General features: G+C 40.1%; 1 protein-coding gene, 1 long non-coding RNA gene and 2 pseudogenes across 2 annotated transcripts; 3 read left to right on the top strand and 1 right to left on the bottom strand.

Annotated features, from left to right (window-relative positions):
- The first annotated feature begins 31,628 nt into the window (after nucleotides 1-31,628).
- On the top strand, nucleotides 31,629-32,273 carry LOC147895166 (accumulation of dyads protein 2 pseudogene; annotated as a pseudogene).
- Nucleotides 32,274-44,913: 12,640 nt separating this feature from the next.
- Nucleotides 44,914-46,905, bottom strand: LOC147895165 (uncharacterized). The gene has a single exon (XM_087383267.1). It carries the CDS (start codon nucleotides 46,179-46,181, stop codon nucleotides 45,417-45,419), a length of 765 nt encoding a protein of 254 aa, XP_087239393.1. The 5' UTR covers nucleotides 46,182-46,905; the 3' UTR covers nucleotides 44,914-45,416.
- A 1,826-nt stretch (nucleotides 46,906-48,731) lies between these two features.
- On the top strand, nucleotides 48,732-49,295 carry LOC147895164 (uncharacterized). The gene is made up of 3 exons (XR_015541983.1): nucleotides 48,732-48,816; nucleotides 48,899-48,931; nucleotides 49,223-49,295. It is a non-coding gene; the product is annotated as an uncharacterized LOC147895164 (long non-coding RNA).
- An 18,690-nt stretch (nucleotides 49,296-67,985) lies between these two features.
- Nucleotides 67,986-71,216, top strand: LOC147895163 (pentatricopeptide repeat-containing protein At2g13600 pseudogene; annotated as a pseudogene).
- The last annotated feature ends 873 nt before the right edge of the window (nucleotides 71,217-72,089 follow it).

Below are 72,089 nucleotides of genomic sequence, written 5' to 3'. Positions count from 1 at the left end.
TCATGTTTGTAGTCAAAACGATCAGAATGATATGAATGAATACATTTATCATGTTAAAGTGTCAAAATCCTAGATCTTTAGAAAGTTTATACTTATCTTTGTTTCATGAGAGTTAGACCTTATCAAACTCTATATTTAATTATGACCATGGATTTTTCTCATATAGAGTCTAGGTCCTTCATTTCCTCCATCCATCCTAGAGGTGTATACATGGTCAAGGACATATGAAGGTGATCCATATTTAGTTAGCATCATCATGGTCATAAGATGACCAATAAGTTATTAGTTCCATAGTTTAAGCATTTTATTCATGTGATCATTTTGTGTACAAAATGGATCAAATCATGTCGGTAGCATAAAAATCGATGAGCTACAAATAGTTGTTTGTGAGAGATTTTGCTAGGAGGAGCTTCTATATAATCGGTGGGACTATTATTGCCATGTATGTAACTCCATAAAATAAAGAAACCTGTTCAACTCACGTGCTACCTTACATGATTTTGACTGATCGCCTCGAGGTGTAGACATTGCAACATTTTTCCTTTTGTATCTATTGAATGATTGCTAACTTGCATGCATTTATTATTTATCGAAGAATAGGTTTTCTCTTTGTATGTTGCCAAGAATTTTCCCTTTGGTATTCATTGAATGATTGCTGACTTGCATGGATTTATGAGTTATCCAATAGTAAGTTTAATCTTTGTAAGTTGCCAAGAATCATATAAAAAATAATTTAAAACAATCTGTAATAGTATCATGTAGATTCAACCATTTTTATTAAAAATTTATTGCTTCTATAGGTTTACACAAAGTTCCATATAAGTGTCGCTCAAACTTTGAGCTCGCTCAAATTCAGTCACTCGATGTTTTGACTTACCCACCCTTCTCGACATACACGGTTCCGAGGCTTTTTGTCACCTATTGAGAGACATAGGCTTAAGTGGGGTAAGCAAACATAGTGCATGCATGTGTGAAAGGAATGTGCATCATCATGGTTGGGGTAATCTGAGCTTTTGCCTTCATTGGGGGTTGAAGGGTTTAGGAGGGATTTAAGGGTTAGAGGCAGGTTCAGGGTTTAGAAGGAGGTTCCAAGGTTCAAAGAGAGGTTCTAGAGTTTAGAAGATGTTCTAGAGTTTAGAAGAGGTTCAAGGGTTAGAAGGAGGATCCAAGGTTCAGAGTAGAGTCATGGTGGGGAACTCGTCTCCCTCGTAGTTCATGCAGGTTTAGGGTTGAGGAACTAAACTTGCCCTTTCTTCCAAGGATCTAGAATTTTTTGATTTTGCCATGCAATATTAATCATATGCTTAAAACATCCCAGTAGGCTAGGAAAAACTCCACCATAAGGCCATCCCAACCGGGAGACTTCCATTTGCCATAGGATTTCAAAGCATCAAGAAGCTCCCTTTCAGTAAAAGTTGTCTCAAATTGCATGGCTTGATCAAAATCAATAATGGGAGAAACATGTTGTAGCAATTGACTTCTAGCAGAAAAAACCTCTTATGAAGAGGGTTGCAGATTCCCAAATTGTTGAGAAAAATGATAAACACATGCCCGAGCAAGCTGTGCCCACGATGAAGTCTAAGCATCATCAGATGTCAAGACTTGAGAAATATTTTGAGATTGATTTTTAGAATGTAAACTTTTGAAAAACTCATTGGAAGAACAACCTTTATCCAAAAGAGCCTTCTACATTTGGTAGTTTTTATCTAAATGCTTAGCATGACATAAACATTTGGTAGTTTTCCTCTAAATGCTTAGCATGACATAAACATTCAAGCTCAAGCTGAGACAAAACTTTTATGTGGCTAAGTTTTCTCGGTCATCACTGATAGTTGGCTTTAGCATCTTCAAGTGTTTTTCTCAAGTCATGCAAATAATGTTTGCCATAGTCACGAATAACAAATTGCATACGAGAAGCAAAAGCATTCCATGCATAATCAAGACCAATATGACATTGTTTGTGAAGTGGTGCAATGGCGTGACCAACCATTTTCTTATATTCATTATGCTCCAAGTAACTCTTATTGACTATTAGAAATCGTCTATGTGGCAATCTGTCATGCGGCATTGCATGAAAAGAGAGTCTCAACCACAATGAAGCATGATCAAATGAGGAAATAAATAATCCACCCATATTTGACTAGTAAGGGCATCATATTGATGCACATTTATCATGTACCAACGTTCCAACCTAGCCCTGTATGTAGATAAAGCATTATGCTAAAATGTATAGCCTAGAAGCAAGGGTTCCAAAGCTAGCCAAATATCCAAAAGATCAAGATGAGAAATCAATCGAGACCACTATTTTCATTCCAAGGCTAATGTTGTCAAGTGCTGTTTCTCCCAAGTGCAGGTTCCGAGGGTGTTGGTCACCTACAGTCGTGTCGTTGCTCATTGTAGCATAGGTGTTCACAAGTGCAGCATAGGTCCTTGGGCCATGTTCTAGTGATAAGTGTAGGCTAAAGCATGGAAAGCAGATCTCATGCGTGTCTAGGTGAGAAAGAGGGCTTGATAATAACAATTAATGGAGGCTCTCACTAAGAGTGCTCTAAACAGAAGCAAGAACGGAAGAGGGAGAGAGAGAAACAGAGAGCCACACAAGTTTTGGTGGCTACAGAACACCCTAATCTTCTTTTTCATTCATTTATATATGTGTTTGAGTATTGTACATAACCGAGGTAAAGGCACAGTGACCATTAACCCCCACAACCTCCCACTTAAAGGACAATGTGCCTTTAAGGGAGAACAACCACAGTGAGCATACTATCCAATGCCCATCAATACGTGACAATACTCAAACCGCTGACTAGGTACACTCTTCGTCAGCATATCTGCAGGGTTATCATTTGTATGAACCTTGACAAGCTCTATGCGCTTGTCCTCAAGTACCTCCCTGATGAAATGGTACCTGACCTCAATGTGTTTGGTCTTTGCATGAAAGACCGGATTTCGTGCTAGCTGAATAGCACTCATCGGATCACTATGCAATGTCGGTACACCTGTATGAAGGATTTGGTACTTGCAATGTCGGTGCACTTGTATGCAAGAATCCACATGTAGTGCTAGGATTATCAGGCTATTATCCTTGGCCCTTTTAGTGTAGAGACAGTGACCAATTTCACTCCTTCTAAAACCCTAGGACCGAATGAAAGCATCAAACTTCTGATACCATTCTCTAGGTGCTTGCTTAAGACCATAGAGACTCTTCTTCAGCTTGCAAACTAAATGCTCTTTGCCCTTTTCTTCAAAGCCTTCCGGCTGCACCATGTAAATTTCCTCATGCAAATCCCCGTGCAAGAAAGCTGTTTTGACATCCATTTGCATAAGCTCCATATCCTCTGCTGATGCCACTAGTCCAAGCATGCATCTAAGTGTGGTCATCTTCACAACCGGAGAGAATATCTCATCAAAGTCCACACCCTTCTCTTGCTTGAACCCTTTAGCAACCAAATGGGCCTTGTACCTAGGCACATCATCACCTATGACCTTCACCTTGTAGACCCATTTACATGGCAATGCTTTCTTTCCATGTGGCAAAGAAACCAAGTCCCAAGTCTTATTCTTCATAAGTGAACTCATCTCTGATTGCATAGCATACTCCCACTTGCGTTGATCCTCGTGCATCATAGCCTCTCTATAGCAAGAAGGCTCCCCGCAATCAGTAAGCATCACATAGTCTACCCCTGGAACAAACCTATCAGGCAGTCTAGACACTCTAGATGATCTTCTCTGACAGCTTGATTTTTTGGCTAGTTGTCAGTGCTTCAGCAAAATGCTGTGTGGCTAGTTTGGCAATGCTTTGCATGTGCTTGTTACTACTTTGGCAGTGCTTTATGACTAGCTGTCCTTTTCTTAACTGCTTTATGAGTGCTTTTCCATTGCTTTCTACTTGTAATGTGCTTTGCATGAATTTACAAGTTCTCTATATGTGCTTTGTGACTGCTTTGAAAGTGCTTTAACATTGATTTGTGGCTACTTGTCCACTACTTTCTATTTGAGGAGTGCTTTGCATGTGCTTTTCAATGCTATGACAATGCTTTAGTGCTGCTTTGTCACACTGCTTGCTTTTGTGATTGGTTTGGTAGTGTTTTAGCAAAGCTCTATATGTGGTTTGGCATGTTATTTGCATGTGCTTTTGACTTCTTAGATTCTGCTAAGAATTGCTCAGTGATGACTGCTTTACCACTGCTTTCTTTTTAAAAATTGCTTTTTGACATCTTGATTTTGTGATAGTTTGTCAGTGCTTTGGCACTGCTTTTGCAGTGCTTGCTTATTACTACTTTGGCAGTGCTTTATGACTGCTTTCTTTTTCTTGACTACTTTATGAGTGCTTTTCCACTGCTTTCTACTTGTAATGTGATTTGCGTGAAATTTATGAGTTCTTTGTATGTGCTTTGTGATTGCTTTGAAAGTGCCTTAACATTGATTTGTGGCTGCTTTCCCATTGCTTTCTATTTGAAGAGTGCTTTACATGTGCTTTGATAGAGCTTTACATGTGCTTTGGTAGTGCTAGCATGTCCTTGTTACTGCTTTGGCAGTACTTTATGACTGGTTGTCCTTTTCCTGATTGCTTTATGAGTGCTTTTCCACTGCTTTCTACTTGTAATGTGCTTTGCATGAAATTTACAAGCTCTCTATATGTGCTTTGTGACTACTTTGAAAGTGCCTTAACATTGATTTGTGGCTTCTTATCCCACTACTTTCTATTTGAAGAATGCTTTACATGCTTTGGTAGAGCTTTACATGTGCTTTGGCAGTGCTTTGCATGTGCTTGTTACTGCTTTGGCAGTTCTTTATGACTGCTTTGACTACTTTATGAGTGCTTTTCCACTGCTTTACATGTGCTTTGGTAGTGCTTTTCATGTGCTTTACATTTTCTTTGCATGTGCCTTGCATATGCTTGTTATTGCTTTGGCAGTGCTTTATGACTACCTGTCCTTTTCTTAACTGCTTTATGAGTGCATTAACATTGACTTTTGGCTTCTTGCCCATTGCTTTCTATTTGAGAAGTGTTTTGCATGTGCTTTTCACTGCTATCACAATGCTTGCTTTTGTGATTGGTTTGGTAGCGTTTTAGCAAAGCTCTGTATGTGGTTTGGCATGTTATTTGCATGTGTTTTTGACTTCTTAGATTCTTAGATTTTAAGCACAAAAAGAGTATTGACCAAACGTGCTAGCACTCTAGAGTCCCAATCCTCATGGCATATGAAAAGAAACCCCTAATCTAGCCATAATGGCAAATTGCTTGTGTGAATACTATCTCCTAAGTGTACAAGAGATCTATAATTTCATGGAAGCCTATGTTGTGTGCTAGCCTTTGATGAAATTATAGATATTTCCAAGTACACTTAGGCAGCCAGTGGATATGAAGAGTAAGAGAGGATTACAAAGAATATTACTATCTCCTAAGATGGTATGGGAGATATCTATCATTTCATGGAAGGCTATATAGTGGCTTTCTTTTCATGTGCTGAAGATGTGGACTATCATATGCTAGTTAATGCTAGTTAGGACCTGAAGTATGATTCTAGGGACTTGCTTTTGAAGTCCTTGAAAGCAATTGTCATATCAAAAGCTTTTTGCTCAAGTCCTTTACATGTGCTTTGGCAGTGCTTTGCATGTTCTTGTTAATACTTTGGTAGTGCTTATGACTGCTTGTCCTTTTCTTGACTGCTTGATGAGTGCTTTTCCATTGCATTCTACTTGTAATGTGCTTTACATGAAATTTACAAGTTCTTTGTATGTGCTTTGTGACTACTTTACAAGTTCTCTATATGTCCATGGAGTGCTTTACATATGTGCTATGATTTCTATCCATAGAGTGATTTCTATCCATGATTTCTATCCAATTGTGATCTCTTTTTTGTGTGCACCGGCATAGGTTGAGTTCTTCTAGCAATTCAAGGAAAATTTTCAAGAGATCAAGATTCAATAATGCTTGTTTGAGTGCTCGAAGCCCTATTTTGTTCAAAAGATGAAGGACAGGTACAGATGCTGCTCCATTTAACATGTACAAATGCGTTTTTTAAAGGATGCAGTTAGCCAGCTAAGGACCCAAAGTTTTGGGATTCATGGAGAATGCTGCAACTGTGACCGTAAGGTATATGGAAATAGTGAAGGGGAATGTGGCTCAAAGCTGTTTAAAATGCTAACAAGGGTGTCACCAGTCTTTGGAATTCAATGTTGTGCCACAAACCTCTTGAATCCTACCACCACCATCGTGGGTGCCTTTTCGATGACTACAAAAAATGTGGCCCACGCAAAATGTCATGCTACCCATGCGAGATGAATTTTGTTTCCAGAAAGGTGATATTGAAGGTCCTCGAGAATGTGGATACAAGAACCATGGTGCAGGGAAAAAAGAAGCAAAGGAAAGGCCTTTTTCGCAAGGATATGTATTGCAAAAAACTTATACAGTTAATGAAGAATCACCTCAAAATATTCATCAAGCACAATTACATTTGCAGGTGGTAGGTTGAATAGTTCAAGACCAAAGAGTGTCTGCTGAGGTTTCTCAAGGAGGTTGTGGTTTCAATGGTGGACTTCACAGAGAACTATTCTTTCAAGGAACAAAATGAGATTTTAGGTGCACGACACCCTCTTTGTCCAGCATTCTTTTCTTCTACATCATAGGCGGTTGTTAGATTGAGGGTTGGAGCTGACTAGGCATTGGGTTTGGTCAAATGGAGCAACCTCTCAATTCAAGGCTAGAAGACCTTTTTATTTTATTTCTAGATTTGAACAACTGGTGGGTTTGAAGATGACATGGAATTTCTTTGGATCTGGACATGAAAAGGGCAAGCACGATGGGCTTGGCGCTGTTGTGAAGAGAGCATTGACACATGAACAACTAAATCCAAATGGATCCACCTTAAAAAATGCAAGAGATGAGGAAGAGATGTCGTGGATTTTTTGAGGACCAACTTGTCTCATGGGGCTCAAGCCAGCTATGCATCTAAGGAGAGGAATATAGCACGAGTGTTGTGGGAGGTTAAGGAAGGACATATCGATAGATCTATACAGTGGGACTCTCAACTTGTGCCATAGACACAATCCATGGAATGTATACAAGGAGCTATGCAAGGGGTTGATAGCAATGAAAAGGTTGTCATGCTACTGGAATGCTTGTATTCAAGAAACTTGGGGACACTGCACCAGTAAGAAGCATGTGGCGAGTTGGAAATATCACATCACTGTTCCTAATGATGCAGGTGTTTTGGATACTGATGAGGAGCTCATTGAGGAGCCTCTCTTTGAAGGGAATCATGAAATGCTTTTGCCTAGGGGACAACTTCGCAATGAATGCAAAGGTAGACAATGAAGAGGGTGTTGACTTCTACATCTTGAAGTGTACCAAAGCTAAGGAGAAGAGCCAAAAGGCTATGAAGGATGCTTGGGTGACATAATTGCTATAAGCTCCTTTGTTGTGAAGGGTCTCTTTTATGATCATCAAGGTGACTACCACTACAAGCTTCTTGATCATAAACCTGAGGTCATATTATATTCCCATCTTGTAAGGTCAATCAAGTTTCCACTAGAAGCCATTGAGGGAGAGAGAAACTTTTACTTGCTATCACTTGAAGAGTTATGAGGCTGTCTACAATAGCATGCCTAATGATCTCTAGACCACATTCTAATTAATTTATTTCCCATGCTTGCTTTCATTTTCTATGATTGTTTATTTGTCTCCCCCCAAAAAAGAAGCCAAGTATGATTGGTTGTACAAAATATGTGAGAAACCATTGTATATACATTAGTTAAGTAATGTTCATGATCCAACCATAGGGCACATGATCCAAGTTACTGATAATATTTGCAAGTAGTTAGAAAGCACTACAACTAGGCAAGACATGTTGCAAGTCACAAAGATAAATATAATACAATCATTATCCAATTGAATAATTACATGGTTTGGTATTATGTTCATGATCCAGTTGCACAATTGTACATGATCCAGTAGCCAAAAATTACACCTCACGAAACAACAACAAGGTACATGACCAAGGTTATAGGTAGTGTTTGCAGTCCTTGAACAATTTCATAGATAACGGCTTGTAAACTGTGTCCTCTACCTTGGTGTGATAAACATGTCACATGCCCTAGAAGCAATCAGCTCCACAATGGGGCTGTCACCATCTAGGTTGCACATCATACTTTTTTGCATTTAATAAGCTATTTGGATCTTCCCAAGCACCAAAGTAGTCTTCAGATGCAAACTGTTGGCGATCCCATGAGTTCAACCATCGCCATAACCAGGGCCTTACATGCTTAGCTACAAAATTGTCCTACCAATGCACATGGACTAAATCTATATTTGGGAGTACACAAAATGTCCCTTCTTGCTCGACACATCATAGAAAGGGTATTGCTCCCAGAAATACCATAGGTGCTTGAAAAAGATTGGTTTCCCATCAAAAATGGTGAAATGTGCCTTGTCACAATATTCCTGATCCAAAAATCCCGAGATAACATTCGCTAGGCGAGGAAAACACAACTTAAAATGCCACAACAAGTTGCCTCTCCATTGGGAGCTCCATATATATTCTTCGAACCATCGAGAGCAGCCCAACATAGAAAAGTCTCTACGTCCTTTTGCACCAAAAATGTTAAGTCATGATTGGGCCCTCTGTGGAAGACTCGTGCTTGCCATGCATGACGATGCCATCGGGGCCAAAAAACCTGCTTTCCATGGTTATGATGATAAATCAACACACCATTCATGTCTAGCACAAGTGCACGTCGTTCTGCATTCTTGCTCTCTGGGATCATGTAATAGTCAGGTCCTAGGGGAGACAAAAAATTTCCTACTCTGTGAGTTCATGAAGGGTATTGCGATATTGTTGGTACGGTGAATGATCCCTAGCATTGCAGCATGTCTTTTTAGTGCTCTCCTATGCTAACCTAGATGCGAACCACCTGTTATCTTTGCACTCATCTTAGGTTGGAGTTTGAAAGGACCTTTTGTATCCACGACCAATGCTAATTTTTGATCACCTATACAAACCAGAATATGATCGAGCTTCATCAAGGCACCTCTCTCCATCTCTCTCTTTCTCATTAAGTTAACACATGTTTACACACCAGTGCAAATATCTACAACTCCCAATTTTTGAATTGTAATGTTAATAAGGTACAATTCCCTGCCTAGCTTTTAAGTTCTTCGAGGGGAGTGATGAGGTAAGCAATCACAAACCTCAAATGCAGGACAATACAAGATTAATGTATGATAATCAAATTATTTTAAGGTTTATGATCTCTGTTCAGATGGAGAGCATGCATAATAGCTGGAAGACATTTAGACTACAATAAGAGACATCACAATACCAATGACTTGATTAAGATGGCATTTCATTACATGGGGTAAACCCAGATTCCAAATCTAAAAATTACAATCTCTTGTAGCCCGTGGGTGGTGCATACTTTCTTTCATATTAGCTACAAGACTTGCATCCTTCTCAAGAACCTTCTCAGCATTACTTGGTGTTTTAGTCCTTTTTGCCTTGCTAGTAGGCATCTGTGCAGTTGATGGATTGGTCTCAGTTGCATTGTTCTAGGTGGTCTTGCGCTTTGTCAGTACCTTTATCCATTCTCCCATGGTCAACCCATCTGGACTGGTCTCCTGGTTGGTAGCAGCATCTAGTTATGGCTACTTCTATGAGATCATCCAAACATGCCTGTGCAGGTACATCACCCATCTGTGTGTCCATTCCATCTTCTAAGTCAACCACTTTTATAGGAATCTTCACAGACCTTGGGATTCCCAACAAAGGTGTTATCTCATCATCAATAAACATACAATCAGTTTCTCCTCCAACCTTTTCTAACGACCTCACCTGTTCATTATCAAAAACAACTTTCCAACAAGGAGAATCCGGCTCAGGCCCTAGGCTAGCGGCCAGGAATCTTCTCATGGGCTATGCTACCCAAGGAAGGTGCAAGCCCACCAGTAAATGCCTGTGCACATCCAAGTACTCCAAGCTTGTCTGATGATCTTGCCTATGAATTATCAACAAAGACTGCATCCACAGACCATGCCAAATTTCAAATGGAGATTTTATGCCGGTGGAAAAAACACATGCAAACTAATGCAAGAACACATTTAGTAATCATGTAGTCATGCATAGACAATGCAGAAACAAAGCACTACCAATAAATATATAAAGTACTCCCTGAAAACCATCACAAAGCACATGATGCACTTGCATAGCCCATGCAAAGCATATGCAGAGAAGTCCAAAAGTAGAAGGAAAGCAAACAAAAATCTAAACCCAGTGCTTAAGCATTTTCAAACCAGTCACAAAAGCACTAACAAAATCAAGCTATCACAAAGCAATGCCAAAGCATTTTCAAAATAGTGACTGTTTACATAGAAAGCAGTGCCAAAGCACTACCAAACCACTCACAAGTAGTGCTAAAGCACTACAAAAGCAAGCAGTGCCAAAGCATACTAAAAGCAATGACTGTTTACATGGAAAGCAATTTTAAAAGAGAAAGCAGTAGTAAAGCAATCACAAAGCACTACTAACATTAACAAGCACACATACAAAGCAGTGCTAAAGTAGTGAGACCCACAAAGCACATGTAGAGTACTTTGCATATTCCATGTAAAGCAACCTAAAAATGCAAAGCAGTGACCAGGCAATCAAAAAGTAGTGCCAAAGCACTACCAAACCACTCACATGTAGTGCTAAAGCACTCACAAAAGCAAGCAGTCTCACAAATCATACTGAAAGCAATGATTGTTTACATGTGGAAAGCAATTTTAAAAGAGAAAGCAGTGGTAAAGCAGTCTCACAAAGCACTGCTAAGCATTGACAAGCACACATGCAAAGCAGTGCTAAAGCAGTGAGACCCACAAACACATGTAGAGTACTTTGCATATTTCATGTAAAGCATTCTAAAAATGCAAAGCAGTGACCAAGCAGCCAGAAAGCAGTGCCAAAGCACTACCAAACCACTCACAAGTAGTGCTAAAGCACTGCAAAAGCACTCACAAAAGCAAGCAGTGCCAAAGCATACTGAAAGCAATGACTGTTTACATGGAAAGCAGTTTTAAAAGGGAAAGCAGTGGTAAAGCAATCACAAAGCACTACTAAGAATTGACAAGCACACATAGAAAGCAGTGCTAAAGCAGTGAGACCCACAAAGCACATGTAGAGTACTTTGCATATTCCATGTAAAGCAACCGAAAAATGCAAAGTAGTGGCCAAGCAATTAAAAAGTAGTGCCAAAGCACTCCCAAACCACTCACAAGCCACTAGTGCTAAAGCATTGCAAAAGAACTCACAAAAGCAAGTAGTTACAAATCTATCACAAAGTAGAACTCACAAAAGCAAGTAGTTACAAATCTATCACAAAGTAGTGCCAAAGCATACTTAGAGCAATGACTATTTACATGGAAAGCAATTTTAAAAGAGAAAGCAGTGGTAAAGCAGTCACAAAGCACTACTAAGCATTGAGACAAGCACATATACAAAGCAGTGCTAATGTAGTGAGACCCACATAGCACATGTAAAGTACTTTGCATATTCCATGTAAAGCATTCTAAAAATGCAAAGCAATGACCAAGCAGTAAGAAAGCAGTGCCAAATCACTAAACCACTCACAAGCAGTGCAAAAGTACTGGAAAAGAACTCACAAAAGCAAGCAGTCACAAAGTAGTGCCAAAGCATACATAAAGCAATGATTGTTTACATGGAAACTAGTTTTAAAAGAGAAAGTAGTGGTAAAGCACTCACAAAGCATTGCTAAGCATTGACAATCACACATACAAAGCAGTGCTAAAGCAGTGAGACCCACAAAGCACATGTAGAGTACTTTGCATATTCCATGTAAAGCATTCTAAAAATGTAAAGCAATGACCAAGCAGTTAGAAAGCAATGCCAAAGCACTACCAAACCACTCACAAGCAATGCTAAAGCACTACAAAAGCACTCACAAAAGCAAGCAGTCACACAAAGTAGTCACAAAGTAGTGCCAAAGCATACTGAAAGCAATGATTGTTTACATGGAAAGTAGTTTTAAAAGAGAAAGCAATGGTAAAGTAGTCACAAAGCACTACTAAGCATTAACAAGCACACATAAAAAGCAGTGCTAAGGTAGTGAGAAAAGAACATGTAGAGTACTTTGCATATTCCATGTAAAGCAGTCTAAAAATGCAAAGCAGTGACCAAGCAGTCAGAAAGCAATGCCAAAGCACTACCAAATCTCTCATAAGCAGAAAGCACTCACAAAAGCAAGCATTACCAAAGCAGTGCCAAAGCATACTAAAAGCAATGACTATTTATAGGAAAGCAGTTTTAAAAGAGAAAGTAGTGGTAAAGTAGTCTCAAAGCATTGGTAAAGCATTGTCAAACCACTGAAAAACACATGTGAAGTATTACAAAAATAGAAAAATAGAAAGCAGTGGGCAACCGGTCACAAAGTAGATATGCAATACATAAAAGCCAAATAAAACAAGGAGTGAGGCATACCAATTGATGAGCATAAAACCATCGATTTTGATTCTATGGGGATTTTTTCCAAGCAACCCTCCACCCTACAATGTGTGTCTTCCAAACACATATTTGCAAAACAAGACTAGTGGTAAGGATGGTCACACGCAAGCACACACAACACAATAAATTCTTTTTTGTCAATAGTAAAGCCAAATCCACCACAAGGCTATGCAATCATAAGACACATTGAACCCTCATCTTTTGTACTAGCAATTGTTGGTGGGGATGGGAAAATACAAAGAGGCTAGTTGGACTAGACTCTTTCCATCATTTTTTTAGTAAAACAATATTGCTACTGCCTCGTCTCTGAAAGACCCTGAAAGACAGCAGACTTTTCATGTAATTGCACTTGCATGCTTTGTTCTAGTTGTTATAGCTAATAAAATGTTTCACAACCAATGAAGTTTTCCATAATCATTAGAATTTCCAAATATTAGCATATTCAATATTGGAAAAATTCCCAAAATCAATGGAAATTTTCCCAAATTGAATGAAACATTTCCCAATGTATAGATTGGTGGTAGATGTCTTTTGACCATGTGGGATTTGATTGCATCAAACCCTCTTTGTGTTCAGATTCTACAAACTCGTACTTATAATTTTACTAAATATGGCAAGTGATCATCATCATCAACTCAACTCAAACAACTAGACTACAAATATGACAAGTAACCATCATCATAAACTCAATTTAAATTAACAAGACTACAAAGAGACAATAACTAGCAATTATGCCACTATCAAAGAATATCAAAACAAGAGATAATAAAATGCTTTATCAAGTTTCGATACTGAGTTGAAAACCTAGATGACACGGTAAAAATTTGAAAGATCTCTCTTATTTTCACTGATGACCTAATGGAAATAAAAAATTGCTTTCATATGGTAGATAACCTTTTGTGCAAGTGATTTTCTATCAACTTTTTGGTCTGTTAAATGTATATAATTATCACTGAAAAAGCATGTAGATTGGGCTATCTTAGTCTTAATGACAAGATTGAGACTCTACTTGCCATCGATTAGATAAGATCTTGATCCTTAAAGATTGACTATGCTTACAACAACGATCCTGCACTCTTGGTTTTTATGGATATGACCTGTAGGTGTTGGGTCTCTTCTTCATCTAAATTTTTTTGGAGTTCTATAGCTAAAGAAGTCTGCTTTATGTGATTGAGCATCTTATTTCTCCATGTGGGAACGTGAAAGCATGATATGCCAGTGTGTTATATCCAAGGAAACACAAATACTAAGTGCAAGATGGTGTGATCAACTAGTCGAGACTTAAGGCGGGAGGGTGACACCGTATCAAGAAGCTTCTTATCATTAAGTATATCTTTTCATTGCTTTTGCTTTTGCTTATGTTTTTTTTCTATGAAAGTATGAAACTTTTCCATCCTCATGCCCTAGATTAAGTCCTCTCTGGTTATGGGTGTTCATCTTCCTATCCAAACACTCTTCTACCAATTTATTAACAACAGGTAGCAAAAAGAAATAATTATAACTTTCTTACCTGAAATCAGAATATAGTGATCCAACCAGTCAAAATAACCAACGCCTATGCTTCGAACAAGCTATTGCGGGCCTTTTTCATCAATCATGAGCACAGTGCTGATTTGCAATGCATCTTTGAAAACTTTTGCATATCAAATCAAAACCTAATAAACAATCAAGTAGTGGAAATGATCAGAAAGAGCGTTCTGTGAATGATTGTGTTGCCAGATTGACGAAAAACATGACACTTTCTACTTATAGTCACGCTAGAACATAGCCAGGTCTTAATACCATGTTGAGAGGAAGAGAAAGAGGAGAGAGAAGGACACAAGAGTTGCTCCCAAGGAAGTGATTCTATTCATAGATAATAGGCATATATATAGTTGAGAACTAGGCTGAATTAGGGCAAGCTATATCTAGCTCTAACAAAAGTAGATTACTTATAATTATATAAAACAATGACAATCCATTGTTCTACTAGCAACAATAGGGTCTACTATGTTGAGACTTAGTCAATTAGAAACTAGTGTCCATCATGAGTTTGCTCTATTAAAGAGGCAAGACATGTTTCATACGTTATGGCCATACCACTAACAAATCATGAGCTACACATAGGATTAAAAAACACAAAACCATTATAATTGATGAAATCTCAATGATGATGTGCCAAATATTGCACACATTCATCAGATAGTTCTATGAAACTTGCAAACAAACAATTTTGCAACTATTTAGAAGGGTATACATGCCTCAGATATGCCATAATTTCCCCTAGTTTATAAATGCACGTGATAGAGAAAAACTTCTCAAAAATGCCACATTAGTAGCCCAAGGTTTTGGGAAACTGTCACCTTCTCATTCTTCCACACATCTGTACATCACCCAGAAGATCCAATTTACATTGAATTTTGAGCATCATCAGGATATAGTGGGTCAACGTTAGCTTGGGTGTAGCCAATCGCGAAACTATTTTTGAGGCCATTTTGGGACCACGACGTGATGCGCTTCTAAGTGAATATTTGAATTTTGTGTGGATCCGCGCTCGCACCGAAAATTTTCCTGACGTCATGCACACTGGCATAATAATGAGATGTAATCTATTGTTCAAAACACCGCATAGCTCAACACATGGCATCTCTACATTGCTTCACACAGTGCAGCAGTCTCTGGCCTATGCCTCTTAATCACTTATCATCACGCAGCCTTTTGCTACAGCTTTGATACCTATCACTGGGCACGCATTGATGCAAATCATTAAAATTGAAGGTTAGCTTGGAGAGACCACTGTGCTGGTTCTTACCGTAATAATTAGACACAATCTATCATTATGAACACCGCCGCAGCACAGCTGACCACCTGTCATCATGTAGCCTTTTGCCGCTTCTTTGCCTGCAGCCCATGCAAATCATAGGTTGGCTTAGAGAGACCACCACACTGGTTTTTGGTGTAATAATGAGACGCAATCTATCATTCGGAGCATCGCCTCAGCGCAGTCTCTGGCATGACCACTATCATTGCCCAAAATTCAAGGTTTTCTTGGAGAGACCACCGCACTAGTTCTTGGAGTTATAGCTCCATTACCTATTTTTGCGTATTATGGGAGGATATCTATGAAAGGCACTGCGCTGGTTCTTGAAGTTATATATTTGTGTACCAAGGAAAATGTATTCCGTTGTGCAACCAAGCAAAATGCAATCGATGATATGGCCCTTGAGGGGTCCCCTTTAGGAGCAAGGGCCATATCTACGTGCATTATACAATATACAATCAAAGGTAAATGATAAGATAATCGAAGAAAAGTTAGCCTTCAAAGCAATACAAAATATTTTGGAAGCTCCTTTAAGTCAATCAGCTCATGCTGAAAGTAAAGCTTGATATAGAATATTTGGCAAGTGTCTTTAATTGAGTTTCATGGAAACCTGAAGCTGCAGCTAAACTTGTTAGCAAAACATAATAGTACATGTATTATCATTGTGAATAAAAAACCAAGCATATGAATGTAGTGGAATACAAATAATATAACCTTTCAAGTGGAATATCAAGAACAAAGCATTGTACTGAACTACAATGATATCATGGTTCCCAATCATGTACAACATTAAAGAAAGTTGGTTTATCTCCATACCAACAGCCAAATAAAAGCTCCAACACATAGATGTATGTCATAGTGATTGCTAAAAAACAATCAAGTTTTGTGAGGCACCCGAGTATAGATATTGACAGAGCTCTTTGGTTGAAGGACGTTCTATGAATGTTGAGCAGCAAAGAACTTACACAAAGACTCAGCAAGTGATGAACTAAATAAGAAGTTGGTTAGTAAAGGATACACTAAATAAAAACTAGCTTAATATATGTGAAGCATCATTGGCTTTTACTTTTGCAAAAGCAGCATGAAACCATAAGTGCTGAAGTGCTAATGGAAATAAAAAATTGCTTTCATATGGTAGATAACCTTTTGTGCAAGTGATTTTCTATCAACTTTTTGGTCTGTTAAATGTATATAATTATCACTGAAAAAGCATGTAGATTGGGCTATCTTAGTCTTAATGACAAGATTGAGACTCTACTTGCCATCGATTAGATAAGATCTTGATCCTTAAAGATTGACTATGCTTACAACAACGATCCTGCACTCTTGGTTTTTATGGATATGACCTGTAGGTGTTGGGTCTCTTCTTCATCTAAATTTTTTTGGAGCTCTATAGCTAAAGAAGTCTGCTTTATGTGATTGAGCATCTTATTTCTCCATGTGGGAACGTGAAAGCATGATATGCCAGTGTGTTATATCCAAGGAAACACAAATACTAAGTGCAAGATGGTGTGATCAACTAGTCGAGACTGAAAGCGGGAGGGTGACACCGTATCAAGAAGCTTCTTATCATTAAGTATATCTTTTCATTGCTTTTGCTTTTGCTTATGTTTTTTTTCTATGAAAGTATGAAACTTTTCCATCCTCATGCCCTAGATTAAGTCCTCTCTGGTTATGGGTGTTCATCTTTCTATCCAAACACTCTTCTACCAATTTATTAACAACAGGTAGCAAAAAGAAATAATTATAACTTTCTTACCTGAAATCAGAATATAGTGATCCAACCAGTCAAAATAACCAACGCATATGCTTCGAACAAGCTATTGCGGGCCTTTTTCATCAATCATGAGCACAGTGCTGATTTGCAATGCATCTTTGAAAACTTTTGCATATCAAATCAAAACCTAATAAACAATCAAGTAGTGGAAATGATCAGAAAGAGCGTTCTGTGAATGATTGTGTTGCCAGATTGACGAAAAACATGACACTTTCTACTTATAGTCACGCTAGAACATAGCCAGGTCTTAATACCATGTTGAGAGGAAGAGAAAGAGGAGAGAGAAGGACACAAGAGTTGCTCCCAAGGAAGTGATTCTATTCATAGATAATAGGCATATATATAGTTGAGAACTAGGCTGAATTAGGGCAAGCTATATCTAGCTCTAACAAAAGTAGATTACTTATAATTATATAAAACAATGACAATCCATTGTTCTACTAGCAACAATAGGGTCTACTATGTTGAGACTTAGTCAATTAGAAACTAGTGTCCATCATGAGTTTCCTCTATTAAAGAGGCAAGACATGTTTCATACGTTATGGCCATACCACTAACAAATCATGAGCTACACATAGGATTAAAAAACACAAAACCATTATAATTGATGAAATCTCAATGATGATGTGCCAAATATTGCACACATTCATCAGATAGTTCTATGAAACTTGCAAACAAACAATTTTGCAACTATTTAGAAGGGTATACATGCCTCAGATATGCCATAATTTCCCCTAGTTTATAAATGCACGTGATAGAGAAAAACTTCTCAAAAATGCCACATTAGTAGCCCAAGGTTTTGGGAAACTGTCACCTTCTCATTCTTCCACACATCTGTACATCACCCAGAAGATCCAATTTACATTGAATTTTGAGCATCATCAGGATATAGTGGGTCAACGTTAGCTTGGGTGTAGCCAATCGCGAAACTATTTTTGAGGCCATTTTGGGACCACGACGTGATGCGCTTCTAAGTGAATATTTGAATTTTGTGTGGATCCGCGCTCGCACCGAAAATTTTCCTGACGTCATGCACACTGGCATAATAATGAGATGTAATCTATTGTTCAAAACACCGCATAGCTCAACACATGGCATCTCTACATTGCTTCACACAGTGCAGCAGTCTCTGGCCTATGCCTCCTAATCACTTATCATCCACGCAGCCTTTTGCTACAGCTTTGATACCTATCACTGGGCACGCATTGATGCAAATCATTAAAATTGAAGGTTAGCTTGGAGAGACCACTGTGCTGGTTCTTACCGTAATAATTAGACACAATCTATCATTATGAACACCGCCGCAGCACAGCTGACCACCTGTCATCATGTAGCCTTTTGCCGCTTCTTTGCCTGCAGCAGCCCATGCAAATCATAGGTTGGCTTAGAGAGACCACCACACTGGTTTTTGGTGTAATAATGAGACGCAATCTATCATTCGGAGCATCGCCTCAGCGCAGTCTCTGGCATGACCACTATCATTGCCCAAAATTCAAGGTTTTCTTGGAGAGACCACCGCACTAGTTCTTGGAGTTATAGCTCCATTACCTATTTTTGCGTATTATGGGAGGATATCTATGAAAGGCACTGCGCTGGTTCTTGAAGTTATTTATTTGTGTACCAAGGAAAATGTATTCCGTTGTGCAACCAAGCAAAATGCAATCGATGATATGGCCCTTGAGGGGTCCCCTTTAGGAGCAAGGGCCATATCTACGTGCATTATACAATATACAATCAAAGGTAAATGATAAGATAATCGAAGAAAAGTTAGCCTTCAAAGCAATACAAAATATTTTGGAAGCTCCTTTAAGTCAATCAGCTCATGCTGAAAGTAAAGCTTGATATAGAATATTTGGCAAGTGTCTTTAATTGAGTTTCATGGAAACCTGAAGCTGCAGCTAAACTTGTTAGCAAAACATAATAGTACATGTATTATCATTGTGAATAAAAAACCAAGCATATGAATGTAGTGGAATACAAATAATATAACTTTTCAAGTGGAATATCAAGAACAAAGCATTGTACTGAACTACAATGATATCATGGTTCCCAATCATGTACAACATTAAAGAAAGTTGGTTTATCTCCATACCAACAGCCAAATAAAAGCTCCAACACATAGATGTATGTCATAGTGATTGCTAAAAAACAATCAAGTTTTGTGAGGCACCCGAGTATAGATATTGACAGAGCTCTTTGGTTGAAGGACGTTCTATGAATGTTGAGCAGCAAAGAACTTACACAAAGACTCAGCAAGTGATGAACTAAATAAGAAGTTGGTTAGTAAAGGATACACTAAATAAAAACTAGCTTAATATATGTGAAGCATCATTGGCTTTTACTTTTGCAAAAGCAGCATGAAACCATAAGTGCTGAAGTGCTAAACTCTTATTTTCACTGATGACCTAATGGAAATAAAAAATTGCTTTCATATGGTAGATAACCTTTTGTGCAAGTGATTTTCTATCAACTTTTTGGTCTGTTAAATGTATATAATTATCACTGAAAAAGCATGTAGATTGGGCTATCTTAGTCTTAATGACAAGATTGAGACTCTACTTGCCATCGATTAGATAAGATCTTGATCCTTAAAGATTGACTATGCTTACAACAACGATCCTGCACTCTTGGTTTTTATGGATATGACCTGTAGGTGTTGGGTCTCTTCTTCATCTAAATTTTTTTGGAGCTCTATAGCTAAAGAAGTCTGCTTTATGTGATTGAGCATCTTATTTCTCCATGTGGGAACGTGAAAGCATGATATGCCAGTGTGTTATATCCAAGGAAACACAAATACTAAGTGCAAGATGGTGTGATCAACTAGTCGAGACTGAAAGCGGGAGGGTGACACCGTATCAAGAAGCTTCTTATCATTAAGTATATCTTTTCATTGCTTTTGCTTTTGCTTATGTTTTTTTTCTATGAAAGTATGAAACTTTTCCATCCTCATGCCCTAGATTAAGTCCTCTCTGGTTATGGGTGTTCATCTTCCTATCCAAACACTCTTCTACCAATTTATTAACAACAGGTAGCAAAAAGAAATAATTATAACTTTCTTACCTGAAATCAGAATATAGTGATCCAACCAGTCAAAATAACCAACGCATATGCTTCGAACAAGCTATTGCGGGCCTTTTTCATCAATCATGAGCACAGTGCTGATTTGCAATGCATCTTTGAAAACTTTTGCATATCAAATCAAAACCTAATAAACAATCAAGTAGTGGAAATGATCAGAAAGAGCGTTCTGTGAATGATTGTGTTGCCAGATTGACGAAAAACATGACACTTTCTACTTATAGTCACGCTAGAACATAGCCAGGTCTTAATACCATGTTGAGAGGAAGAGAAAGAGGAGAGAGAAGGACACAAGAGTTGCTCCCAAGGAAGTGATTCTATTCATAGATAATAGGCATATATATAGTTGAGAACTAGGCTGAATTAGGGCAAGCTATATCTAGCTCTAACAAAAGTAGATTACTTATAATTATATAAAACAATGACAATCCATTGTTCTACTAGCAACAATAGGGTCTACTATGTTGAGACTTAGTCAATTAGAAACTAGTGTCCATCATGAGTTTGCTCTATTAAAGAGGCAAGACATGTTTCATACGTTATGGCCATACCACTAACAAATCATGAGCTACACATAGGATTAAAAAACACAAAACCATTATAATTGATGAAATCTCAATGATGATGTGCCAAATATTGCACACATTCATCAGATAGTTCTATGAAACTTGCAAACAAACAATTTTGCAACTATTTAGAAGGGTATACATGCCTCAGATATGCCATAATTTCCCCTAGTTTATAAATGCACGTGATAGAGAAAAACTTCTCAAAAATGCCACATTAGTAGCCCAAGGTTTTGGGAAACTGTCACCTTCTCATTCTTCCACACATCTGTACATCACCCAGAAGATCCAATTTACATTGAATTTTGAGCATCATCAGGATATAGTGGGTCAACGTTAGCTTGGGTGTAGCCAATCGCGAAACTATTTTTGAGGCCATTTTGGGACCACGACGTGATGCGCTTCTAAGTGAATATTTGAATTTTGTGTGGATCCGCGCTCGCACCGAAAATTTTCCTGACGTCATGCACACTGGCATAATAATGAGATGTAATCTATTGTTCAAAACACCGCATAGCTCAACACATGGCATCTCTACATTGCTTCACACAGTGCAGCAGTCTCTGGCCTATGCCTCCTAATCACTTATCATCATGCAGCCTTTTGCTACAGCTTTGATACCTATCACTGGGCACGCATTGATGCAAATCATTAAAATTGAAGGTTGGCTTAGAGAGACCACTGTGCTGGTTCTTACCGTAATAATTAGACACAATCTATCATTATGAACACCGCCGTAGCACAGCTGACCACCTGTCATCATGTAGCCTTTTGCCGCTTCTTTGCCTGCAGCAGCCCATGCAAATCATAGGTTGGCTTAGAGAGACCACCACACTGGTTTTTGGTGTAATAATGAGACGCAATCTATCATTCGGAGCATCACCTCAGCGCAGTCTCTGGCATGACCACTATCATTGCCCAGAATTCAAGGTTTTCTTAGAGAGACCACCGCACTAGTTCTTGGAGTTATAGCTCCATTACCTATTTTTGCGTATTATGGGAGGATATCTATGAAAGGCACTGCGCTGGTTCTTGAAGTTATATATTTGTGTACCAAGGAAAATGTATTCCGTTGTGCAACCAAGCAAAATGCAATCGATGATATGGCCCTTGAGGGGTCCCCTTTAGGAGCAAGGGCCATATCTACGTGCATTATACAATATCCAGGATGCCACTGAATAGAAATGGCATGTCAATATGGCCCTTGCCCCTAAAGGGGACCCCTCAAGGGCCATATCGTCAATTGCATTTTTTGAAAGTTTAATTGTATTTTTCTAGATATATCTCCATGCAACCACAACGGTGGGGTCATTGGAGATTGTAATCCTTCTTTCTTGGTATTTTAGTCCTTATTGCAATCAATATAATGATGGCAAAAGTATAATTTATCGAGTGAAGATTGAGCAAAAGAGATTACAATGTACATTTACATCCAATAATAGGTTATATAAAAATTATCAACTTATACCAAGAAAAAATTGAATAGAGGATCTTATATTTATAAAAACTCGGCAATTGTTGAGAGCCTTAAACAAAAGATTACAGGTAGCGGCTCCATAACCATTCAAATACAAATATAAAAGTCAACAATATTGCATATTGAGAGCCTAAAATTGAACAAAAAGAGATTACATAACTGCCTAGTCTCTTAGAGACCAAAACATTACATCCAATGAGGAATTTGTACAACTCAGTTTTTAGCCAGTCTAGCTTGTTGCATTAACAATTGTTAGGGAGCCAAAGGAGGATATGATGGAGAGGCCAAAGACCATGCACTTTGTTAAGACTCAGTTAATCACCCCTCCAGCAAGTCAAGAGTACTCTGCTCTGAAAATATTGAGGGCTTTGTCACAACATCTAGGGGAAACCCATACAGCACAGCCATAAAGAGGCCCTCTGTGAGCATGTTATCCAAGGTGATGACATTTAGATGTGTGGGGAGTCACTTGTGGAAACAAAGAGTCTCCACTAGTGCAAGCATTTCTATTCCATGTGAGTGCAATGCAATGACCTTATATGAGAAGGTAGATATTATTGGAATCACAGAGCATCGACGGGGGGACCAACTAGACATGTTGAAGATGAGTGGGTGAGCAGAAGATGAGCAGGGGAGCAAATGCACTGATGAGAGTTGGAGGAGGGAGCGTGGAGCAAAGTAGAGCAGGGGTGAAAAAGAGATAGAGGATAGAGGAGGGGTGTGGAGCAAAGTAGTAGAGCATGGGCAGCGGATCAGAGCAACGTAGTAAAATGCCAAATGCCACGGATCTTATATATATATAAAGTTCAAGCCACTATGATGGCTGGAGCCCGGGGTTCCATCCATATTAATTGCAGGTCACCATGGTAGAATCCCCCAGATGGTGCTGGTAATCATGAAGAAGATGCCACGTGGTGCCACTCCAGTGATTGGTAATTAACTTAGCCACGATAGACGTGGTTGATGAGAGCCACCACCAATGGGAAATAATTCTCATTACCATGTCTAATCACTCATTACATGCACTCTAGTTCTTTACTAAGCATGCGATCCCGATGACTAGTAATTTTTACTGCACTCATAGTGATTATGCATGCTAAAGCATGGTGGTGGGTGAGTGGTGGCATGGTGGAATCAAAGCCATGACAGACGTGGCTGATGAAAGCCACCACCATCGAGCAGTAATTCCCACAAAAGTAAATCATGAAGCCTAATCACCTCTAATCACTCATTACCATAATTTACTGCACTCATAGTAATCATGCATGCAAGCCCAGTGGTGGTAACTAGAAGTTGAGTAATTGCAGGTCACTGCAGTGGCTGGTAATTAACTGACAACCTAGTGGATCTTAGCCACCACCACAGACGTGGCTTGGAATCTTAGATGCCACCACCTCTAATCATTCATTACCATGCAAGTCAGGACTTCCACCTTGAATTATTCAAAATTCGGGCCAACCACCATGGTGGCTCTCACCTTGACAGTAATTGGGCTACAACCACTACGGTGGCTCTCACCTTGATAGTGTAGTCGGCTATTCCATCCCTTAACCATTTCCTCTTATACCCCTCTCGAACGTTTCGTTCTCCCTTGCAATCTCAAGCCTCTACTATTCCACTTCCTTCACTGCTTCACCTTCTATCTCTCTTGACCATTTCTTTCGTATGTGCACTCTTCCTACAACTTCTATCCCCTCTCGTAATGGACCCTGCATAGTTTGGGAGCTCCTCACACAATCTTTCCTCCGCCTTTGTAGCATAGCGCGAGAGCCCCTCCTCCCCTCATCTTGAAATTGTGACATATGGGAGCTCCCCTCTCACTATTCAAAAGCTCAATTTGGATGCTCTTGAAAACTTCACCAGGATGGTGCAGGAGGTAAACGTGAAGGAGGGGCAATTAGTCTGTCAAGGTCACAAGTTTGCCATCAATGAAAGCATGATTGAAAAGGCTCTAGGAATTTCTGGAGGTAGTACACAAGCACACTTTTTTGAGAAGTAGTGGAAGAGAGAGGATATTCTAGACATATACCCAAATGCGCAAATTAGTAAAGATGGTGGAGTCAAGATTTCGAGCTTGCCAACAAACCTCCAAGATGTACTAAAGAAGGCAATTCACTTCTTTCCTGATATGAGAGGAACCTACAAGTTCTAGCAGGTTGAAGCAGTAGTAGAGCAACTAAAAGGACATGATTTATCTTTCTCAAGTGCGATCTCCAAGAGCGTGTTAACCAACCTGAAGAATTGCATGGATGGAAAATTCCAATTATCATCTCATTCCACTGGAGTTGCAATGCACCTTATGGCATCCACCCTCAAAGGAATTTTTGAGAAATACAAGAAGTAGATGTCTTAGAAGGTGACTTTTCTACAAGAGAAAGCCACCAATGTAGCAAAGGTAGTGCAACTTGAGAAAAGTCTCAGGGAAGGTGCAGAAGCTAAGGTAGAGGAGGCACAAGAGCAAGCTGAGGCTACCACAAAATCGGTCGACATGGAAAGGCATAGAAGAGAAGAAGCAGAGAAGCACATGAAGGAGCTCCGAGATAGGCTCAAAGAAGTGAGAAATGACAGGGACATGACAGACAAGGAGCTAGAAAAGATGCAAAAGGACCTTGAAGATCATAGAGCCAAAAAAGAGGTCTTTACAAATGGCTCTGCAACATGCAGAACTCGTTGAACATTGAAAAATATCAGATGATGGAGGAGTTGAAAAGGGAGAATGCAGAAACCAAAAAGGTGATGCAAGAACTATGAGAGAGCTTCGAGGCCAAGAAGGATGGGGCAGAGAGTAGCCAGGGTGGAGAAGACAACGAGGCAACTTCCTAGGCCAAGAAGGATGCAAAGAGAACCCACCACAGTGGAGCAAGTTCTAGCCACCGCGGTGGATAGTGAGGATTGTTTTATGAAACACTATTGGAAGTCCAAAGAGCAACCTACAATACCCTATAAGAAGATCATGATAGATGTTACTTGGGCAATGTTTTCTCAACTAAGTGAGTAGATAGTGTCCACACTAGAGCAGTGATAATAATGAGACAAAAGATTTTGATTTGACATGTAGTGTGAGACGAAAGATTTTGATTAGATCACTAATGTGAGACTGAAAGATTTTGATTAGTGAACTATTGTACAATGAAAGATTTCAGTTAGATAACTAATGTGAGATGAAAGATTTAGATTAGACAACTAACATGAGACTGAAGAATAAGAAGGTCGGGCTCAATGAACTCTCCCTATTTAAGTGCAGTGCAGACACAACTAAGAGCCCATTATGAAATCTAGCCCCAAAACTCTGTACACCGATCCAAACTCTGTACACCGATCCACCTATTGCGAATCTATGGCATACTCAAAAGACTTTGGAATGCTTTTGTTCTATCTAAAAATGATGTTGGATGGCATCCTCACAAAAACAGACCCAAAGAAGAAGAAGGAAAATAGCTACAAGGAGGACATGCTTCAGTGGTGGGTGTATTACTTGGAGTCGGCACATACGATGATTATTGATTTCCTTGGCTATTGTTTTCTTTGCTCCTTTAAGGTACTTGTCAAGCTCATGATGTAGGTTTCTTTTGGCAAGACATGAAAGAGACTCAAAGATGTATAGAGCGCAAAGAGCAGGATGAAGAGGACCCCCAGTGAACGGAGGAGTTACTATAGGCATATAAGTCGACAGAGTCAAGCAAGTAGTGTGTGATCCGAGTGTGTGAAGAGGTCTATCATAGTGCAGCAGACTGGCCTCTAGAGCTGGGAGATGCTTGCTATAGGGAGGTTGATAACATAGTTGGGATTCTAGAATTTCCTTGAAATAATAAAAATCTTGCAAATATTTCTTGAACTTGTGGATATTCTCATGATGCTCGTAATACCTGATTTTGTATCGACCTGCTTCCATGTCAGTACTTAAATGTTTTAAGTAGCCCAGTGGTTGAAATCTGATGATTAATGATAACCAGTCTAAAAGGCACTAGCACTGTACAACAAATTTTAGGATAGCATAGTAGTAGTGTAGGGATAGCACGGTAGTAGTGCAAGATTAGTGTAGGATAAGTTATTGCCAATGCGGTGGTTAGTTGCACTAGAATATGAATAGCCACCAGCATGGTGGTCTGCTTCTATTATTACAAGATGAATGGATTCGTTATGGGAAACTAGCACGGTGGTTGTTGGGATATACTAAAAGAAAGCATGGGATGAAATCTGATGGTTAACAAAACGATAAATAGTCTAAAGGGCACTGTTTTAGTATAGCACTATGCAACAAATTTTAGGATAGCATGGCAGTAGTGTAGGGATAGCACGGTAGTAGTGCAAGATAAGTTATTGCCAGCGTGATGGTTGGTTTGCACTAGGATATGAATAGCCACCAGCGCAATGGTTTGCTTCTATTATTACAAGATGAATGGATTTGTAGGATGTGTGGATTCGTTATGGGAAACCAGCACGGTGGTTGTTGGGATATACTAAAAATAAGCATGGATTTTACCGTTTGGAATTTATAAAAACAATTTAATAAAACCAAAAACGTCATCACTGTAGCAATGACTTCTGCACTTAGGCTGTCTCTCCTTTTCTTGCATTTTGTTGAAGCCCACAAACTTCTCGGATCGGGATGATCATGCATTGCTTCTTCTCTACATTCAACCGTTGGAGCCACGTTGGTCCTTCTGATTGACATCTTTGACATTGTGCACCCAAGCGATTTCTCCTTTGTTTCAAGGGACACCAACATAGCTAATGTCGCTCTCTTTGCCAGCTAGCTGATCTAAGCTGTGCACCCCTTTCACTTTCTGTAGACCATTTCTCAGGTTGGAGAGCATCGCCTCTTGGGCATGCATCTCTCGAGGTATTGGTAGGGTTGTTACTCTATGAACTTTAGGGTGTAGGCTAAAGCTTATGAAGACTTGAGACTGGTAATCACCTAAATGGCTTGATATTGCTACCTCAAATGCTCCCACCAAGCACGACACCACAACTCATGTTCTTCTCTTCGATGGCAATGATCGAATGCATGCATCTCTAATCGCTTCTTGCTGCTGCTCTGCAAAGAGTCTTCTTTGTTCTCATTGTTTCTCAATTCACAGATGTTGCAAAATTGTCTTCCGTTGCCGATTCAATATCGTGCCAGCACTTTCCTCGACTTGCACTCTGTTCATTGGGCCTTGACCTAGCTTTTCGGCTTTTCTATCTTGCAGCCTCTGTCTGCTTCTCTTGCAAGCCATGGCAAGCTACATGCTGCCATTGATGCCATGGCCACAATCAATCCAGAATACACCTAGAGAAGCTAGCTGGTGAGGCAAGCAAAGAATGGAAGGCAACTTACTTGAAAGAAGACAATGGCAAACTAAAGTCTGCACAAGGTCACATCGAGGTGCGTGCGGGTTGTAGGGCGTTTACAGGGCAGGGGTAGGTTGCAATTACTTTAATATTTTAATATTTCATGGGCAGGAGGTGTGTCCTTAGGTTGAGGAGAAGCTCATGTAGTTTACTTCAGAATGATCACTTGGTTGCATGTATGTATAGAATAAAATTTTAATGTTTTTGAATAAATTGCTATATCATATAGTCTTCAGGATGCATGCTTCACATGACACATAGCACTTATAATGCTTTAATGGTCTTGTTCCAAATCCTTATTCCATAATTTTTTGCTCTCATGTTCAAGTTTAGAATGTGTACTACAACTTGAAGACAAAGTTTATCGAATTCCGTTGAGCAATGCATAAGTTATGGGTCATGCAAAATACTCATATACAGAAAAGTCCCTGAACCTCAGCAAAAATGGCTACACCCAAGCAAACAATGACCCTAGTAGCCCATCAAAGAAGAGGTCTAGTATTACCTAGGCAATTTAGTCATAACTAAAAGCGAAGTAACTTGGTTCATTTCATGGACACAACTTTTGTATGTACCCACTAGAATGACACGTGCTACTACAATGAGCTCATTCTACACAAACTATTCAATGTCCAACAAATAAAAAGCATCAATGTAATATCCAATGCAAATCACACCTTTCTTCCATCTGGTAATACTAATTATACAATCAAAGGATAATTTATTTTTATTAAATTTTCGTCCATAGAGACGAGAAGGATGCATCTAATACAAAGCTTTTATGTAGGGTCAATCAACGACAAATTATTAAACAAAAGCCAATCATAAAAACATGTCAATATCAAGTGAGTTATGCTTGCACACATGACTATTGGTATGTGTCTTCACATTAGATTACACTATACATGCTAAGCTAAAATCTTCTATTTTGATAAATTTAAAAACAAATCTTGCTTGTCTTAACAAGACTCGGAGGGTCACAACACCACTTTTGTATTAGATCCCAATGGATTATCCTAGGGAAGGTAATTAAATCTTAGTTATAAAAGAGTTATAGGCTAAGGGTTAGGATGATGAGGTATTCCCATAGGATGTGATCCCAATAGGCATGAGAGGTTGTACCCTCTCTCAACATTCATGGTATGTGGTGTGAGTATTTGCAGGTATATGGGGTTATGTAGTGCATAAGCATGTAGAGAAGAGTCTACTACAAATGGGGCAAAAGTACACTCACATGGGCCCTGCTTCCGCCCCATTCGGAGTGCCAATCCTTATCAAATTTTGCATAATTGTCCACACATGAGCATCTTGAATTTATGGTTATGACACAAATGGACAAACAAAGAAATTGAAGGTTAAAAAACACTACTTGTACACATCACAAATGAGACTCACAAACATTGCTAGAAGAGAACCCAAGAAATACACCTATGGATGAAACACATTTCAAGACTTCTCATAAATTCATGGATGAAAGTAAATAAGAAAAAGGAAGATGGGAATTAGAACACGATGAGAAAGAAATAATTGTGGATAGTGAGTAATAGTACCTATAAAACTTTCAACCTCAACAAGTGTCAAGATCATATAAGAGAAAAAAATACTAAAGCATGTGAAAACAATGCAGGCTTCACAACGTACATGTATGATTTGCTAAATCACAAGCATAGATACTGACGTCAGTCCCACAATGACGAGGAATGAGGCACAAAAATAATAGATGATCAATTAGATGGGATTTTAGGTTTCTACCTTCACACCCTACACTTCAAATTCATGTAGATGAGATGTAGATATACTAGAGCTATTAAAGATACATCGCAAAATAGCAAATACAACTTCAATAAATCATTAAAATATGAGGAAATGAAGGAGTCACCAATAAGTATACTAGTGCTATTGAAGATAGACTGCAAAATAGCAAATATCATTTTGAAAGACTTCAATAAATTATTAAAATATGAGGAAATGAAGGAATTGCCAATAACAATAGAATGTATGATGGCAATAGTGGGTTTGCCCTTTCAAAAAAGAGCTTCCAAGGAGGAATTTGACTTTTTTGAATGCAGGACAAGATTCCAAACTCTGAATCAAGTATACTCTACAACTAGGAAAAAAATTCAACATTATTTCTTGCACGCACAAAAGAGCTCAAATGATTTCACTTTGCTATTTCTCATATGACACATTGGAGATAACAATGAATATAGCATGCATTGATCATTCATTCGTTGAATATAGAAGGCACGAAAGAGCTCAAATGATTTCACTTTATTATTTCTTATATGACACATTGGAGATAATAATTAATATAGCATGCATCATTCATGCCACATTTATTGCATCCATTGCATTGCTAATGACAAAAGATACAATGGAGAAATGAAAGATCTCAAAAAATGCCTTGCATAACATTGAAGTAATCCATCGCAAAAAATGAAACATGATGCACGTACTTCAAAGTCTAAGTTCTAGCAACACCCAACCAAAAAAGCAAAAAAAATATGTTAGAGACAAAACTCACTATAGAACTCAACACGATGACATTGTTTAATGGTCACAACAAGCTTGAGGGGAATCTGTTCTCAAATAGAAAATATTATCATCCCAAAAATAAGGATATAATCTAGCACAAAGACAATGATCTCCAATTTTTATACGTGTCTTTAGTATGCAACAAATAGAGGCTACCAATTTTGAAAACAACTATATAAGATGTGTGTATCCATAAGACCAAGAATTTGATATTGAATTAAAAGATGTGTTATCCATAAGATCAAGAATTTGAATATCAAAATAAACCATTATCAAAATGCTCCTCTTATTAGTTTTTCTATCTTATTATTGAGTAATTACCCAAAGGCATACGTTATAAATGCAAAGTCCTATGTGAAATAATGCAAAGTGCTAGGTGCCCAAGGAAGGGAACACTTCCTTGGTTTTCAATTTTTTGGAAATGAAGCCTTCCAACTCACCCACCACAAAAACAAAGTGCTAAGTGATAAATGCAAAGTGCCAACCAATTATCTAATATAGCAATATCTACTCGCATTTCTAATGTGTAAAGTCAATCGTAGTTTCTTCCAATTGCAATCTTTGTAAAACAAATTCACATGTTTTTTAAAGCTTCAATGAATATGTGGATGTGCAAGTTTTTAATAGAACTAACACGGCTTTGTTCCTCCTGTAACAAAAGGGCAACCACAACATAAATAAAGTAGGTACTTCTAGTATAATGGCATTCGACAACACTAGTAATAAAACATTAAATATAAAAATTTAGCACGATGCTATCTTCTTAATGGTTATAGTAGTTTATAATTGTTCAATTTCTTGGGAAAAAAATGAAAAATGAATAGAGCAAGAGTCCAAATACTTCAAGAAAACATTCTTCATAAATTAGAAAAACACAACATATGATTTGTAAATGCGAGGATCTAGTTTGCGTTTTATAAAGGGTTCCAACTTCCACTACGAGTCGAGTACATTGTTTTCAATTGAAGCTAGTAAAGGGATACTTTGGCTATATGTGAGACCCATTACAAAAGCGAGTAATGAGGACGGCAAAGGGATGAAATTCCAAGGCCATTGGTGACGTCGACCACAGCCTGCAAGAAGTTTCGTCATTATCAAACTTCCTGCACCTCTTTATAGTTACTGTTCTTATCCATGTCTTCCAGGTTACACTCATTTTCTTTGCTTTTCTTCTTCCTGAATCCTAGCCATCAATCTGCGACCTTACGGCCTGTGAACCTCTTGGCTCTCAAGTCTCCCGCAATACCGGCCTTTTGCCGGTTATCCTGTTCTACTAGTAGCAGAAGCTTTCCCTATAGAGGTCTTGATTCTATCGCCTTGCCTTCCATACTGTCTCATTTTCTCTTTCCAAGCGATCAAGGAGTCTTGCTAACGTGGTAGACAGCCAGAACAAGAGCTTGCTAGCTTTGGAGTGGTGTACTCTTCGACAGTACTGTATCAAAGTATCGAAACATTTCTCGGTTCACTTCTGATTTGCACGCCGTCCAGAACTACCCATCTGCTCACTCACTCTCCTCAGAGCTCCTCCGAGCTCCACTAGCCTTGCAGCTCCTTCATTTCAACCATGGCAGGAAATCCCGGTCCCCTCGGACTTGGTAGCTTCGCCCTCACCACTTTCGTGCTCTCCTGTTACAACGCTGGGATCTTCGGCGTCCAAACCAGCGACCCAGTGAATGTGATCACAGGCCTGGCTTTGTTCTACGGCGGCCTAGCGCAGATCCTGGCCGGCATGTGGGAATTTGCAGTGGGCAACACGTTCGGAGCCACGGCCTTCACCTCCTACGGAGCCTTCTGGCTCTCGTTTGCAACCATTCTCATTCCGAGCTTCGGAATTATTGAAGGCTACAGCAACTTGCCGGATCCAGTGCTACTGAGGGCATTATCGATCTATTTACTAGCCTGGACGATCTTCACCTTCGTGATGCTAGTGGCGTCATTGAGAACAACTCTGGGGCTGGCGTTGCTGTTCTTGACGCTAACGGTGACATTTGCGCTACTGACGGCGGCAGAATTCGGGAGCAGGAACGGGGGGTTGGGGTCGTATGGGGGGGTGCACAGCGCGGCAGGGTACATGGGGATTGTCACGGCAGCCATAGCTTGGTACAATGCTCTGGCGGGGCTGCTCGATAGCCAGCTGAATCCTATCTTTAGGCTGCCTGTGGGCAGAATCAGGACTTTCTATAAAGTTCCTCCTCAAGCTAGTAAATGAAGTACCATCTAAGGAGAGCTTCCCTCATGCATTTGTTTACAATAGCTGCATTTTAAGGTTTCATTCCGTTGCCATACTATATTATAGTATAGCATTGGACCACGGCATCGAGTCTGTTCTCAAAAGATGTTGACAAGATGGAAATTCCTATTATTGGCCTGCCCTTACAGTGTAGCCTTAGAAATGGTTCTATCTTGGCAAAGCTAAAAATAGGGGAGTTTTTTAATTTCAGATTTTTCTCATTGGCCTTTGTTAAAGTTGCTTCAGCCCAATAAATGGGGCAATTATGCACAACCAACGATTTTGGTTCTCTCTCTCTCTCTCCCTCTCTCTCTCTCTCTCTCTCTCTCTCTCTCTCTCTAAGCTTCCCTCACTCCACCACTCATCCCTAGCCTACCCACCCTTCGCCTCCCCATGCTCTCTCTTAGCCTCCCTCACTCCACCACTAGTCTCTCTCTTAGCTTCCTCATTTCACGACTCGTCCCTAGCCCTCCCCCTTCGCCTCCCCATTTATTTTAGACATGCCTATTGAATGACATGTGTTATTCATCTTTTTTCACTTGTTTGGTTGTGCGGAAAAGAAGAATAAAGGGCTTCATTGCTGCAAATAACTTAGCATTGCACTACATTGCACCCCATTTGGTCTAGAAAGAAGCACGTCAGATAGCCACTCTCCATTGCACTCCATTTCGTCGAGAAAGAAGCACATCAGATAGCCACATAGAAACATCCAATCCCTCACATTTAAGGTAGCCACGTAAGAACGAAGCACTCCACAAGGTCTCTAGGCTTTGAATCCTTTTACTCTCATGTATAATGATTTTCTTTCCATTCTTTTTCTATGAATAATACAAAAGAAACTTTCCATTCTTTTTTTATGATTTTCTTTGCATTCTTTTCCTATGAATAATACATAAGAAACTTTCTATTCTTTTTCTATGATTTTCTTTCCATTCTTTTTCTATGAATAATACATAAGAAACATGTTTCGTTAAACTTCAAGTCTCATCCTTAACACTTGAGATTTTCCTTATAGTAACTTACCCTATCATTTTGACTTATCTACCTTTCTACAACTTCTATTTTTCAAGACTGAAGAGCTAAGAATCAAGTCTCTGTTATGCAAGCCAAGTTGTGAGTTAATACTTACACGTTTGTCATTGTGTTTCTACCCTTCATTATTTTGAAGTTTTTTGTTATTACTTTAAAGTACTTGTCACTTTAAAGTGGCTTTTTATTAGATTGCACTATCTTTAAGAGATCCTTTATGCACTACAAAAAGAACTTTCAGACGCTTACATGCTTAGATTACATATTATTGATTTTGATGTTGATTTGTACCATCTGTCACATTAGCTCGTACTATCTTCAAATGTCCTTTCTAACAATTTAGACACATGCAGAGTTGATTGACTCATGCCAATTTCTCACGGTTCACCTGCAATAACAATACTATTCACCTGTAATAACAATACTAATAGTTGCTTGTAAACATGTAAAAGGTCTTGTAACCCATGATAAAATCAGCAAAACCAATAAAGCTGTTGAAGTCTCGCTCATATAGAGACAACCACTAGAATTTAACTTGTCTTTTATCATTCATATGTTGTACAATTGAATCTATACATTGGCAGCTCCATTGTAGTATATGTAGAGTCCAATGTCTTCAGATGCAGGGGAGGCTAGGGGTAGCCTAAAATGTCTTAGAAGTGATCTTTTGTGCATGGTTAATCGCAATGAAGGTGTCATAAGTGTGAAGAGAGGGAGTGATGATCGTGCTTTGAATGAGGCAGAAAAAGATGAGGTCAAGACCCTCGAGAAAGAAGAGGATAATAGCCAAGACACACCCTTATACGCTGAGGTCCTGGGAAAAAAGCTACAAGGTGGTTTTCCCCACTGGTAGATGAGAATGCAAAAAAGGTATTCAATCCATAGGTGTCCCATTGAGCCAAGGAGGTGGTGTGCAAAGATTGGTTTGACTCTTATTGTAAACATAATGCCTCTTGCAAGTTACAAGGGGAAGACATCAAATGTGAGCCAGTTCACCTATCTAAAGGGGAGCATATTACTTCTTTAGAAGTCATGTTCCTTCTTTGGATGAGCTCAAGCAGTTCCTGGTATACGAGTGCGACCTCCCTACTAATGGTTATGTGGCTAGATTTTTTGGAAGATGATTTTTCCTAGTTTGCTCTATCTCGAAGGCTTTATGTAATGACTTGCCTAGAAGGTCTTTTAGGCTTTCAAGTGCTTTCGTTTTGGTAGTGCACTGGAGCTTGTGATCCATCATGGACGAGTTTCTACTCCATGACTACCTAATGTGGGTCGACTTCCCCAACCTCCCCCTTGGCTTGGAGAATTTGTGGAAAGGCTAGCTATGACTCTCGGGAGGAGTTTCTTATTCTCGCATCCATGTGAATGCCACTAGGTCTAAGCAAGTGTTGTTATTATGGGATTAGTTGCAAGATATTCCAAACTTCATCGAAATCAAATTTCCTAATGGCCAGATTCGGTCCATTTCGTGATGAGCACTTGTTTTCATATGCAAGGAATTGGGCCATTTTGCAAAGATTTACCTAGCAAGGGCCACAAATTTTGTTCTAGATATTGGTGAAAAGATCTCTAATACAGGTGAGCAATCAAAGGAGGTGTGTAATGATGAATCTCTTGGTGCATGTAACATGCGAGAGGAACACCCAACTCAAAATCAATCTATGTGATAAGAATTGAAGTAGACCCTTTAGAATTTGTAAAATCATTGCATGTGGAAAATGGAAAACTATGGGAAAAAAGGGCAAGGTCTCTATGGTGTTGCATGATGGGAAAATGACCTCATAGCATGAAAAAGTACCTCACTCTCAAATTGTCCCCCCAAGCTTTCGAAGACTCAGGCGGCTCGGTCAGTGCATAAGGTGGAGGAAACTGACTCTCAGAACTCTGTGTAGGCACAATGATGAGTCATGGGAGGAGGAGATGTTTGATGCCAACGATAGGAAGAGAGCATTTGAGAAGAAGTTGCATGAAAAGACATTGTTGGAAGAGGGAATCCCCAACTCTAGTCTTGCATCAATCGTAACACCTTGAAGTGGATTAAGGAAGTGGTCATAGATGCAAGAACTAGAAAAGAGAATATTTTTAATTTTATCAAAGATGCATGCCCCTACACAATGAGTCCTAATCAAAGCCAAGTGGCAATTCAAATATGCACGTCCTTACACAATGAGCCCTAATCAAAGCCAAGTGGCAATTCAAAGGTCACAAGGTTGTCAATTTTTTTGTAGAACTTGAGATGGTGTTGCAATAAACAAAGCAAAGAGGATGCCTAGCAATGGTGATTTTATTTAGGAGTTGAAGTGTGATTGGGAGGATAGCTTGTGGTTTGTATGCAAGCAGCTAGATTATGGAGTTTTTTAAAATTGTCATTGTCCATGTCATGGGGAAGGTGGTGCAATGGGGTGAAATCATGGATAGGTGGTACCACTTTTCTCCTTTTTTGAAGGCTTTCACATGGTAGCTTTTGGGATGTAAAAGACCGTATTTTCCAACATGGGGGGAAGAGTTTTAAAATTTCAAAAAACGATATGATGAGAAGTGTAAGGCATCTAAGACATGACACTTTACTCTATTCTCCACCTTACTGTACTCTCCACTTCACAGCTACTCTAACTTCAAGCTTCTTTCTCTCACAGTTCGATTGTGGTTCTTGTTCTTCCTCGCGTGCATCTCTCTCTCTCTCTCTCTCTCTCTCTCAACAAGTATCTGTAGTTGTTCCAAGACTCTCTCTCTCTCTCTCATGAGATCCTAAACAAGTAGTTGTATAGCATGAAAACTCCTCTGAGAAAGTGTGCCAGCAAGTATGTGTGCCTTGATGATGCTCGAATAGAAGTGTCTTCATCAAAATCCCTTTTACAAGGTAAGGTGTTTCTATCCTTCATTGTTCTTACGTGATTCTAATAGAGGCACGCAGTCCTCATTCAGCCCTGACTCTTTGTTTTATTGTATGGTTTTATGTCCAAAAACTGCTAAACAATTTGACTATCATCATCTCACTCAGTTTTGCTATACAACCAACAAATTGAATGCAACGTACAGACTAAGCTTGTCAGGCAAGCCCCTTGTTACATATAAGTGACATTGATCTCCCAAAAAGTCACCAATTGATGGTATTCTCTAGGAGTCACATAAAGGACAACAAAATTTTCTTAGCATGATTTGCCCTAAGTTTTTGGATGAGTAACGACTATTTTATCAAAGAGTTTACTAGGGGATTCCTCCCAACAATGAGCTCATCACCAAGTTCACTAGGTGCTTTGCATTTGGAAAATGCAAAGTAGCCAAAGATGACCTGGAAGGGCACCAAATTGCCTTGGTAGTTTTTTGTGAAAATGTCTTAGAGATGGTTATGGCTCAACTGAGTGGCCTTAATAGGAAGCTAGACATTTGAAAGAAGGCCAATGGACCAATAAAATCTTACTCAAGTGTAGGAGGTCGATGCCCACACAAGAGAATCTAGAATGCAAGCCTTTGCATGTGAAAGAGAAGAAGCTTAGACTACCTTTAGTAAAACACTTAGAGCTCTCATGGAGGCAATGCTTGTGAGTGTGAAACTCAGCTTTGCTAGAAAGGAAGAAGCTGGAGGAAGCCTCAAGGATAGCAAAAGCTAAGTACGAAGAAAAGAGAGATACTTTTCTTTGGCTAGAAGGTGCTTCTAGTACAACTAAATTGTTCTTGTCAAAGCTATGAACTTTGAAAAATAGATGGCTACAATACATACATCACCATAGCCCAACCTGATAGCCACCAGAAAGCTAGAGGAACAAATTCCATTGTGTGACAAGGGCTTGGGGTTTTGTGGGGTTGACGTAGACAACCACTCACCAGTGAAGGGAAGTCTTGAGTCACTATAAATAACCAAACTCAAAATTATTTTCTCTATTTTACTTTAAATCTCTTGAAAGAAGCACTTTTAAGTCCTTACATAAATTGGAACTCCTTCCAGCAAAATGTAGGGGATTTATACACTTGAAAATGCTTTCCAACACACAAAAGTGCTTTCAAGTGTTCGAAAGCACACTCAGAAAGTAGTAAACACATAAAAGTGCTTTCAATCATCTAAAGGTGTTGTTTCTTTATTGTTCATAGCACTTTAATGTGCTAGCAATCACATTTTAGAGCTTCAAAGTACTTCAAAGTGCTTTTGGCCACTTGAATGTGCTTTTATCATCTAAAAGTGCCTTTTCAATGTGCTGGAAAGCACATTAACATGTTTCAAAGTACTTGAAATTGATTTCATGCACCTCAAATTGCTTGGTAGGGACTCCAATCACCTGAAAGTGCTTTCAATCATCTAAAAGTGTTTTTTATTTATTGTTCATAGCACTTAAAATCACTTCAATGTGCTAGCAATCATGTTATACAGCCTAAAAGCTCTTCAAAGTGCTTTTGGCCCAATTCTAGGCACTTGAATGTGCTTTAGTCATCTGAAAACTTGTGCATTTTCAATGTTTTGGAAAGCACCTTCATGCCTCGTGGGGTGCACCACTAGGAAATTCTAGGTATCACATGTGTTCAAGGGGTATTAAAAAAACCCGTCAATTTTTTTAATACCCCTCTTTACTTATAGACTAATGGTTTTTTTTCCCAATAAAACCACCCCTCTTTACTTATAAACTAACGTTTTTTTTTCTACAATTGAATTTAAAACCCCCTCCTATTATTGTAAACCTGCTAAAATTTTTCCAAAAGTGAAATTAAAATACCCCTCCTCTTGAATGCACATGGTACACTAAAATTTTTAGAAGTGAACCCCCCAAGATTCACGTGTTTCAAAGTACTTCAAAGTGCTTTCATGGACCTCAAATTGCTTGAGAGGGATACCAACCACCTAAAAGTGCATTCAATTTTGAAAGTATTTTTTCTTTATTGGTCATAGCACTTGAAAGCAATTAAATGTGCTAGCATGCACGCTTTAGAGATTAAAAGCGCTTCAAAGTGCTTTGGCCCAATTCTAGGCACTTGAATGTGTTTTTTAAATGTGCTTCAAAGTACTTAAAGTACTTCAAACAGACTTGAAAGTGTTCTTTAAAGTACTCAAAATCACTTCAAAGTACTTGAAAGTGCTTCAGAGTACTTCAATGTGTTGAACCACGGCACCCAAAAAAAGTCAAGGTGCCACAAACTACAATAGAAGTCATAAAGATTGATAGGGTGCTGTCTGCATTCATGACACCTCCAAAGTTTCAAGAAGATTACTAGAAGGGAAAGCCACCCCTTATCCTTGAACTTAACAATGTATTAATGAACACATTTGACCTAGAAGGTCCAAGTGTCCCCATGATTTTGGATTAGATGCTTTAGAGTGTATCAGTGACAGTTCGGTAAAGCACTAGTTACAACAGTTCTTGGCTGTAGCAAGTACAGATGCAAATGTTTTTATTTGGAGCACTGTAAAGCTTGCCAATGTAGAACATAAGCTAGAAAAATGCTTTGCAAGAACAAAAGGTTTGTGGGCTAGGTGGATGGCACAAGAAAGTTTATGGCTACTAATTCCAAATTTCCATTAGGGAAACCCATATTTTTAAGGATCTCAGACATTTTTGGAAGTTGGACCCACAATTCAATAGCGCCAACACCTTGTTGGTGGATGACTCTTTGTACAAGTGCAGAAAGAATCCCCCTAGCACGTATGTGATATTCCCAAGGATGGAGGACCAGTCTCCCACAGAGTAATGGATAAGTGACCTCAAGCCATGGTTGTATAAGTGGCTGCTATCAGTTGATCGGGTGTAATTGGTATCAGTGAGCCCAATTAGTGCACCCACATAGGCTAAAATTTTATTTGTACAAGAGCGTCTTCTCCATGGAAAGGCTAAAAATTTATTTGTACAGGAGTCTCTTCTCCATGGAATGGTTGAACATGGAAAATAATATGGAAAGGCTAGGCAAAAGGAAAAATAGGAGGTGAGGGAAATTTATGTACCAGTCCTTATACATTTTGCCTTTACAATGTAAACATGGGGAAATTTATATACCCCTCATAATACATTTTTGTATATGTTGCCTTGACAATGTAAACACGAGAAAATTTTATGTAATCCTCCTTATATATTTTTGGATATATTGCCTTGACAATGCAAATATGGGGAAGTATATGCACCCCTCTTTATAATGTAAATTGCAAATTTTGGTTGGTATAAATGCAAGAAGTTACTGACATTAATGTCCTTTAATGTGTAAACTACTTGATCATCATGTTCTCTCATGCATAGTTTGATGTTCTCAAATGAGTACAATTAAGTACCCAAAATAATTTTTTAGTACTCCATCCACTGCCTTATGCATTGTACTATAAACTATTGGGAAAGTACTTTAAGTATATTCATGTAAGTACTTTATAAGATTAATAGTACTTTAGCTTGTATAGTATTGTAATGTTCAATTAAGTACTTTAAAGTAAGTGGAAATTTCCTAAAGAGTACTAAAAGTATTTTACATGATGATAAAATATTTTGCAAGTTTAAAGTAAATGGAAAATTCCTAAAGAGTACTAAAAGTATTTTACATGATGATAAAATATTTTGCAAGTACTTTATAGTCATTGCAAAGTGGTTTAGAGTACATTATAAGCTTCATATTTATGTGCCTTATGTGCTTTGTAAAGTGCTTTAGAGAGAGTTTACTTTAAAGAACCTAATAAGCTTTGTAAAGTGGATTAGAAAGTGGTTTAAAGTAAATTGTCTCTATCAAGTGGTTTAGAAAGTGGTTCTAAGACTTTACAAGTTTAGAAGTACTTTTTTCAGAGAAGACTAGCTACATTCAAATAGCATTTATAAATGTGCAACTACTTAACCCACATGTACCCACAAAAAGTTATTCATTCAAGCATCATATACCCAAAGCCATTCATTCATTTATTCTATCCAATGTCAAAGACACATCATGTTGTTACTGCTGTTAACTATGGAACTTAACTATAAAATTTAAGTTGCAACTGTAAAAATTTCCTACCCTAAACTAGTGAAAGGCATGCTATTATATGGATTTTCTTCAACCTCATGTGATAACCTCAAAGGATTTTCCTCTCCTAGTATGGGCTCCATATCAAATATGATGGCCCACACAACTAGGTGAGCATACATGAGAATGAGAGTTTTGTTGATAAGTAGCTCCCATACATCATGTGATAACCTCATGTGATAACCTCAAAGTATTTTCCTCTCCTAGTATGGGCTCCATACTCAATATACATTCTCTTTCACATAAAATATATTATTATATTATGTAATATGTATACGTTATATTACTATAATTCTCATATACATTCTCTTTCACATAAAATGTTAATTTTGTTTCTCATATATTGAATATCATATATTTATTTTTTTAAAACTATAATTTACATTCTCTTTCACATATAAAATCAAAATTAACATTTGAGTCATTATTTAAAAAATGATTGATTATTCTTCTTTCTTTTATTTTGGGAAAATTAAGTATGTAATGAACTATGTGGCTTCTATGCATTGTTTTCATAGTCTTTTGCTCTTGTAGGGAGTGCTGGCTATAGCAAGTAGCCTTCGCCTCTATTTTCTAGCATGGTATCAAAGCCTTTCAGAAGGCTTACAACTATTGGAAGAAGGTGAGAACATTTGTAAGGATGTATCAAGCTTGTAGAAATTGACTTCTATGCATGAAGAATAGGTACCCTTGCAAGAAGGAGGGAGATCAAGATTCAAACATGTGCACTTGTCCTACGTGCTTCACTTCCTTGTCATGGCTGCTAAACTGTCCCATTTGCGAGCAACAAGGTGAACAAATATGGAGAGGAAGAGGAGGAAGAGTGGAGATAAGGAGAGAGGACACAACTAGAGAGCACACCACAAATGACTAACCGTACACTAGTATTATTAGTTCAAAAGAATGAATATATATAAACCCCTTTAGGGTTAGGGTTAGGGTTCGGGTTTCCAACCCTTGTGCCTTTTAGCACTCTTTTGTGTTAATGCTATGCACATATCAACACATGATGTTGAGACGATTCCTTAAGACCCTCTCAAGACCTTCTCTTAATATCAACATCATGACGTAGGCCTTCCCTCAAGATGATGATTATGGGTAATGGAAGAAGGATTGAACACTATGTTCCATCACACCCCTTTAATGGCACTTTCCTTCCTCTACATCAAACCAAGAGCTTGTCGGTGGTAAAGATAATTACAACATTCTCTTTGTTGCCACGATGGTGCAATGTAATGTAACACTCTTTCTTTGATGAATCGCTCTCTAGCATCAATGTGCCTTGTCCTGGAATGATCTACTGGATTCTTGGCTAACGCTTGAGCTGATTGATTATCGTGTATATTGTTGTTGGATATGACTCATCAAAGGAATTTGTTTCTGACAATAGTCTTCTAAGCTATATAGCCTCACATGCACCTATTATGAGTGCCCTATATTCTTCTTCAGTTGAAGACAAAGGAACGATTGGCTGCTTGTCTGACCCATTATATAGCACCTTGACCGAGAAAAAATGCATTTTTTTGTGTGGATCTCCTTGAAACAAAGGGAGAAAAGAGAAAAGGAGAAAAGGGAAAGGAAGAAAATAGAAAAGGGAAAAAGGGAAAAGGGAAAGGGAGAAAAGAGAAAAAGTAAAGGGAGAAAAGAGAAGAAAGAGAAAACAGAAGGGAGAAAGGGAAGAAGGAAATGGAGAAAAGAGGAGAGAAAAGGTGAAAAAGGAAAAATAGAAGAAGAAGAAAAGAGAAGAGAGAAAGGGAGAAAACAAAAGAAAAGGAAAAGGGAAGGAAAGGGAAGGGGAAAGGGAAAGGGAAAGGAAAGGAAAGGGAAAGGGATGGAAATGGAAAGTGAAGGAAAGGGGAAGGGGAAAGGCAAGGAAAACTTGAGAAACCCAAAGAAAATCAACATACCTGCTGCTAATATGGTTTTATTCCAAGACGGCATATTACGGATAATATTGCCAATGCTTATGTTGGGATTGAGTATACCAAGTACACAAAGCAAGATGTGCTTATTCTGTAGGTGGATATTGCAAATGCATTTGACACCATTTAATGGGATTTTATAGCGTAGACTATGCAAGCTTTGGGATTTGGTTAGAAATTGCAGCACGTCATCTTGTGGCTTTATTAGGATAGCAAAGCTGCATGCGATGCTTCGATGTTCAGTCCAGCAAGGTTGCGCTCTCAATGCTATCTTATAAGCTATAGCCACGCATCTAATGCTTCTATATATTGATCACTGGGTGGCGACAGATATACTATATGGGTTGGAAATTCCTACAAGTCGCTCATTGGTCGCTCACGCTTATGCAAATGATTCATTCTTCATGCCAAAAAACACTCCAAGGGATCTTCTTCGCTTATGCAAGCTCTCTCTTTGTATGGACTAGCTGCTAGCCTTCACATTAATTTCCAAAAATCCTATATGCTACCAATGCACCCTAAGGATTAGCAAAGATTGCTCTGGCCAGGGGAAATTGTTCCACCAACTCAGTTGATTCGTCATCTTGGATATCCTCTAGGATGGAGCATTACTCGTCATCAACAGATTGATTGGGTTCTTGCTAAATTGAAGAAAATTTTGGAATAATGGAAGTTAGCTACTTGGTTGTTGCATGTCCGTCTTCGCATTGTTCAATCTATCTTGGTGGTTTATATTCAGTTTTATCTACCATTGACTTTTTCCACTAAGGGGACATGGAATGGAATGGAAGAGACTCTTTACAGGGTAACTCTTTGCGAGCTGAGAGCATCCATTGGTCACGGGTTTTTTCTCCTCCCTTGGCCTTGTAGGAGCCCCGATGCTATTATTTTCTTAATACAAAAGGGATTTCCAATGTCACTGATGTTATTAAGGATGATGGCACTCTTTTATCCTTCCCTTGGCCTGCTGCAAAATATGGTTTGGGCATGCACTATCGTCCGGTATGGCAAGTCATTACTCGAATGCTTCAACCATTTCAACCAATATCGCCTTTAGAACCTCAAGACATGCTTCAAGATTGGACTCTTCTTCCTTCATACTCGTCCATTCGTCCTTTAAAGTTGTCTCATATAATAGTCTCTTCTTTATATAAAGTTATGTTATCACCACCCTGGGTGTCGAACAGGGCCAATCAGATTTGGGCATCGCACCGTCCAGTCAAATGGTGGAGAAAGAGATTGAAACAGATTTGGCACTCCAAGGTTCCATTATGCCAATAGGTCTTTTTATGGGATGTTCTATAGGGGGTTGTTCCGCCTAGACAGCTTTTATCATGCAGACATATTGCTCCAGCTATCTGTTGTCGATGTTTAGCTCCAAGGGAATCAATATCTCATATCTTTTGGCATTGCCCCGAGACACAGAACTTCTTGGGCATCCTTCGTCACAGATTGAGAATGCAATTTTCTCAAGCTTCTTTTGGCAAGCTTTTATGGTTGTTTGGGATCTATCCTAAACAGCCAGATTTTGAGTTGTTCTTTACTTGGGTTCACTCCTAGGCACTCTAGACTCTCTCGAAAGCTAGAAACCACAAAGTCTTTGGTGATCCAGTTTTTTCTACTTTTGTTTTCTTCCATCGTTCTTTGCAACAATCGCTCTTCGATTGTTTACAAACTCACTGCATAGATCAAGATGTATATTTGTCCTACATGGACATTTTCGCTTGATGTAATATTTCGGCTTGCCAATTTTTCCCTGGATAGCTATCTTGTAATATAAAGCATTCAGAGTTTTCACTATAAAAAGTGTTTGTGTGTGTGTGTGTGTGTGTGTGTGTGTGTGTGTGTGTGTGTCACAGAGAGAGAGAGAGAGAGAGAGAGAGAGAGAGAGATTTTATTTTGGTCTACAAATTTTCAAAGACTAAAGTGGTTTTTTATTTTAGTCTACAAATTTTCAAAGACAAGTGATTTTTATTTCAGTCTACAAATTTTCAAAGAGCACAGTGGCCCATGAGACCAACAACTGAGAACAAACCAAAGAGCCCAAGGAGCCATGTCATCCCTGTAAAAATCCCAAATATTGCACCTAGCTCCCCAAAAGCATTCTTCATCCTGCATGCAAGACAGTGGTGCAACAGGAAACAATACGATCTGCTCGCTAGAAGGCGGTCGAGATCTTTTAGTCTGACGCAACATCTCTACCTAACATACTAACAAGTCCTAGGTCCTCAATTAGAAAAAAGGTGGGGATCCTTGTGTGAAAGAGACATCGAAGGGCTAACAATCTGCCATCAGAAAACCATCACAGCCAGCCAAGCAACTTCGAGCCCTTCAAGAATCTAGAATATATCCAATCTTACGAATTATTTTTTTGAAAGAGAGAGAGAGAGAGAGAGAGAGAGAGAGAGAAGGGAAGAAGGAAGTTAAGAAGAGGCATGAAACCGAGCTAAATAAAAATAATCCACATCAAAGATTTAACATGAACAAATGGTATTGATATTTAAACAGCCTACTGGTATTCTGTTTAGCGTATTTTTAACTTGTGACTGGAGTACAAGATAAACTCGGATTGCGTAGACAGTTTGTGCCTCATATACCTATCTAAATGAATCCATGAAAATGCCAAACTTCCTCTAAAAACAAATCAGAAAGCATCATTTTGACCTTGTGATTGAAAATGACTTGTGATTGTGACCTGCAAGGTTCAAAACCATAAACTCCATCCTTCATTGCAGCAACTAGCTACTTTGGCACCCCCAACAACATCATCAGTGCCCAATACTGGGTTTAGACCATAATAAAAGCATACATTCTCACAAATATACACATCCACACCACATACATGGGTGTAAACAGCTCGCGACTCAGCTCAAATAGAGCTTTTGTTTGGATGTCCAATAGATCCTGACGGGTCTTCAATTAAACATCTCTCTCTCTCTCTCTCTCTCTCTCTCTCTCTCTCTGCTCTTTCTGACATAGAATAATGTGTACAAGTCCATAAGATTATTGTCCAAACTTTATAGAGTGCAAGCCAATGCACTTTAAACTCAGGCGCTTAGATAGCAATACAAACTTTGTCTGTACCTTGTCAAATTTTCACACGAAGCACTTCAATAACATTTCAAGTAGTATAGATGAACTATACTAACACTTTAGATTTCAAGACTCGCTCATAAACAAGTTCTACACCTTGGTAGGTACATTATAATTAGATCACAACAGTAGTGTTCCTCGCAGCATCTGTGCCAGCTTTTGTTTCTTCTACTATGTTTAAAGCAGCCACGATTTGAGCAGCAGCTAGTCCCACAGTTGTTTCTGTCCTTTTCTCGTTCTCTGTGCTCACTCTCACCTTCTCCCAACTTCTACAAGACCCAGCTCCTATCCATACTTCTCCATTTTCTGCTTCAGAACCCTGAGGGCCCAACCTAACACGGACCTGGTGCTCCCGTCCTTGACCCCAATTCATCTCTCTCACGTGTAGAGTTCTCTCGCTATCACCAGCCAGCCTATACTTGAAATTACCATGACACCTGATCCCCATAGGACGAGAATGGTTGACAGCACCTTGGATGCCTCTGCAAGCAACAAAATTGCCCATATCTAACACATTGCTGCCTGACATTGATCGTAGGCTTTCACCATTACAGTCTGTAAATGCCTCCATATGAGTAAGCCCGTGTGCCTCTTCATCCACCAATGCATAAAGAGCCACCGCCTCAGCAAGAGCAGCCCCTTCCTCATCCAATCGCTGCTCTTGTTCCTTTTTCTCTTGCTTCTTTTGCTCAAGCTGTGAACGAATGGCTGCAGATGTAGCTAGAGCCTTCTCCAGCCGCCGCCTCTTCTTTTCCACCTGTCTCTTCCGATCCCTCTCTTCTTTTGCTTGCTTTGATTTGTCCTTGCTTGAACCTGGTATTCTTGAGAAAGATAGCGATCCAGAACCTTGAACTGGCACCGCATTTTCAACAAGTGCCATTGCTATCGAAAGGGTTCATAAAGATGACTCTCCTTGTGCGAAACAAAAATCCCTCCTAGTACCCTTTCTAAAGGTTCAAGGCTTCACTTGAACGTGGCTTTAAAGTTGATGCAGTAAGACAATGAGTCAATGTCGATGAGGTAAAATTTTGAAGCAACTGAGTGAGCCCGTGGTGCTGCACACCGTGGCAGTTTAAATTGCGATAAAACAACTCCCTGCATCTAAGGACTGTAGGAGGAAGTGGCCATGCGGTAAAGGAAATACTTTAATAGCGAAATCGATTCGTATGTAAGTTGTAAAAGACCATGGAAGCGTGATCTGCTACAAAGAAGTCGAATTGTCTCTTGCAACGGAACGAATTAACGAATTCCGGAACAAATCACGATTTGGAAGGGATCTGACTCAAGGGTTTGAAGCAATCTGCTGAAGAAGAAGTAAAGCCCAGGGATATAAACCCGATTATGGTATTAGAACAGAAAATGCAGAACGCTGAAGCACAAAAGTACCGGATCAAGGCAAGGATCATGAACCCTAGAAAGGGCAGTGAGCAGCAGCAGTCGAAATTCCACGAAATTGTTGAAGGAGATGCGAAATGGAAAGGGACGATTGAAAATTGTCGATGAAGCTGCGTTGTTAGATGGATGGACGATCAAAACACAGAAGAGAAAACTTGAAGAAAATGGTTATCAAGAAGAATTGGATAACACTTGAAGAAAATGATTATGAAGAAAATGGTTCACACATACCATCCAAGAGAAAACTTTAACATATATATGGTTATCAAGAATTGGATAAGGCTTTTTGACCACGTTTGAGAGTCTTTACACCCAGCCCCTCCCCGCCGGATTTCACCACACCACTCTTGCCCGAACACCCTCAACGTCAGGCAGGACGGCACGTCGTCCCACTTGGACATATGGAAAAAATGGGCTCGGGCTGTGTTTGCTAAAAGGTTTGTTCGATACATGGAGGCCACCCACATCGAGTGGGCGGCTCGAATTCACACCCCGTGCAGTGATCTAGCTGGGATTGAACCTATGCTAGCAAGCACAGAGAGATCCCTCTTTCGACTCACCCAATCAAATGCTGATATAATAAACAGGCAGCTTTTCCTTCCAGGTGTTGTGAACCCTTGCTTAGCTGTCCCCCAAGAATCTTTCTTTCTTCATGAGCAAGCGGGAGGTCTAGTCCCACCCTAAAATGTGTGGGTGTGTATGTACTGGTCATGAGCTCAAGGCACAGGCAATCACTGCTTGTATGATATGATGAGCAACTAGGGGCTAACTCCAAATCATCGTGGATCCTATAATCAGGTGCAGCTCTCAAATTGGTCATTGATCGATCCCCCCCCCTGAATGGTGCTACATACATGCTTGTCGACTGCAATAGTGTATCAAATTGCTATCCATTTGTCGCGAGGTCCTGAAAGTGTGCCTGAAAGCATTGTCGCTCTAGCTTGGCTAGAGCTCTCTGACCTCATGTAAGTTGTGCCCTGGCTGCATAAGTCATCGTGAAAACTGGTTTCGTGAAGACCGCCCCTACATAAGTCAGTCTATCTCAATCAACTTGTATGGGGGTGCTATTGGCACTTTCAATTTCAATACAACGCAAAAAATGAATTAAAAGAATTGGGGCATTGGCATTGGCATTAGCATTGGCATTGGCATTGAAAGTGCCAACAACGCCCCCATATGTAACCCTAAGCTGCCCATGGGGATTGGTAGTACCTCATAGTAGATAAGTAGCAAAGCTCTTGCAAGACAGTAGAGCTTCAACAACAGGCTCAAAACCTAATTAAAGCAACAACAAAGACCTTTGCCAAGCTATGATACTTTAGAATGAATGAGCACACAAAGTGCACAATGATATCATAGAAACACAAAGTGAAAACCCAATGGAATGGGAAAATTTTGTAGCCGTTGGGTACTTATGAAATTGACAATCTCAAAGGTGCCACGTGGCTTTATGAGAGCTTAAAAAAGAGAAAATTGCACTCAACTAAAAACATTAGGCACTGGATACTTATGAAATCGACAATCTCAAAGGAGCCACATTGCTTCCTGAGAGCACTCAAAAAAGAAAATATTAACAATCCGAAAAAAAGGGGTGCACACACACAACACACATGCATGTGCACTCACACATGTACACATACATGCTTGCACACATGGATACAACATGCACACATACATGATTTCTACATTTATGTCTACTTAATCCAATAATAAAAGTATTAATTTCACTATTTTCTTACGATTGTTTAAATGTATCTTTTGAAAGATGACTATCCTTCTCTTTAGGCAGGTAGCATTGTGGGATGAAACGAAACTTTCGCCTCTCATTGAGCCACGTGTCTTGATTTTAGATTCAATTTTAAATATCAACACTAAAATTTTGTTTCGGTTCTAACTTCCTCTCCTTTATGCATCTCATGGGATCCATCCCTACGCCTCCACATTTATCATCTATGCTATTGCCAATACATAGGTTGATTGATCATCGTGTTCTTCTTCGCCTTCATTTCCTGCTCGTCTCACGAACAATAATTCTCTTCCTCCCAATCCTTGCACCGTTGAAGAGATCTTCAAGGAATTCCTCTGTTGTCGAGCTGGTGTCCTCAAGGCCCTCACTATTGGTTTGTCCCTTCTTCCTTCCTCCCCCTCTATTTTTGTTGCTTCGAATGCTTTGCCTCACCCTTATTACACCCCTTCGTGCAGATGTCAAAGGCTTCTGCTAGCAATGCGATCTAGGTTCACCTTGCCTTGTATTTCATCCCAATGGACACTTTCCAAGTTTGACACACCTTAGTTTCATCCCAATAGTTGCTTTCCTTGCATTCGTTTTTGTAAATTTGAAGCACAAATGCACAAGAATCAATGAGACTTCAAGATCATTTGGAGTAAATTTAATTTACGCATGCTAATGAATGTGTCTGATGGTTGATCTTGCTTTCAAAAATCACTGTCATCCTTGATTATCAACTAAAATGTTATGGAAGAACCTCAAAATCTAACTTTGTGGGAATCAATCGATGTGTGTAGGAGACGACTATATACCGCTCATGAGTGGATCTTCCAATATACGAATCAAGAATTTACCTGCGGACTAGGGTACGGGATAACTAGGTATAGCTTTGCATTTGTGAAGATAGAAATATATGAACTTTTGAGTGATGGGGGATCTGAACGAAGCAATTTTGTGCAGTATTGGGAGTTTGGGAAAAGACCACATTGATGAACATGTCTCTCTGGTGGTGGTGGATGGTGTGATTCTCTCAAGCACGAACCATGGACTTCAGATAAAGACGTGGGAAGTGAGTGTGATTGCTTCTATTCTCCTTGTTGTGGCAAATTGACGATCCTTTGAATTTGCCTTGTGTTGTCTAGAATTTGACTACCGGCCATTATAGCTCTAATGGTGCTTTGTTGTTGTGGCATGTAAATATATGTTGTTTGGAAGCACAGGGAGGAGCAGGATCAACGGATTTTTGAACATTGTCTAGATGCACGATGTGGCATACCCCATCATCATAGGCCAGCATTATTGTGATCCAATGTCTCAATGCCCAGGTAACAAGGTCCCTCTCCTCTCTCTCTCTCTCTCTCTCTCTCTCTCTCTCTCTCTCTCTCTCTCTCTCTCTCTCTCTCTCTCTCTCACACACACACACATATGTATCTCTTGGACACACAACCTTGCAATGCATATCTTTTATCCATTCTACAGTGAAAACCATGATGGCTCCCAATATCACCATGGAATAAGCGATGCAAAGAGCACGGCCGCATTTGAGAAGGTTCAACGTCTTAGGCAATGCCTATGATGAGTCAAAAACATGGAAAGCTGGGGACTTTAGAATTCAAGAAGCATAGATGAAGGTAGTGCATCTCATCTTGAAATGAAAGCTCCATCGCATACTCTATGGAACTCGCACTCAACAACCAAACCTTATATAATATTAGTGTTTTGCATGAAGGCAACCTACTCAAAGGTGCTAAGAAAGTCAATTTTTTCAAGAAAGACCTTCTATATCACATCGAGATCATTCTTATTCGTGTATACGATGCTGTCAAATTGTGTTGGGATGATCTATTACAAAGTTGGGCTCTCTTACAATGCTACCAGGCATTGTTTAGCTCCTCTGTGTGTGTGTGTGTGTGTGTGTGTGTGTGTGTGTGTAAGATCTATCTTCTAGGATGAATAGGATGATCACCAGTTTTGTAGTTATTTGGAGATCAGCTATATAATCTACTAACATTTTTTGTAATCCATGGATGTAGGCAAGGGCATGCATATTCACATTTGTAACTGCTTTCTTGACATTCGTGGGATGGTGAGATTTTCGTTGTTCATTGAAAATATGAAGGTGAGCGGTTCTTTCATTGTCCAAACAATAATGTTTGAGAAGAGTTACATAGCTATTCAAGCAGATAATGATCTTCAAGCTATGAAGTTTCATGATACATTTTGAGGCATTCTTAAATACAATGCCCACAATCTTTGTGGCTTCATGGAGGCCATCACCATGGTATCACGCAAACATCTACATGCAATTTACATCTCAGAAATGGGTGCATGGAGGAAAACCCAACAACTTGATAAATGAGATCCCCACAGTTGCAATTAATCCTCTTTCCTTAAGACTGCTTTGAAATTTTCATTCTTCTAGATTTTAGATTGTGTTCCCTTAGTGTCTAGTGTATGTGTGACTTCTTTATACACATACTAAGAGCATTCTCATCAGCAAGGACGTTGCAACTTGCCCTCAATCATCCCTATAGGCTTTGGTTCAATGGTTATAGAGTTATACAATTGAGGAAGAGTAAGTTCACGTTGGGCTTCCAAAGAATTTTAATTTCATAGTATTCCCAATTGAGACAAGATCATTTTTTCCAAAGATAAGACCAATTTATTAATGCAAAGAAAACAATACAAATTCTTCTTTTCCATAAGGAGATGAATTCCGCTGAAGTATGTGACAAGTGCAAAGTGCTATGTACCAAATGCAAATTGCTATGTGCCAAACTCAAATTGCTATGTGCTAGATACAAATCGATATGAACCGAAGGAAAGGCACGTTCCTTGGTCTTATAATTTTTGGAGAGAAAGTGTGCCAACTCTCCCCCCCCACAAATGTGTAGTTATGTGCTAAATGCAAAGTACTATAAGCCAAATGCAAAGTGCCATATGACAAATTCAAATTGCAATGTGCAAAATTCAAATTGCTATGTGCAAAATTCAAATTGCTTTATGGAAAATGCAAATTGAAATGCAAATTGCTATGTGCTAGATACAAATAGATATGAACCCAAGGAAGGGCACATTCCTTGGTCTTGTAATTTTTGGAGAGAAAGTGTGCCAACTCTCCCCCCACACAAATGTGTGGTTATGTGGTGCTAAATGCAAAGTACTAAGCCAAATGCAAAGTGATATATGCCAAATTCATATTGCTATGTGCAAAATCAAATTGCTTTGTGGAAAATGCAAATTGAAATGAGCACAAAGAAGGCCACATTCTTGGTCCTATAATTTAGGAGAGGAAGTGGCAACTCTTCCCCCACACAAATGTGTGGTCATGGGCTAAATACTAGAGTGCTATGTGTTGAATACAAAGTGCTATGTGCCAAATACAAATTGCTATGTGCTAATTCAATTTTCTAAAAACAAAACATGTGGTTACATGCTAAAATTACAAAACTTAAATAGAACATATTTTCTGTCAATCCGACTACCTACCCGGATCTAGTTTGATGCATATTCTTGAATGGCCAAGGAGCCCTAGGAATTTTAGATCAAACAAGGTACATGGACTCTATGTTGGAAAAATTCAAGACGATGTCTCTTCTGTGAAGATAGTGGGAGAGAAGGAAGGAGTCTCACTTGCGGCTTTCTCACATACACAATGGGGGAATACACACAAAGGTGGAGGTTGAAAACAATTTTCCTCTTCTTAGTTGTGAAAGCCAAAAGAACTCTTGTACAAAGAAATAGAAGAACCCTATATGTGGATCTCAAACCAAACTCAGCTAACTAAGGTGGCATACTAACTGAGCCACGAACTAGAGTACATAAGGATAGCTGTCATCCAACTATTATTCATGGGCGGTGTATCAACCGCATCTGCAGCTAACAAGTCGATGACATAAATGCACAACGGTCACCCTGGCATATCATGAGTGGAGCTCGATATCTCAACACTCCCCCTCGAGCTCAATCCCAATTCTTGCACACCAAGCAGGTCTCTGAACTTGCGCAGCTTCTCTGCGCCTAATGCCTTCGTGAATATGTCAGCTACCTGATCCTCTGTGCTAACATAAACTAGATCAATAAGACCTAGTAAAACCTTCTCCCGCACATAGTGATAATGCACCTCAATGTGCTTTGTTCTAGCATGATAGATTGGGTTATTTGCCAAGTGTATATTGCTCATGTTGTCACAATAAATGACAACTGGCCCATCTGTAGACTGATGCATATCATAAAGTAGCTTATGCAACCAAGCTACCTCACATGCAGCCATTGCTGCACCCCTATACTCAGCTTGACAAGGCAACTGTAGGCTGTTTCTTGCTGCTCCAAGTGACTGCAGCACTCCCAAAAGAGAACACATATCCACTGTTAGATCGTCTATCTAAAATACTACCAGCCCAATCAACATCAGTGTATCCATGCAACTGTATCTGAACCCCAGCCTCATAAAATAGTCCATACTACAATGTGGACTTCACATAGCTGAGTATGCGTCTAGCCGCATCTAAATGTGGTTTCCTTGGAGCCTACATAAACTGACTTACCAATCCAATAGCATAGCTCAAATCTGGCCTGGTAATAGTCATATAAATCAAACTTCCTACTATGCATCTATACATAGTAGGGTCTTCCAGAAGCTCACCTGCATCTGCGCTCAGCTTCACATTTTGCTCCAAAGGAACTGAAATAGGCTTACAGCCTGTCATCCCATCCATACTGCCTCTACAAGAGCCGTATCCCACTTGGTGATCTAATCACCTCAATGCCCAAGAAATAACATAGCTCTCCCAAATCCTTCATCTCAAACTTCTGCTTCAATAGCATTTTCACATGAAGGATATCTTCATCACTATCACCTGTGATGATCAAATCATCAACATAAATGACAAGCAGCATAATACCTTTCTCTGTTTTTCTCACATAAAGTGAGAAATCTGCCTTGGAAATCTGAAAGCCAATAGTGACAAGATACTATCCTATCTTGTTAGACCATGCTCTAGGTGCTTACTTCAAGCCATACAAGGCTTTGTTCAACCTACAAACAAACTCAGGATGAACAGCATGAACATAACCTGGTGGCTGCTCCATAAAGACCTCTTCTTGCAAATCACCATGCAAGAAGGCATTCTTTACTTTTATCTGATGTAAAGACCATCCCTTTGATGCAGCCATAGCAATGATTGCTCTTACGGTTGCCATCCTTGCAACCAGACTGAATGTTTCTTCATAATTAATGCCATATGTCTGTGCATACCCCTTGACAACTAATCTTGCCTTGTATCTGTTCACAGAACCATCTGCATTGTGCTTCACCTTATAAACCCACTTACAACCAATTGCATTCTTGTCTTTAGGCAAAGGCACCAATTCCCATGTAGCATTTGCTTCCAAGGCATCCATTTCTTCATCCAGGGCTTTCTCCCATTTTTCTTTTCCCATGGCTTGCTCAAAAGAAGTGGGTTTTGGTTCTTGTATCACTTTGACCATATAAGCATAGTAAGTGGCTGTAAATCCATCATATTTCAACCTATCCACAGGATACCTAACTCTAGTATATCTATGCAAATTAGGGTCACTTCCAGGTGCTCTCAAAATATCCCTGGTCTTCCTTACTCCAGGTGTAACAATAGAAGGAATACCCAACTCATCATCAATGCTCTGTTTTGAGCCACTGGATTCACCATCCACATAAGAGTGACCTGCATTCACATCAAACATGGGCTGATCTACCTTCTCTTTTCCTTTTTGTGATACCTACATACCACTATCTGCATTGCTTTGAGGAGATTCTCCTGATCTCAATCTGCCTGTCCATGGCAAAGTATGTGAACCACTGCTAGAGGACACAGTAGGTCCACTAATATTTTGTGATTACTGCTATGAATTCTGTGCAGCATTACCATTTTGTGCATCTATATCATCAATCACATTTACTGGTTTATACCAGCTGCTCATCTCATCAAAAACAACATCTCTGCTCACTGTAAACTTACGAGTAGAAGGGTTATAGCATCTATACCCTTTCTGCTGCAGAGAATAACCAATAAAGATGCACTTCTCAGCTTTTGGATCCAACTTGGACCTCAACTCATCTGGCACATGAATATAGGCAATGCAACCAAAAATTTTCAAATGAGAAATATCTGGTTTCCTACCAGTATACATCTCCTCTGGCGTCATGCCATGTATTGCTGCAGTGGGAGTCCTGTTCATTATGTAAAGTGCTGTAGCAACTGCTTCAGCCCAATAATAATCTGGTAGGTCTTTTTCATTTAGCATGGCCCAAGATACCTCTCTAATATGCCTGTTTTTCCCTTTTGCAAGTCCATTTTACTGTGGGGTATAACTGCATGAATATTGCTGCTTTATGCCATGCTCCTGCAGGAACCTTGCAAACTCATTTGAGAGGTACTCTCCCCCTCCATCTAACCTTAGGCATTTTATTTACAGGCCTATTTCTTTTTCAACCATAGCTTTAAAAGCTTTGAAATGCCCAAACACTTCACTTTTCTTTTTCATAAAATACACCCAAATTTTTCTGCTGTAATCATCAATAAAAGTGACAAAATAATGACAGCCTCCAATAGATGCAGCTTTAGTAGTCCACACATCAGAGTGGATTAATTCCAATGGCTTCTTACTCTCTTGAACATGTCTAGGAAATGGTTTCCTTGCCTGTTTTCCAAATTGACAGGCTTCACATACCTTATGCATTTCTGCAACCTTGAATTTAGGCAATCCTACAACAATGTTTTGGGCCTGCATTGATTTAAGTCGTTGTACATTCACATGACCAATGCGTTTATGCCAGATATCAATATCTGCAACTACACCGGTCCCATGTGCAAACATTGCTGCACTCAATTCTCGCATGTCTGCATCCAACGTAAACATCCTGCCCTTCTTCTTTCCTTTTGCTATCAAGCGACTGTTATTTTTCATATCCTCAACAAAACATCCATGAGGATTAAATTTGACGTGCAAGCCCTACTCAACCATTTAACCAACAGAAACCAGGTTCTTGGTGATATTCGGGACATGAAATACATCAGACAGGTATTTCTTTTTCCCATCCTGTATAGACAAAGGAATTTTACCAATCTGCACAATAGGATGTGCAGTATCATCACTAGTCTCCACAAATCCTGGTTTTTCCATTTTCCTTACATCCTGCATCCACTCTGCATGACCTGTCATGTGGTTTAATGCACCTGAGTCAACATACCACACATTATTGCTTTCTTCTACACTTGTCATAGAATTGGTCATGTGTTGCACCATAAATAAATGCTCATTTCTGTCATCACCCTGTCTACTAGAGGATGCATAATTGCCTTGCTGCAATTTTCCATTCATAATGTCATTCTGCTTTTTGTAGCAGTCTTTAGCCATATGACCCATTTTACCACAATAGTAGCATTCAACATTGTTGTTTGCATTTTGGCCTCTCTGCCATCCACCACGACCTCTTTGGCTCCCCCTGCCTCTAGAGTTACCACATCCTCCTCCAAAGGACTGGTTTTCTTGAGTTTGCTGCATATTTTGATTTCTACCACGGCCTCCGGATCGGCCTCCTCTACCTCTTCCAGCATTTGAGTAGAAGACAGTTTCTTTTGAAGTTTCTCCTGAAGAAGATGCACCACCATTTCTCTGCTCTTCAGAAATTAGAAGAGCAAACAACTCCTCAAAATCAGGAAATTTTTCATGGATGGCAATGGATGTCCGGAACTGTGCATAATCCTTTCCTAGACCATTCAAGGTCACAAAAACTAGATCATCATCTTCCACTGGTGACCCAATGGAAGCAAGTGCATCTACAATTTTCTTCACCTTCATGTGGTAGTCATTGATGCTCATATTTTCTCTCTGCACATTGTGCAACTCCTGCTTGAGCTACATTTTCCTGGCTTGCGTATTTGTGTTGTACATTTTTTCCAAAGTATCCCATGCCTCCTTTGGCGTACTTGCATCCTGAATATGCACAATCATAGAATCTGAAATATTGATAGACAACCAGTACATAACTTTTCTGGCTCTCTCATGCCATCCTTTAAATGCTTGCATTTCCTGTTGATTGGGAACATTAGGAAGAACTGGTTCTTCTTCATTTCCTGTAATGAACTCCCAATAGCCTTTTTCCATAAGGAAATTCGTCATTCTAAACTTCCATGCTTGGAAGTTGTTCTTGTCAAGCTTTTCAGTGATAATCTATGACAGAGAATCAGATGCCATTATAGAACACTGCAAAATATTCTGTCACTGCAAAAAACACAGCTTCTGCCTCACATGAGCAAATCTGCAAAACTGACGAAAGTGGTATTTGACCACACAGTTACTTCCTAGTGACGATTTTGCATCAACAGGCAATAAGGATGCTAGTATCTCTGTGCACAAGCATACAATGCAATTTCTACGGTAACTTTTCACCGACGTGCAGAGCAGTGGTCGCACAACAAAAATAGTGCCTTTTTCTCATTGCTTGCGGAGAACTTCCGCCTCCAAAATGGGCACCGGAACGGCCTCGAATCCAAAACCGGCCCCAAAATGGCCTCTCACCACACCGCGTAGGGCGTCTCAATCTGAGACAATACACTCTTGCACTTTCAGGCTGTGCTACCTGCAGAGATTTGCTCCCAAACTCGAAAAAGGAAAGCAACACTGGTCCTCTTACTAAGACACCGCAAACTTGGTTTGCTTTCTTGAGCTCCTTACTATGAACCAGGCTCTAATACCATGTGAAGATAGTGGGAGAGAAGGAAGGAGTCTCACTTGCGGCTTTCTCACATACACAATGGGGGAATACACACAAAGGTGGAGGCTAAAAACAATTTTCCTCTTCTTAGTTGTGAATGCCAAAAGAACTCTTATACAAAGAAATAAAAGAACCCTATATGTGGATCTATTACCAAACTCAGCTAACTAAGGTGGCATACTAAGTGAGCCATGAACTAGAGTACATAAGGATAGCTATCATCTAGGCATTATTCATGGGCGGTGTACCAACCGCATCTGCAGCTAACAAGTCGGTGACATAAATGCACAACGGTCACCCTGGCATATCATGAGTGGAGCTCGATATCTTAACATCTCCCCCCCCCCCCCCCCCCCCAACTCTCTCACCCCTATTCTCTCCCTCTTGCACCCTGCTCAAGCCCGTCCGTCCCTAACACATAGGTTGCTTAAACAACGACCATCCCATAGCGCCCACCAATGGTGGTGCAAGGTGTCCTCTCATGGTGGTGTGCCAACAACGACTCACCCAAGGCGGCAATCGCCCATCATGTACACCCTTTTGAGAATAGAAATAATATGAAGAAATAATAATAGAAATAATATGTAGACCAAATAAGGTACATGGACTCCATGTTGGAACAATTCAAGACGATGGGTGCCATACCAACCCTTTTGAGAATAGAAATACTATAAAGAAAACTAAAGCCCTTTGTTCTCAAATCCTACATTATTTTGGCAAATTTTCAACAAGCTAAGCTACTTGATGACTTTAACGAGGCTAGACATATGCTATGAAGTTTGTCTTGTGATCCCCTCTATGGTAAAATCATGTCTTCATTATTAGATTAGGATGAAACACGTTTTTAGATATCTAAGAAAGACAACAAACCATAAGCTATCATATGTCAAGGATAGCCAACACATAGAAACATGCCAATCATCTACAATGATTGCACCTACACATCAATGGGTTCTTAACGTGCACCAAAACTCCAACTTACATTTTGGCTCCACCATTTGGCCCTAAGTTCACTGCTCCCTCCATAGTTTGGCTTCTCACTCGGGTTTGGGGTCCAGATGATATGCATGTTCATGAATGGATCAACTGCTTGTCCTTCGTTTAGTCACTCAATTTGGTAAGGCATTTCATTTGGTAATATGTTGCATTGAGGCCCGTCATTCAAGGTTTCAGCAACAACAAAGCCCCAAACAATCTTTAGCATGGAGAGCCATCACATTCTAGTTGTATTCCAATCAGAAATCTTTGAAATCTTTAAGTGGAAAGAGGATGTACTTCATACTCTTTTTGCCAAAGGGTAGGTGCCAATATACAATTTTGATTTAGTGCTCATAGGCCTTGAGAAAAAGGAAACAACTCCTACTATCTCAACTGAAACCAATTTGAATGCAGCAAATTCATCGTATTCTTGCATGGATCAGACTTCACTTCTTGATCACAAAGATTTGCAAGTAATACCTGGCCCTTCCGTTAACATGAACACAATCTAAATTTTGTGACCATTCCTAAGTTTGGAGAGTCCGGAAGTTAGATGGGACAAGTTACCCCATCTAGAGGGTAAAGATCAGGAATCACCTTGTATCCCAGAAGCTATGGAGAGTGGATGCAAGGCCAAAGGTTTGTTGTAGATAACAAGGGAAGGACTCTAACGTCGATGGACAAAGATGAACTCAAAGCATGGGAGGATAGAGATGCCTAGGCCACCCAGGCTTTAGTCATATGGATGATGATGGACTCTGTGGTTCCCCATATCCAAATTGCTAAAATATCAGTGGAGGTGTGGGCCACTTTGAAGGACTTGTAGGAGATAGATCATACTTCTCGTATCTTGACTCTCCAACACCTGCTTTTCAATATGCACATCCCAAGGACTCCAAACGTAAGGCCAATGACTCAAAGCTAAAAAGAAGGTAAAATGTTTCTATGTGAAAATTTTGGTCATTATGTCAAAGACTCATGAAGAAGAAGGTGGATTAAAAGAAAGAGAAGAAGTCCATTAGCAAGGAGGAGCCTAAGACAGACACAACTAACATCACTACTAGAGAGCTTTTCTTGGCCATAGAGCACTGCTCTGCTCACGTAACGAGTAAACACAAAGAGGCTTGGTACATGGATAGTGGTGCCTCAAACCACATGTCCAACAAGAAATACCATGGAGGGAACCCACCATTCTGATTCAAAGGTGATCGTGAGGGATAGCTCGACATGCCCTGTGAAGGGAGTTGGCAGTGTTCCTTTCATCCCCACAATGGGAAAAGAGAAGGTAATATCAGGTGTGTTGTTTGTTCCAAATCTATGCACGAATCTGCTCTCTATGAGTCAGATGGATAAGAATAAAATGTCAATACTCTTCGAGAATGGGGAAGTCACCATCACTTCCAAGGAAGACGGAGCCCAAGGTGTCAAGGAGGAGGGCTTATACCAGTTACATGCTTTAGTTGTTCACGGCCATGGGCACTCCAAAACGTGGCATGGAAGGCTTAATCATGTCAACTATGGTACTCTTATACAAATGCAAAAGTCAAAGATGGTGGAGGGACTTCCACCTATCAGAAGTGCACAAAAAGTCTGCTAGGCTTGCTTGGAGGGCAAGCAACAACAAGAGTGATTCCCACAGAAGGCTACATCGAGGGCTAAGGGACCATCGGAGCTAGTCCACTCTGTCACTTGTGGACTAATGTCAACCAACTCATTTTTAGGGTCTAGGTATACTCTTCTATTTGTGGATGACTTTAGTCGGCGGATGACTTGGATATACTGCCTGGCCAAGAAGTCTTAGGCATTTGAGAAATTCAAAGACTGGAAGGCCAAGGTAAAGAAGGAAATAGAGAAGAAAGTCAAAGCATTCCGTACTGATGGATGGGGGAGTTCACCTCCACAGAGTTCAACACTTTCTACAGGAAGCATGGGATTGAGTGCCAGCTTACCTATGGTCATACTTCTTAGCAGAAGGAAGTTGTTGAGCGAAAGTAACGAACGTTTACAGAGACGGGGTTGACCATGATTAGAGGGAGATTTCCCTTGAAAGCTTATTGGGGTGAAGCAATGAATACTTAGTTATCATCAATAGGACCAAGTCCAATGCCATTGTAGATATGACGCCCTATGAATCATATTATAGTAAGAAGCCCACTATCTCTCATTTGAGGATTTTTGGATCTAATGCATTCATAAATGTGCATAAAGATGACAAGACAAAGCGGATTCCAAAAGCAGGAAGTACATCTTCACCAGGTACTGTAAACAATTTAAGCGGTACAACCTCTTTGATCTGGTGAAGAGATAGATATTGATTAGTAGGGATGTGGTCTTTGAAGAAACAACATCCCATGTAGAAGAAGAAGTTTGATATCAAAGTTCCCAAAGTTTTGACACCCATGTTGACCATTACAAAGGTACCGACAACTAAAGATCCCAAAGAACCAGAGGAAGAGCAAGATGCACTAGAGCCACCCCTGAAGTCAACTTCTAGTGATAGGAAGTTACCGACGTGGTATTTGAAGACCTTGCAGGATTCTCAAGTCACAAAGATTCCCTAGTCAAGTTTTCACCGGAGGTCACAATGCAATGTGTATGTATTCTCAGCCAAGTTCACCTTGGTGGCTCAGCTCCATGAGCTACAATCCTTTAAGGAGGCAAAAGATGTATTGGAATGGCAGGCTACCACCATGAAGGCAGAGATGGATGCCATGTTGAAGAATGACACCTGGGACTTGGTGTCCAAACCCTACAAATGCAAGGTCATAGGTACCAAGTGGGTGTACAAGCTAAAGTCAAGTCAGATGGGAGCTTGTACAAATATAAAGCAAGATCTAAGTTGTACTCATTGTACTGTTGCTTACTCTACACATCCTACTTTGGTATTTTTGGTTTGTTATGTTACAATCTTGGTTGCTATCATATGCACTAGAAAATCCAAAAAGGTCTTGTACGAGCCCCCTCTTCTTAACTAGTGCAATTTCATAGAGGGTGTTGAGAATGGTGTAAATTACACCATAGAGATAGGGCATAGCGACAACGAAGCCTAACCCTAACCATAACTACTGGTCAACATGTTTATATTTTACTTTCTTTGGAATACAACACAATGTATAGTTAGTTAGCTCTTGTGCACTCCACTCTCTTGCCACTGAACACACACACACACACACACACACACACACACAATGCACCTTGCAACACAAGAGAGCCCTTATGCGAAATTGCTAAGTAGAAACTCTAGCCTAGCCTGTAGCTAGAAAGTGAATCACACACACACAATCTGTCGTATGTGGAGCTTAATCCTTTTTTAAGAGGTTGTTTTTGGTCGTGATTTGGACCCAGGTGTGTTATACCCACTCCAAGCAAAAAATATATGAAAATTGGCACATGAATCGTGTGGTCAAACTTTGTAAAAAGGCATGTGGCTCACATAGCATGAGAGCAGTGAATATTCTACTTGTAACTTGTATCTTCTCACTCGATGGATAAGAAGAAACGTAGGACTGGCTGCTTCTCAATGGATCTAGCCCTGGGTGAACCATGTATATCAGTGTCTCTTTTTCTCTTCCATTCTGTGTGCTTTCTGTATTTTGTATTTTGCACATTTCGCTTCTTGCATTGTTGTTTCGTTATCGTGTTGCTCCTAACACAATCACAACCAATGCACCTTACAACTATAAAAGAGACCTTGTGCCAAGTTATCAAGCAAGAACTCTAGCCCAACCTGCATCAAAAGCATCTAGTACATTGTGGAATACTTGCAAGGTTTAGATCCTAGAGTGTCAAGTTTGGAAAACATCCTAACAATCTACTCGGAGTCCTTTAGCAACCACATGCAGACCTGGCCTACTAGCACCTCCATCCATGGCACACCCCTCTCTCTTCTACTTTGAGTGTACTTCCATCCAGTTGGTTATTGTACCCTATTGCCCAATCTTTACACAACAACAACTATTGGATACAAGAAGTCTAATGGCTTAATCTGAGCACCCATCTAATAGTGCTACCCATGTTTCCACATTCTCTGACCTCGATATAGATGTAGCCTAGGATGGACTTAAGCCTACAACTCTAATAGTGCTGCCCATCTGATAAGTTTAATGGCTTAATCTGAGCAACCATCTCAGTAGAAATAAGTTGTTGAGCGAAAGCAACAAACGTTTACAGAGGCGGGGCTGACCATGATCAGAGGGAGATATCCCTTGAAAGCTTATTGGGGTGAAGCAATGAATACTCAGTTATCATCAATAGGACCAAGTCCAAGGCCATTGTAGATATGACGCTCTATGAATCATATTATAGTAAGAAGCCCACTATCTCTCATTTGAGGATTTTTGGATCTGATGCATTCGTAAATGTGCATAAAGATGACAAGACAAAGCAGATTCCAAAAGCAGAAAGTACATCTTCACCAGGTACTGTGAACAATTTAAGGGGTACAACCTCTTTGATCTAGTGAAGAGATAGATATTGATTAGTAGGGATGTAGTCTTTGAAGAAACAACATCCCATGCAGAAGAAGAAGTCATCAAAGTTCCCAAAGTTTTGACACCCATGTTGACCATTACAAAGGTACCGACACCTAAAGATCCCAAAGAACAAGAGGAAGAGCAAGATGCATTAGAGCCACCCTTGAAGTCAACTTCTGGTGATAGGAAGTTACCGACATGGTATTTGAAGACCTTGCAGGATTCTCGTCACAAAGATTCCCTAGTCAAGTTGAGTTCACTAGCAGTCACAATGCAATGTGTATGTATTCTCAGCCAAGTTCACCTTGGTGGCTCAGCTCCATAAGTTACAAACCTTTGAGGAGGCAAAAGATGTATTGGAATGGCAGGCTGCCGCCGTGAAGGCAGAGATGGATGCCATGTTGAAAAATGACCTGGGACTTGGTGTCCAAACCCTACAAACACAAGGTCATAGGTACCAAGTGGGTGTACAAGCTAAAGTCAAGTCAGATGGGAGTTTGTACAAATATAAAGCAAGATCTAAGTTGTACTCGTTGTACTGTTGCTTACTCAGCACATCCTACTTTGATATTTTTGGTTTTTTATGTTACAATCTTTGTTGCTATCATATGCACTAGAAAATCCAAAAACGTCTTGTACGAGCCCCTTCTTCTTAACTAGTGCAATTTCATAGAGGGTGTTGAGAATGGTGTAAATTACACCATAGAGATAGGGCATAGCAACGACAAAGCCTAACCCTAACCATAACTACTAGTCAACATGTATATATTTTACTTTCTTTGGAATACAACACAATGTATAGTTAGTTAGCTCTTGTGCACTCCACTCTCTTGCCCCTAAACACGCACACTGTTTTTTTTTTTTTTGTGAAACCAATGACTTTAACATAAAATCAATGTACATGACATTAGACTCCAAAAGAGAGCCTAATGGAAGCACTCAAAAGCAGTGAGAAAACACTTCAAGGCTAGTAGCATCCAAATCCCTCACAGCATAACTATCATATAAAGATTGCTTGAGGGACATTCTGAAGAAAGCATATGCCTGAGGGAACTGTTGTCCCATCCTAAAATGCCATCTCTATGTCCAAATAGTCCATAGTACCCAAAAACGAGCCCAGTGAAAGAAAGGGAGGAATGGAGACATCTGAGATGAGAAGCATCCAAACATCCATAAGAGTTTCCCGAATCTGATAGAGGGAAACCGAAGCCGCAGCAAATGAGAGACATGAGTGATCAATATCCGAGAGTGCGGACAAGACCATAATAGATGGGGAACTGTCTCACGATGATGAGAGCAACGGGGGCAGGAAGAAGAAGCAATACGACGTGCTTCCAATTTCACCCCAATGGAAAAAGCTCCCACTATACATCTCCTAAACACACACACACATAGACACATGCGCGCGCGCACACACACAATGCACCTTGCAACACAAGAGAGCCCTTATTCCAAATTGCTAAGCAGAAACTCTAGCCTAGCCTATAGCTAGAAAGTGAATCACACACACACAATCTGTCGTATGTGGAGCTTGATCCTTTTTTAAGAGGTTGTTCTTGGTCGTGATTTGGACCCAAGTGTGTTATACCCACTCCAAGCAAAAAATATATGAAAATTGGCACATGAATTATGTGGTCAGACTTTGTAAAAAGGCATGTGGCTCACATAGCATGAGAGCAGTGAATATTCTACTTGTAACTTGTCTCTTCTCACTCGGTGGATAAGAAGAAACGTAGGACTGGCTGCTTCTCAATGGGTGTAGCCCTGGGTGAACCATGTATATCAGTGTCTCTTTTCCTTCCATTCTGTGTGCTTTCTGTATTTTGTATTTTGCACATTTCGCTTCTTGCATTGTTGCTCCGTTGTCGTGTTGCTCCTAACACAATCACAGCTAATGCACTTTGCAACTATAAGAGAGCCCTTATGCCGAGTTATCAAGCAAGAACTGTAGCCCAACTTGCATCAAAAGCATCTAGTACATTGTGGAATACTTGCAAGGTTTAGATCCTAGAGTGTCGAGTTTGGAAAACATCCTAACAATCTACTCGGAGTCCTTTAGCAACCACATGCAGACCTGGCCTACTAGGACCTCCATCCATGGCACACCCCTCTCTCTTCTACTTTGAGTGTACTTCCATCCAGTTGGTTTTTATACCCTATTGCCCAATCTTTGCACAACAACAACTATTGGATGCAAGAAGTTTAATGGCTTAATTTGAGCACCCATCTAATAGTGCTACCCATGTTTCCACATTCTCTGACCTAGATATAGATGTAGCCTAGGATGGACTTAAGCCTACAACTCTAATAGTGCTACCCATCTGATAAGTCTAATGGCTTAATCTAAGCACCCATCTCATAGTTCTCCCTTACGATTCCACATTCTCTAGCCTAGATATAGATGTGGCCAAGGATGGTGGACTTAAGCCTACAACTCCCAAGAAGGGTGTCAAACCAATAATACAAGGTTACATGCAAAAGAGAAGACTCAGGACCCTAAAAATGGTACAGTTGAGTCACAAAAAGAAGGGTCAAATGTTACATTTAAGTTACAAGGTTATAGTAGCTACAACCTCTATACAATTGAGTCAACTTTTGGAAGCAAATTCAGCCTTGAAAATGATTGAACCTAGCTAAAAGGAAAGCACATGCTATGGTTGAGATCAAGCATGTGCAAGCAAGGTTGAGGATGGCCAAGAAACAATTGAGAAGAGGGATTACCCTCAAATATGCTAAAACAAATTGGGCTAGATCAAGAAGACATTGTCAAGGACAAGAAGCACTGAGTCCCCCACCAATTCCCTTGAATTATTTGCTAGGCCAAGTAAGCCTCTATGATGCTTACATTGCAAAGAATAATGCAAAGTAGAAAACCATTGCAGAGGAAATTCATTATAGGATGCCCTATTGAAATTAGGCAAGGCCATCACAGCCACGGTCCCCAATTATTTGATGCTCCAAGGATGCACCTTGGAAAGGACATGGAAGATCTCAATGTTGGAAAGTAAAGAGCTTTGGAGTGTGGTTTGTTTGATCTATGAACAAGATAGAATCGAAGTGGATCAAGGCCTATCATAAGTAGAACGATCGACAGTCAAAATACACTCACTTGGGGATTGCCCAACCAGGCATTTAGCATGATATTGAGCAATATAAACCCAATCGTTGGATTTATAAGGTTGTTCCTTTGTAAGTCAATGTCATTGCTCTTTGATCCCCAAATTTGGTTCCTTCCCTTCTATAGGATTGTGTTGGATAAGTTGTTGCAAAAGTTGTAACTTGGCCGAGGGGCCTCGTGCTCTCTAAGGCACAAACTTGTGCCATCATTGGACATAATTGGAGAAAGGACACACCTCCCAACTCGTAGCAATCTACCAATACGTGTATAAAGCCTTTGAAGTAGCTGTAGATTGGGATAAACCATTGATATCTTGGCTAGAGAAGGATGTGCCAAAATTAGGCCTCTGATGTAGACATCAAATAAAGCTCAGCCTCGGCACCCTTTTATCACCCTGAAACAATTTCTCCTTTCCATATCTCCTCCTTCACTAAGTACCTAGCAAATATTGGATTGTGGAACATGGTTCTTGTAAGCCTTGGGAAAGATGTTAACCCCAGGTGCACCACTCTGAGAGAATTAGGGCATGAAAAGGAATCTTACCTTCTGATAGCCCAATGGCATCAAAAAGCATATATTGAATGGGAGTGGATGATAGGAACCTTGTGCACCTAGGTGGATTAACTATTAAGCGAGAATCTTGAACTCAACGATGCACAATTCTCTATCCTAGATGGTCGTTGATCCAAATGGTGCACAATTATGATCAAAGGGTAGAGCCCTTAGCAATGTTCATATAAAATCCATTCCAAGGGCAAGTGTGGGGAGTTATGATTAGGTATAGTTTTACCTCAAGGGCAATGACACTAGACACTAGACACTAGACACTAAAGGAGTTGTTGCATTACCTTGCATGATTGGGTATGGTGTGACCTCAAGGGCGAGGACACTAGACAATAAATTATTTGTTGCACTAGTTTGCGTACGCGAGTGCGAGCATTGGATTCCCCATGGGGATATTTCAAGTCTTGGTTTGTATAGGGCTATGCCTACCCCTAAATTCAAGGGCGAGGGTGAGAAGCTGTGATTGGTGTTAGTTCATGTGAGTGGTTGCTACGAGGGTTTGATTCCACCATAAGGATGTTCGAGCTTTGCTTTGTATAGGGCTATGCAAGGTTGGAGGTCGGTGGAAAGCAAATCTCCACTGTACGATCAAAACGTGTTCTAAACTAAACTGAGGTGAAAAGCGCAACTAAAAAAGTAAAACGTAAAGAACTCAAAAATGTAATCCATAAAAACTGACACACAAGAATGCAACAAACAAGAAAACGATAGCTAACATGTTTTCCATTTGACAAATGGTGAATCTGATGGAGTAAACTATACTAAAATACCCAATAACAACATTGAGACCAGCAATGCCCAGTTACATTCAGATAACTAAACGTTAACTAAAATTACCCCCTCCCTCTAGCCTTCAACGGCCAGAAAAGTGCTTTGATTGCACTTTCTCAGTTAAGAAGCCACTCGAAAAGTGGTTTGCGGCAGCAATGTTAGCATATGTTTTTGTAACACAAGGATTACCTCGCCACAACTTCGATAATATCAACAAAGCATTGATTCTTCGATACACAACCAATTGACGTTTACATAAAATCCACAAACCCCTAGGATGCATCCCATTCTTGTTAGAATACAACTATTGAGAATTCTTAACCCTCCACAGTATCCATGAGTTTGTGAACCTTGCACTACTTGAAATTTTAGGTCAGTAGACGTAACGTAAAGAATTGGAAACTGAAGATGAATTTGAGATAAGAATACCCAATGGAGTCCCAATGTATTGCATGGAAGCAGCAAAAGGCCTAATTCTAGGTAATGCCAATTAAGTCAGACCAACCACATATCGAATACCCATTAAGTGTTTCACGTGTGCAAAAAATCCGCGAGTAACAAAATGTTCTTAGGGGCCACCCGACCACATTCCAGCTTATGTGTAGGGATTGTGGAGTTGGCTCCTCGCCGCATTCCGCCAGCTTCCCTCCCAATAAAGTGCTCTCCCTCCAAAGCTTCTCTCCCAATAAAGTGCTCTCCCTCCAATCCAATCTTTCCTTGTGTGTGGGAAATGCACCTAGAGCTGCTCTCCGAATAGCTCTTGGTGAAGGAGAATCATGGATCTAAATAGTGTCCTAGGCTCCCGAATGCCCTACACAAGGCATTGCATGGGCTTTGCCGTTATCTACAGGGGTGGCAGGGGTGTTCATGAGGGGCAGCTAAGGAGCCAATGCAGGGGAATTGGCAAGGGAATCCAACACTGACAGTAAACAGTTAAGGTCACGCAGACTATGTTGAGAGGTAGCAGGGGTCTTTGCGAGGGAATCGAACAGGACCAAATGCAGTTCTCCAGCTCAGGTGGCCTATGCTGAGAGGTAGCAGAGGCAGCAGGGGGGAGAATTAAACGTACAGACAATATATTGTGCATGTTTGCTCACAAGTGCACCAGAGCGGCTGTTTGTGAAGGAGAACCATGGACCTCAGTCCAGTTCCCTCTGCATCGCCTCCTGTACATTCACCAACACAGTTTCCTCCTCATCCGTATCCCCTTCTTGCAATTCCTGACGAAGCAGGGGTCTTCTGAGACAAGCAGACAGCTCACAGCTGCGTGGGGGCAGAGAGTGAGCCGAGGTGCGTGACCTATGCGAGGGGTTTTTGCAAGGGAATCGAAAGTGGGCGTCTCATCTTCTTCATATCTTGGTACGTTCACCTGCTGCTCCTGTCCGAGCAGGTGTTTGTGAAGGAGAAACAATGGACCTCAGAGCAGTTGGCTGCACATGGCATTGCATCGCCTTCTTCACCTTCCCCAACACAGTTTCCTCCTCAAAAGCCTCCCCTTGTTGTTGCAATCCCCAACCCCATTCCTCCACACTTCCGCAGCTTCAACACCCACAAATGCCGAGCTTCATCAAACGCTCGTTCAACCCGCCAGTGCCTCTTCCTTGGCCGCTCTCTTGCGGCGCTGCGGTAAATTCAAGTCCCTTACCCATGGTCGACTCTTGCATGCTCGCATTCGCCAGTGCGGTCTCGATCGCAACACCTTTTTGGGCAATACCCTCGTCGAAATGTATGCAAATTGTGGGAGCGTGCATGAGGCTCGAGCCGCGTATGACAACATTCAGGACCCCAATCTCTACTCCCGGAATATTCTGATAAGGGCTTATGGGCAGAACGGGATCTTGGGTGATGCCCGCACCGCGTTTGACAGGGTCGAGCAAAAGGATGTTGTGTCCTGGAATATCATGATTGCAGCATACGCCCAGAATGGCCACGGCAAGGACGCTCTGAATCTATTTGATCAAATGAAAGGTAAAGGTTTCAAGCCAGACAGGATCACATATCTTTGTGCTCTCGATGCATGCAGCAGACTGGCACATCTTAAAAAGGGAGAGGAGATCCATGCTGATGTCATTGACGCCGGATACGACCAAGATGTCGCAGTGGGAACTGCCCTGCTCAATATGTATGGCAAGTGCGGGAGTTTGCATGATGCAAGAGGTGTCTTTCATAAATTGCCTCATCGAGATGCGATCTCCTGGAATGCCATGATTTCTGTTTTTGCCCAGAATGGTGAAGGCAAAAAGGCACTGTATTTCTTTCGCTGGATGCAACTTGAGGGTATCAAGCCAAACATGGTCTCCTTCCTTGGTATTCTTGATGCCTGTGCTGGCCTTGCAGCCCCAGACGAGGGGCGCCAGATTCATGCTGCCATTGTTCACAATGGATACGAGCAAGATGTGGTGGTGGGGACTGCCCTCGTCAATATGTATGGCAAGTGTGGGAGGCTCGATGATGCGATAAGTATTTTTGAGAATATGCCTCATCGAAATTTTGTGTCTTGGAATGCAATGATTGCTGTGTTTGCCCAAAATATGCATGGCAAAGAGGCTCTTGATCTCTTTTTTCGTATGCAGCTTGAAAGCATCAAGCCAGACAAGGTCACCTTTGTCTCTGTCCTTGATGCATGTGCAAGCCTGGCAGCCCTCGAAGAGGGACAGGATGTCCATGTAGCTATAGCTGAGGGTGGATATGAGCAGGACATTGTGGTGGGAAATGCTCTCATTAATATGTATGGGAAGTGTGGCAGTCTGTGTGAGGCCAGGAAAGTATTTGCCAAAATGCAATACCGGGATGTGTGCTCTTGGACTGCCATGATTGCAGGCTTTGGTCAAAATGGACTTGACAAAGAGGCTCTAGATCTTTTTTGTTTGATGCAGCTTGAAGGCTTCAAGCCAGACCAGATCACCGTGGTTTGTGTTCTTATTGCGTGTGGCCGGGCAGGATGGGTTGATGAAGGCAGCCATTTATTTCTTTCTCTGAAAAGAGATCATGGCATGCCACACACTGGAGATCATTACTTGTGCATGATTGACCTTCTTGGTCGTGCGGGGAAGCTAGATGAAGCAGAAGGCTTGATCAAAACCATGCCATCTGAGAAGGTTGGAATCGCATGGCGATGCTTGCTTGGTTCCTGCAGAATTCATGGTGATATAGAGCGTGGTGTGCGTGCTGCAACAAATTGTTTCAAACTTGATCCAGACAGTACTGGTTCATATGTGGTGCTTTCAAATATGTATGCAGCTGTTGGGTTATGGGACAGTGTAGAAACTGTGTGAAAGTCTTTCAATGATAATCATTTGAATCGGCAACAGGATTGAATGTTGATTGAGATCAACAAAGCAATGCATGACTGACACCTTCCCTCGGAAGAGATATGAGTCAGCAACATGATGACATTGAGCATGCATGTGCTGCCATAGTATGAATCTGCCTATTGATTTTGGTTTACGTCTGTACCAATAAATGGATAAGCCCTGTTGCTTGGCAGACCGAGGCTGAAGAAAGCAAAGGTGATACGGGATACTGAAGTCACAGCAATCCAACGTAAGGGGCAAGAGGTCCAAGTGCCAACAAACCTTTAGTGGATACCTGGGAACCACTGAACCCGAAATGTGGAGACAAAGTATATGCCTCCAATGTTCAGGCAAACGACCTAGAGCATGCCTTTGGGTATTACCGGCTACCATCTACACATGGAATGTTGTTCATTTAAGATGATTGAGAATGAGGTCTTTAAAGATGATATTCACTCCCACGCGCCATCAATGATAACTCCCTTGATGGTGATGTGCTTGATTTTCATTGGGACAACTAGAGCTTCATAATCCACCAACAAGGTTTCAATGATTGGAAAGTCGACCAAGATATCCACTATCTGTTCTGTGTGGAATTGGAACTTGAATGATTGTTTACAATAAGGCACCACCTTCAGCAGCTACCCTATGCTTAAAGTGATTTTAAGGTCTTTGAAACTACTGCCGTTTAATTTGAGCCAATGCATTCTGTTGAGTCTCTGTCTTACTCCATTCTATCTCACTTGTGCTAGGAGACAACCTTACATTATCTCTGCAACCTCTTGTAGGTGCTCCTCTACTGGACATTTTTTGTTTCTCACATGGAAGTGTCATCCATTCGTCGGGGCTCAATTTTAAGCTTGCATTTGCTTGGTGAGGCTGAATCAGCTCCAGTTTGGCCAAGGTGGGTAGCTCCACTGCTAGTGGGAACTTGCTTCAGAGCTCCATTATAATTACCACAACTTCCTTCTTTTTATCCTATCATGGTTTTGGGTCCTATATCGGCAGCTCCATTGTGGATAGTCCTTGTGAACCAGTCAGAACATTGGCATTCATGCCTGTAGGCATTATTTCAATCAACACGAGGCCACATTCCACATTGAGATCCATATCTCGATGCTCAAAAGGTTTTTTTTTAAGTGCTTATATGCTCAGCCCAAAGCATACACTCATTTGCCCTCGGTTTGCACATGTCAAAGAACAAGAACTTGAGATTTGCCTTTCGTTGTTCATTTTTTCTTGGTCTTGTCTTAGTACCGACCTAATATTTGGAAAAGCAATGAGGACTCGTACAAAGCTCTAAGAGAAGACCAGAAGAATGTCTCTAAGTTACTATCCATTTATTACCATTTGGGGAAGTTCTGTTGTTTGGAATGAAACATACTGAAGAAATTTGCACCGGTTGCATAGATGCATAGTTAGAACTCTTATTGCTTAAGCTTCTCATTTTGATTGATAGATATAGGTCACTAGGTCTATATTTAAAAATCACATAGCCTAGCATCTATCATTTAGTTAGTGTTGTTAACACAATTCACGTAGAACCTAATTTGTATCGCTTTATGGAATCAATTTTAAAGGACAATATAGATTACAAATATGTACCAATGGTTTTTTTTCTTCTGCGCTTAGTAGCCTTATCATGGCAGAGCAAGCATAGCCAATATTGGTTAATCAACCACAATAGTGGAACACAGAGCAGAGGACCAACAA

This window comes from Dipteris shenzhenensis, chromosome 13, assembly GCF_047967505.1.
Source record: "Dipteris shenzhenensis isolate YYH24624 ecotype China chromosome 13, Dip_SZ_1.0, whole genome shotgun sequence".
In the NCBI taxonomy this organism is placed as follows: domain Eukaryota; kingdom Viridiplantae; phylum Streptophyta; class Polypodiopsida; order Gleicheniales; family Dipteridaceae; genus Dipteris; species Dipteris shenzhenensis.
This window is presented reverse-complemented; position numbering and strand designations above follow the sequence as displayed.

What these genes read in the sequence shown, in the direction of transcription:
- LOC147895165 (XM_087383267.1), bottom strand. Translation starts at nt 46,181, where the DNA reads ATGGCACTTGTTGAAAATGCGGTGCCAGTTCAAGGTTCTGGATCGCTA.